A 70611-nucleotide genomic window follows, 5' to 3' on the forward strand; every position below is an offset into this window, starting at 1 on the left:
CCAATTTTTTGCGGCCGACGGAGCCTCTCACATCCCTTCTGCATTGAAGGTATACCACGCAAAAGTGGTCTCCACCCTCTGTTATGCTGCCCCACTTTGGGCCCCAGGGTCCAATTTAACATTACTGGGGACATTGCAGAATCAGTTTCTCCGTCGCCTTCTGAAACTCCCCATGTGTGTGAGCAACGCAGCCATACGTCTGGAGTTAAGGATTGCATCATTGGAGACTGTCATCTGGAAGCGAGTCTTTGTCTATTGGCTGTCCAGCTGGCATAGGCTTCCCGACCATTATCTTTTTCAGTGTCTCTGGCGGGACGTCTTTGTCAATCCGTGGGTAGGAAAAATCCAAGCCAAACTTCTGAGCATCGGAATTTCCCCAGCGGACTCCTTAAAGATGAACTTACGCTCAGCCAAAAGCCTTATTGAGCAAAGATTAGCAGACATTGAAAATCAACACAACCTCGCCAGGGGTGGGGGTGTCTGCTCCCCCAGGTATCACGGAATAACCCCACCACTTGGCCTTCCATCATACATGTCATCTCTTTCATCAGTACCACACCGACTCGCATTTATTCGTGCAAGGTTCAATGTCTTTCCATCGAACCTGCTGAGCCACAGATTTTCCAAGGGTTTGGTGTCTCCGCTATGCGTGTGTGACGGGAAAACTGTTGAATCTCTTCCACATATAATGTTCAACTGTCCCCTACATAGCATAGCCAGGACTAAATTCCTGGGTCCTGCTTTACTGCGCTTGGTTGGCAGGCCTGTTGAGTTACACGCCGCACTGCTTTTGCAGGATACAGATCCTTCTGTAACTCTGCAGGTGGTGAGATTCCTGAATGCGGTTATCTCACACACAAAAACCACCAAAAACCAACAAAAACACCAAAACTAATCGGACTGTTATGATGAGAGTGCATGTCAGATCTCGTCTTCAGTTTTTCTTTTTCTGTGATCTGTCCCTTGGAGCTCTCCTGGCCCCAAGCTGTCATTTGGCTCTGCTCAAGGACCCACCCTTCCATCGTGGTGTTCACCTTCTGTTGTCGGATATATCAGTCTTTATGCCTCTGTGTTTTTTTATGTTTGTACATATTTTATGGGCTAATAGCCGTAAATAAAAAAAATAAAATGGTGCCAAATGGTTGACAATGCTCCCCTGAAAGGTTTGGCTGTCGAAGCAAAAGGCTTTTTATCACAGGAAAAGAAATCAACCCTTGACAACTTAACCGGCAGAAAAAGATTTCTTTGAAAAAATCCCTAAGCCCCGGGATCACAATTTCATCAAAAATCTGACTTTCGGCAATTCACTCAAAAATGGTGCCAAACGGTTGCAAATGCTCCTCTGAAAGGTTTGGTGGTCGAAACAGAAGGCTTTTTATCACAGGACAAGAAATCAGCCCTCGACAACTTAACCGGCAGAAAAAGATTTTTTTGCAAAAAAAAAAAAGCGCCGTGGTCACAGTTTCATCTGATAGGAGAGGCTCAGAACTTATAGGGTTAAGAGTTCTGAGTGATGACGCCTCACATTCTGAGGGCGGGCATAGAACACGGAAAGGGACTGGTTTCTCTGTGTGCTTTCAGTGTGCGTGTTTGCTCCGTTGAGCAAGCGAGATGTCCGCTCGGTCTCCAGGCAGGAGATTTATAGCTATTGTGTTTTGCTAAGGAATAAAGACTTTAAGATAAGGAGACTGCTAAGTGTCAGCCTGAGTTACTGCCTTCGCACGAAGAACGTTCAAGCTTCTGTTCCGCTGTGTTTTACGCTCTGCTGCGTCAAAGGTCCCGGGGGGAAGACCAGAGCTGCGCATGAGGAAGTGTGCCGGACCCCCCTGGACTAAATTGACCCGAACAGGTTATGGAGGTCAGCAATAAAGATAAGCAACGTTCGTGCGTGTGAGAGGCCAGCAGCCAAAGGCCAGCCAAGGAGTAGCTGGAGCCAGCCGGGAGGAGCTGAGATCTGCCGGACCGGGAGGTACCTGTAAGTAAGCTGGGCCCCCGGGGGAGAGATGGCAGACAGCCATGAATCGCGTGCAGTCCCTTTTGAAGAGGCAGACGGGAAGGAGCCCTGGGTCGGTTGGCAGGCACTGAAGAGAGTGGGAGCCAGACCAGAGGGGGCTAGACGCCAGCCTGAGGGACGCCCAGAGGGGGCCAAAAGCTGCACAGAAGCTGGGGAACGCCCAGAGAGCCCAGGAGGGGCTGAGGAATGCCCAGAAGGCCCAGAGGGGGCTGGGACTGTGTTGGAGGGCTGCCGGAATGCCCCTACACGTGAGCTGCATGCCAGAGAGTGGCTGAGAGAAGAGAGGAGCTTTGCACCTGAGAGTGGGGTTGCAAGCCATTCCAAGGGTCTTGAGAGTGCCCAGGCTGTTTGGCAGGAGCTGGAGGGGGTTTGCAGAGAAACCACAGAGCTGGAAGCCAAAAGCCACGTCCCCAAGCCTCGAAGAGAAGCCTCAAGTAGTGCTGCTGGCAAGAGTGGGGGGGCACTGACGTCCAAAGGCAAGTTTGAAAAGTTTTCCATTCGTTGCTGTTTTGTTTGCGGTTCTCCGGAGCACCTGCGCCGAAGCTGTCCACAGCGAGACAAAGGGCAGGAAAGTCCCAAGGACATTTCCCATGGGAACCAGCCGGGTTTCCATGGCAACAGAGGGAGCAGGCGTGGGACAGCTTATCAGCTGACTGCTTCGATGGCTATTGTGGAAAACACCACCTGCAGCGAACGCCCCAAGGTCGGGGGCAGCAGGAAGTCAGTTGCAAAGGCAACAAAGGAGGACAACTCCAGAGGGGGGAGAGTGCTACGTTGGGTTGTTGACTCAGCTGCGAATGCCCATTTGGTAACAGCGCCACCTGATGGACAAATGTGGAACTGCAAGGCTGTTTCAACTGAGAAAACAGTTAGATTTGCTACAGGTTCACAGGGACGTGTAACCCATGTTTCTAATATGTTTGTCTCTTTTTTACAGGCTGAATTGAAGGTTTATGTTCTCCCTGAGATAAAACATTGCCTGCTGTCTGTACCTTGTCTTTTACAGGAGGGATATTCTGTGAGTTTTGAAAAAGATGTTTGTACAATTTCCAGAGATGGGAAGGAGCTCGTAAGTGTTGGAAAGGATCAAAACAACCTCTTTGTTTTGGAAACACCACTGGAGGGTGAGGGGAATACTGGGAAAGCCACTGATCACACTCATGTGTCGTGTGCTTGCGTGTGGCACAAGAGAATGTCACATGGGTCCTATGAGGACGTCCAGATGTTATCAGAGTGCACCAAAGGTTGCAAGGTAAAAGAATGTGGTAAACCTTTGAATTGCAAGGCTTGCAGAAAAGCCAGAAACAAGGGATTTAGCCATCCCAGGGTGGAGAGAGTGACCACAAAGCCTTTTGAGCTTGTGCACGCAGACCTGTTTGGGCCTATGCCTCAGCCAAGTCTGGGCAAAGCCAGGCATCTGCTGATTTTGATCGATGATTTTACTAGGAACTCCTGGGCTTTTTCTCTGAAAGCTAAGGAGGAGGCAGCGCAACTGATCAAAGATTGGGTTGCAGAGGTGGAACTGAGGTTCTCCACCAAGGTGCAAGGTTTCCAGTTTGACCGTGGTTCAGAGGTCACTGGGTCTGCACTAAAGGGTTTCTTTCGCCAGAGGGGGATACGTCACAAGGTGACTTCTCCTCAGGAGAGTGGCGTGGCAGAGCTGAGGAGTAAAGCTCTGGTTCGAGCATCCGAGATTCTACTGGATGACTCTGGTTTGCCTCACAGTTTCTGGGGGGAGGCAGTAAAAACGGCCAATTTCTCGATGAACAGGTGCTACAATGCAGTGGTAGGTGACACCCCATATTTCCTGCTTCATCGGCAGAAGCCGCTTGTGCATTTCTTTCGCACTTTTGGTAGCAGAGCCATGGTGCCTGTACCAAAGTTTCTGCAGCAAGAGGGTGGTCCAAAGTACCAGGAAATGATCTTCTGTGGATATGAGCCTGCGACAAAAGGGTGGAGATTCGCATACCCAGAAGGTGATCAGACCAAGCTTCTGGTCAGTAAACAGGCTGAGTTCTTTGAGCAGGATGGTTGGGCAAGGCGCAAAGCGCGCTCTGACACTGTCTCAGATTGTCTGTCTGACTCTGAGGAGGAAAGAGAGCCAGAGCCCGAACCTGCTGGTGGAGACCAGGACCCTGAACAGAGTAGGGCGTCTCCACAGGTTGTTAAGAGAGTGTCCAAGAGTGAGCCCTCATCTCCTGTGCGCATAATGGAGAAAGCTCACAGACGTGTCAAGTCAGAGGGGGAGTCTTCTGATGAGGAAGACGCACACGCTGGCCCCAGTGGGTCGGGAGGAGCACCCCAGTTTGTGCCCAGGCGGTCTTCGCGGGCTACAAAGGGAATTCCACCTGAGAGGTTTCAGGTCACAAATGCGTGGGTTGGTTTCGCACAGTGCGAACCTGAGGTTTGTGAGGTTCAACAGGTGCCTAACAACGATGCCAGGAAGGGGCGTAAGGCAATGGGGAAGGTGTTGAACACTCAGAAGTCCTCTCAGAACGTGATTCGAGAGGGGGTGATAGGAGAGGCTCAGAACTTACAGGGTTAAGAGTTCTGAGTGATGACGCCTCACATTCTGAGGGCGGGCATAGAACACGGAAAGGGACTGGTTTCTCTGTGTGCTTTCAGTGTGCGTGTTTGCTCCGTTGAGCAAGCGAGATGTCCGCTCGGTCTCCAGGCAGGAGATTTATAGCTATTGTGTTTTGCTAAGGAATAAAGACTTTAAGATAAGGAGACTGCTAAGTGTCAGCCTGAGTTACTGCCTTCGCACGAAGAACGTTCAAGCTTCTGTTCCGCTGTGTTTTACGCTCTGCTGCGTCAAAGGTCCCGGGGGGAAGACCAGAGCTGCGCATGAGGAAGTGTGCCGGACCCCCCTGGACTAAATTGACCCGAACATCATCAAATATCTGACTTTCGGCAATTCACTCAAAAATGGTGCCAAATGATTGACAATGCTCCCCTGAGAGGTTATTTAACTTAAACATTAACATCCTTAGATCTTCACATTATGAAATTAAACATATTAATTCATCACTTAACATAAATAAAATCCTAAGCCAATTAAGTATCTGCAAGCTGTTTTCAGTTCATTTAACTTAACATATTTAACTAAGTAATCATTAAATTTAATCCACTCTTTCTGATACTCCTCCTCCTTCTGGTCACGGACTCTTCTGGTTAGGTCGGCTAGCTCCGAAAAATCCATCATCTTCATCTGTCATTCTTCTATCGTTGGTAATTCTTGGGTTTTCCACTTTTTAGCTAACAAAATATGAGCAGCAGTTGTGGCATACAAAAATTGTAATAGACATGTGGTTTTTTTGGCATTCTGCTTTGAGCTGTGACCCACTTCTAGTAATGCGTCATTCATTCTTGTATATATGCCGGCTCATGCCTTGCCTTACGTTTACTGCCACAAATTCTAACATAACTGGGAGTTACGGTAGCGTCTCCCTCTCCCTTCCTCCCTTGTTGCACTCACCTACAATAGACCGGTTTGAACTGGTTTAGGACAGTTTGAACCGGTTTAGGACAGTTTGAACCGGTCAAAGCCGGGTTGAACCGGTTTAGGCCAGTTTGAACCGGTCCAAGCCGGATGGAACCGGTTTAGACAGGTTTGAACCATTTTAGACCAGTTTGAACCGGTTTAGGCTAGTTAGAACTGGTCAAAGCTGGTTGGAATACGTCCAGAACGGTTGGAACCAGTCCAGGCCGTTTGGAACCAGACGAAGCCGGTTGGAATGGGTTGAAGCCGGTTTGAACCGCTTTAGGCCAGTTTGAACCAGTCAAAGCCGGTTGGAACCGGTCCAGACCAGTTGGAACGGGTCCATGCCAGTTGGAACCGGTCGAAGCCAGTTGGAACAGGTTTAGGACAGTTTGAACTGGTTTAGGCCAGTGTTAACTGGTCCAAGATGGTTGGAACCGGTTCAGACTGGTTTGAAATGCTTTAGGCCAGCTTGAACCAGTCCAAGCCGGTTGGAACCAGTTTAGTCCAATTTGAACCGCTATAGGCCAGTTTGAACCGGTTTAGGCTAGTTTGAACCAGTCAAAGCTGGTTGGGAACGGTCCAGATCAGTTGTAACTGGTCCATGCTGGTTGGAACCGGTTGAAGTCGGTTGGAACTGGTTTAGTCCAATTTGAACTGCTTTGGGCCAGTTTGAACTGGTTTAGGCTAGTTTGAACCGGTCGAAGCCGGTTGGAACCGGTTTAGGGCAGTTTGAACTGGTCCAAGCCAGTTGCAACTGGTTCAGAGCGGTTGGAACCTGTTTAGGCCAGTTTGAACCGGAAAAAGCCAGTTTAAACCGGTTGAAGCTGGTTTGAACCGGTTTAGGCCAGTTTGAACCGGTTTAGGCTAGTTTGAACCGGTCAAAGCTGGTTGGAACCCATCCAGAACGTTTGGAACCCGTCCAGAATGTTTGGAACTGGTCCATGCCGTTTGGAACTGGACGAAGCCGGTTGGAATGGGTTGAAGCTGGTTTCAACCAGTTTAGGCCACTTTGAACTGGTCAAATCAAGTTGGAACCGATCCAGACCACTTTGAACAGTTCCAGGCCAGTTTGATCCGGTCCAGACCGGTTGGAACCAGTTTAGGCCAGTTTAAACCGATTCAAGCCGGTTGGAACCGGTTCAGACCGGTTTGAACCAGTTTTGGCTAGTTTGAACCGGTTTAGGCCAGTTTGAACCGGTCCAAGCTGGTTGGATCCGGTTCAGACTGGTTGGAACCGGTTTAGGCCAGTTTAAACCGGTCAAAGCCAGTTGGAACCGGTTGAGACCGGTTTGAACCGGTTTAGGCCTGTTTGAACCGGTTTAGGCCAGTTTGAACCGGTTCAAGCTGGTTGGAACCGGTTTAGGCTGGTTTCAACCAGTTTCTGCTAGTTTGAAACCGGTTTCTGCTAGTTTGAACTGGTCAAAGCCGGTTTGAACCGGTTTGGCCAGTTTGAACCGGTTTAGGCTAGTTTGAACCAGTCCAAGCTGGTTTGAACCAGTCCAAGCTGGTTTGAACCCGTCCAGAATGGTTGGAACCGGTCCAAGCTGTTTGGAATCGGACGTAGCCGGTTGGAATGGGTCAAAGCTGGGTGGAACCGGTTTAGGTTAGTTTGAACCGGTCAAAGTTGTTTGGAGCCGGTCCAGACCGCTTGGAACCGTTTTAGGCCAGTTTGAACCGGTTTAGGCTAGTTTGAACCGGTCAAAGCTGCTTGGGACCAGTCCATTTCAGTTGGAACTGGTTTAGGCCAGTTTGAACCGGTGCAAGCCAGTTGGAACCGGTTCAGATTGGTTGGAACTGGTTTAGGCCAGTTTGAACCGGTCAAAGCCGGTTGGAAACGGTTCAGACCGGTTTGAACCGGTTTAGGCTAGTTTGAACCGGTTTAGGCTAGTTTGAACCAGTCAAAGCCAGTTTGAACCGGTTTAGGCCAGTTTAAACCGGTCCAAGCTGGTTGGAACCGGTTTTGGCCCGTTTGAACCGTTCCAAGCCGGTTGGAACTGGTAAATACCAGTTGAAACCAGTTTAAGCCAGTTTCAACTGGTCCAAGCCGGTTGGAACTGGTTCATACCAGTTGCAACCAGTTTAAGCCAGTTTGCACTGGTCCAAGCCGGTTGGGACTGGTGCAGATCAGTTGGAACTGGTCCAGACCAGTTTGCACTGGTCCAAACCGGTTGGAACTGGTCGAAGCCAGTTTGAACCGGTTTAGGCCAGTTTGAACCGGTTGGAAACGGTTCAGACCGGTTTGAACCGGTTTAGGCCAGTTTGAACCTGTCCAAGCCCATTGGAACAAGTTTATTCCAATTTGGTCCGCTTTAGGCCAGTTTGAACTGGTTTAGGCTAGTTTGAACCTGTTGAAGCTGGTTGGAACCAGTTTAGGGCAGTTTGAACTGGTCCAAGCCGGTTGGAACCGGTTCAGACCGGTTGGAACTGGTTTAGGCCAGTTTGAACTGGTTTAGGCTAGTTTGAACCAGTCCAAGCTGGTTGGGACCGGTCCAGATCTGTTAGAAAGGGTCCAGACCAATTTTCACCGGTACAAGCCAGTTGGACCTGGCCCAAATCAGTTGGAACCACTTTAGGCCAGTTTGAACCGGTTTAGGCTAGTTTGAACTGGTCAAAGCCAGTTTGAACCGGTTTAGGCCAGTATGAACCATTCAATGCCGGTTCGAACCGGTTTAGGCCAGTTTAAACCAGTCAAAGTCTGTTGGAACCGGTTGATACCAGTTTAAACCGGTTTAGGCCTGTTTGAACCAGTCCAAGCCGGTTGGAACTGGTTTAGGCCAGTTTGAACCTGTTTAGGCTAGATTGAACTGGTCAAAGCCAGTTTGAACTGGTTGAAGCCGGTTTGAACCGGTTTAGGCTGGTTTGAACCAGTTTGAACCAGTCAAAGCTGGTTGGGACCAGTCCAGATTAGTTGGAACTGCACTAGACCAGTTTGCACTGGTCTAAGCCAGTTGGACCCGGTCCAGACCAGTTGGAACCAGTTTAGGTCAGTTTGAACCGTTTTACGCCAGTTTGTACCGGTATAGTCGAATTTGAACCGCTTTAGGCCAGTTTAAACCAGTCAAAGTCGGTTGAAACCGGTTCAGTCCGGTTTGAACCTGTTTAGGCCAGTTTGAACCGGTCCAAGCCGGCTGGAACCGGTTCAGGCCAATTTGAACCGGTCCAAGCTGGTTGGAACTGGTTTGGGCCAATTTGAACTGCTTTAGGCTAGTTTGAACCGGTCTAAGCTGGTTGGAACTGGCTTAGGACAGTTTGAACTGGTCCAAGCCGGTTGGAACCGGTTCAGATCGGTTGGAACCAGTTTAGGCCAGTTCAAACCGATTCAAGCCGGTTGGAACCAGTTCAGACCGGTTGGAACTGGTTTATGCCAGTTTGAACTGGTTCAAGCCGGTTTGAACCGGTTAGGGCTATTTTGAACTGGTCAAAGCTGGTTGGGACCGGTGCAGATCAGATGGAACTGGTCCAGACCAGTTTGCACTGGTCCATGCTGGTTGGAACCGGTCGAAGCCAGTTGGAACTGGTTTAGGCCAGTTTGAATTGGTCCAAGACGGTTGGAACTGGTCTAGACTGGTTGTAACTTGTTCAGACCGGTTTTAACCGGTTGAAGCCAGTTGGAACCAGTCTAGACCTGTGGAATCCAGTCCAAGCTGGTTGGAACGGGTCTTGACTGGTAGGAACCAGTCCAAGTTGGTTGGAACCGGTCTAGATTGGTTTGAACTGGTTCAAGCTGGTTGGAACCGGTCCAGACCGGTTTGAACCAGTTGAAGCCAGTTTGAACCGGTTGAAGCTGGTTGGAACCGCTCCGACTTGTGCTCTACCAGCTGAGCTATTTGTGCATGCAGTAGTAGTTGACAAGAGATGCTTTATTAACAAGCAAACACCCTTAAAGGTGCAATGTCCATCAACTGAACTTTACAGCATCTGACTGAATAAGCTAACTGAAAACCTTCCTCTGAAGGTGCTATTCGTCTTAAAGATGCAGAAACATATATTAGCAGGGTGTGTGGGATCAAAAGGGGCGCAGAATAAAAGAAAGGAGGAGGTGGAAGAAGGAAGGGGTGCTTAGTAGCTGCAATATGTAGGAAGAGGAAGATGCAGGAGGTTACCATGGGAGATGTTTGTGCTGAGAAGTGTCTACTGCCCATAGAAAAAAGGCAGCTATCCAGAATTGTAGTCTAACTGTGATTGTGCTGGAATGCACCCCAAACCATGGAGTGTCAATGAAGACGGAAAATTATTATTTCATTCCAGACTCTTTTTTTCAATTGGAAAAAAGGCTAGCTACCCCCCAGAACACATTTTCTTCTTCTTTGGTGATCACTCATAGCTGAGTAAGATTGTCTTCCATAAACACGGTTTTAACAATGAGTCCGTAAGTAACTGTGGAGGCCAATTCTGGATCTACACGTCCTTCCACTGTGGGGACATACTGTATTTTTCGCCCTACAGGACGCACTTTTTCCCTTCCAAAAATGAAGGGGAAATGTGTGTGTGTCCTATGGGGCGAATGCAGGCTTCAGGAAGCTATCCGCAAGCCTTGGGAGCCCAGCGGGAGTGCCCGCCGGGCTCCCAAGGCTTGCAGGCAGCAGCCTGCAGCCTGAAGCACGGGGCACTCCGGAGCACACCCCGGGCTTCGGGCAGATGTCCGCAAGCCTTGCGAGCAGCAGGACCCATTCTTGGGGCTGGGGTCGGGGGAAGCTCAGGCTTCCCCCGCCCCCAGCCCCGCAAGCTCCCGGAGCGATGGCGAGGTTGCGGACCCCCAGCCCGGACCCCCAGCCCCAAGGCTAAAAACGAAGCCAAGACAGCAAACTGTCATGGCTTCTTTGCTCTTTGGGGCTCGGGGGGAGGGATAATTTTTTTTCTTTATCCCCCCCCCAAAAAGTGCACCCTATGGGCCGGTGCGCCCTATAGGGCGAAAAATACGGTAGGTTTCTGGACAGGAGTTGATCATGGTGAGGGTTTGATAGCGTGGCTTCCTCTTGGCTCATTTCTCCCTTTCATCCTGAGTTTGAGTGTCTTCAAAACCCAGGACACCTTTGGTAAAGGCTGTTCTCCAATTGGAGCGCTCGCAGGCCAGTGTTTCCCAGTTGTTGGTGTTTATCCTACATTTTTAAAGATTTGCCTTGAGAGAGTTTTTGAACCTCTTTGGTTGACCACCAGCAATATACTTTCCATTTTTAAATTTGGAATAGAGTAGTTGCTTTGGAAGACGATCATCAGGCATCCGCACAACATAACCAGTCCAACGAAGTTGATGTTGAAGAATCATTGCTTCAACACTGGTGATCTTTGCTTCTTTTAGTACACTGGCATTAGTTTGCCTGTCTTCCCAAGTGGTGTGTAAAACTTTTCGGAGACACCGTTGATGGAATCTTTCGAGGAGCTGGAGATGGCGTTTATAAGTGGTCCATGTTTCACAAACATACAGTAAGGTTGGTAGTACAATAGCATTGTAAACAAGCAAAGCATCTTAAAAATGACTGTACCAAGTCCAATTAAATCCTCATACTCATGTTGTAGCTCATTGAGGATGGAGGGTGCTGTGGTTGAGAAAGAATGAGTTAGCTCAGTCCTGCAAAACAGCTCTGCATTGTTAGACCTTGTGATTTAGACCTTATCTTGCAAACCGCCCTGAGACCTGCAGGTATTGGGCAGTATACACATTTATATAGTAGTAGTTGAAGTCAAATGGGCCTTAGAAAGCACTGCTAATAACAAGGCCAGTGGAAGTGATGGTATTCCAGCTGAACTATTAAAAAATTTAAAAGATGATGCTGTTAAGGTGCTACACTCAAATATGCCAACAAATTTGGAAAACTCAGCAGTGGCCAGAGGATTGGAGAAGATCAGTCTACATCCCAATCCCAAAGAAGGGCAGTGCCAAAGAATGCTCCAACTACCGCACAATTGCACCCATTTCACACGCTAGCAAGGTTATGCTTAAAATTCTACAAGGAAGGCTCAAGCAGTATGTGGACCGAGAACTCCCAGAAGTGCAAGCTGGATTTCGAAGAGGCAGAGGAACCAGAGACCAAATTGCAAACATGCGCTGGATTATGGAGAAAGCTAGAGAGTTCCAGAAAGACATCTACTTCTGCTTCATTGACTATGCAAAAGCCTTTGACTGTGTCGACCACAGCAAACTATGGCAAGTTCTTAAAGAAATGGGAGTGCCGCCTGGCGTGCTCTGGTCCATTGGGTCACGAAGAGTCGGACACGACTAAACGACTAAACAACAACAACAAAGTAGTAATAGTAGTAGTAGTAATAATAATGATGATGATGATGATGATGATGTCTGGCAAAAAGCAGTTGGGAAATTCACCTGGGAGCAGCTGTGAAGTTTATTGCAGAAGCAGAGCACATGGAGTTGTGATTCATTGTTTCCACACTCATGGCGGTAGAGGGGAGAGAGAGCAGTGAGACTCTTCTGGGTGGGTGGATCTGATAACCAAAATTGAAGGTAAGTTGTTGGTCAGACCTCCCCTGGTGCTGCTTCTGCAAACAAATGGGTTCCCTTCCCCTGCGTTTCCCTAGAAAACAAACACACCCTGTGCCACTTGAGCCACGGGGACGTGAAGCAGCATTTTAAAAGGTCACAGTAAAAGTTGTTACTAGCTTGGATTTGGAAAAACAGCCATCTGACAAATTCCTGAAATGCTGGTTCGTCAGTGGCTATGAACCATGACAGACGGAGGTGATGCTTGCAGGCCAGTTTATCCAAAACGCCAGTTGCTGTGGAGTGGGCAAAGGCAGTGGCGTGCAGTCAGTGGACTAGGGGGACTAGGCTAGTCCCCTCAATGTTCCCCATAAATTAGAGTATCAAAGCATTAACACTGTAAGAGGATCTTGCTTCTCCCCTAGGCATAGGCTTGGGTTCAAACAGAAATCAACCATCGTGCTCTGATCCTCTCTCCAGCTTGCTGCCTTGACCAGCCCATAACGTTTTGTCCTCTAAGTCACATCACAGCCAACTCTCCCCTCTAAACTCTGTCTTTTGTCCTTCTAACTAACTCAGAGCTGGAAGAGGAGCCCCACCCATTTGTCATCCGGTACAGAACCCCTTTCCTTGGCTTTCTTAATGGTCCACTACCTGTCCTTTGTGCTGTTAATGGCCCATCTCCCAGACTATTTCCTGACCATGGGAAACTGGGTCCAGGACAGGGATTAGGAGTCTGGCATCCAGTTCAACACCCCAAGCCTTGCTTAAATTCTAACACCTACTGGACCCAGGAATTTAGGGGAGTCTGGCATCCACAAACTCACAACAATATGTTATTAGATACAGTGGTACCTCGGGTTAAGAACTTAATTCGTTCTGGAGGTCTGTTCTTAACCTGAAACTGTTCTTAACCTGAGATACCACTTTAGCTAATGGGGCCTCCCACTGCCGCTGCACTGCCACAGCGCGATTTCTGTTCTCATCCTGAAGCAAAGTTCTTAACCCGAGGTACTATTTCTGGGTTAGTGGAGTCTGTAACCTGAAGCGTCTGTAACCCGAGGTACCACTGTACAATTCTAAAACATAATTCACACCTAGCAGCAACAGCTTAAACAAGTGTGTGCATGCAGAAAATTGGCAGCAGGGCATCTAAAATACAAAAACAGGGCAACTGTACAACAGTCTTCCCTTTATGCAAAAGCAGCTCTTAACTCCAACCTGAACAGAAAATGGAGCTTTCATTTCCTCTCTCAGTCTCCCACTCTGGGAGATTTTCACTTTCCTGCTTTTGGGGGGATGCCATGACTATTAACATGGTATAAGACTGCTTTAAATGTATGATATGCACGTGATCTAAGTTTTCTGGAAGCACTATTTATTTGGCGAGCATCTTTTGGCTGACGACGACCAGAATGAATGGTCTGCATTTTGTTTTGATTCAGAGCTGTGTGTTTTTTTCTACAACATTCTAGGCCCTTTACTAGCTAGACTGATCAATAGAGATACAGATATGTAAGTGTTGTGATTATCGGTTCCTATTTGTTGCCCACCCCAAGGACAGGATCAGCTAAATCGTGTAAACAGTTATGTTTTCTATTTTATTTTGCCTGGTGCTTCCTTCATTTCTGTAGGAATTCCATGAGAATGACTCAACATCCTTTAGCCTGAAGCGGCATGGAAATTCAGGACAGATGGAAATTCCTGAGGGCTGGAAGGAAGTTGGTTAACTCTGCCTCCAACTTGGGTTTGCTGAATTGAAGTAGGCAAAAGAGTAAATCTAGACTGAAGGAAAAGTCTTGAGCGAAAGTTGATCTTGATTTTAAATAAAAAAACAACTTCAACACATATTGGGGATGACAGTAAGCCAGGCGAGCCTGCTGCTGGTCTCCTCCCACCCTGGTTCCTGAAGAAGATCTTTATTCCCCCTTGTTACTGAGGTAGATCGTCATTCACCGCTTCTTCCCTGGTGGGGCATGGGGGGACGCCATTTTTGTGATTTGCCTCAGGTGCCCAAATATACTGAGCTAGCCCTGTCTGGAAGGGCCCTGCAGACCAAGTGGATGAACTAGAAGGGGCAACCTATCTCCTCCCTTCTCTACAGGCTCTGATGGTGATGCAGATTTTACCGCCATTGCTGACCGAGTAATTAAAATGAAGCAGTACAATGCTTGAGGAATGGAAAGAGGCAAGGAAAAGGGGTTGATTTTTCTGATCCTTAGAATGACTAAGAAAATGGTCCAAGTTCCTGAGTAGGTTGGCTAAGATTTATAAAAGAATCAGATACGTGTTGGAAGTGTAAAGAAGCAGAGGGAACATTCATCCACATGTGGTGGACATGTAAAAAGGTAAAAGGGTATTGGGAAATGACTTGTAATGAATCAAAAAAAATTTTTAAACTACTTTCCCCCAAAAACCAGAGTCCTTTTTCTTGGGGATAACCCAGACTGAAATTCCTAGGTGTCAGAAAAGGTTATTTATGTATGCAACAACTGTGGTCTGTGTTTTGTTAGCCCCAAAATGGTAAGTGAGTGAGGACCCAGCTAAAGAGGATTGACAACTTAAATTGACAGAATATGCAGAACTTGCAGATTTAACAAATAGAATAAGAGAGCAAGAAGAACACACATTTGAAGAAGACTGGAAAACATTTGTTGAATATATGGAAAATAACTGTATACAGCTGAAAACGGTGGCATAAAATTGATAAATTCAACAGAGTAAATAATAGTTGATGGATGTAAAAGTGGAAAACAGATTTGAATGGTTATAGTAAAATATGCAGGGATGTACGATATGTAAAATGAACCATGGAAAGAGAAGCAGGGAAGTCATTGGATATATTAAAGTTTGTAAAATGTTTATTTGGAAATGTTAAATGTAAAATGGAATAAAAAATATTATATATAAAAAAGAAAATGGTTCAAGTTCTTTCTGATTCATCTTGGAAACAACTCTGATAATTCCTGAGTCGGTCTGGGGCAGGTGGCAGACACTCCCATCTCTAGTCCATAATGCGGCGTCCATAATATGGAGCAAGTTTGGCTCTTTCACAGACATCAGAGGAAAATCCAGCATGAAACGAGAGCAAGCCAGAGTGTATCCCCATGTCGGGGATTGCTATATAAATAGAAGTGGGGGCATGACTCTCTGCATCTAAATCAAACTCAGCATGCCACATTGGTGGCAGGATGTTGTTTAGTCATTTAGTCGTGTCCGACTCTTCGTGACCCCATGGACCAGAGCACGCCAGGCACTCCTGTCTTCCACTGCCTCCCACAGTTTGTTCATAGCTTCGAGAACACTGTCCAACCATCTCGTCCTCTGTCGTCCCCTTCTCCTTGTGCCCTCCATCTTTCCCAACATCAGGGTCTTTTCCAGGGAGTCTTCTCTTCTCATGAGGTGGCCAAAGTATTGGAGCCTCAGCTTCACAATCTGTCCTTCCAATGCGCACTCAGGGCTGATTTCCTTCAGAATGGATAGGTTTGATCTTCTTGCAGTCCGTGGGACTCTCAAGAGTCTCCTCCAGCACCATAATTCAAAAGCATCAATTCTTCGTCGATCAGCCTTCTTTATGGTCCAGCTCTCACTTCCATACATCACTACTGGGAAACCTAGCTTTAACTATACGGACCTTTGTTGGCAAGGTGATGTCTCTGCTTCTTAAGATGCTGTCTAGGTTTGTCATCACGTTTCTCCCAAGAAGTAGGCATCTTTTAATTTCGTGACTGCTATCACTCGGTGGCGGGTAGATTTGACTAAACAGTTCTCAAGTCAAAATGAGTGTGGCTCTTAATTTCAAACAACAGATTTCAAACTTTGAGGTGCATTTGCTGGAAGGTTGAGACAAACACAGAATAAGAAAATTCTTAATAGCCAGTGCCTGTCTGCTAGCAAGAAACGCAATGGCCTGACATTTAAGGGTGAAAGGATTACCTTCCAGGAAAAAAAATATTAGTTTGTTTAGCATTCTGCATTTTCATACTCCAGCTCAGTGTTCCCTCCCCCCCCCCAAAAAAATGTTTAGGGGTATTATCATTTTGACTCAAGAAAATCACCATTTTATATTTCAGATTGGGAAAAATACAAATAAATGGACAAATATACAATAAATGGACAAAAGTACAAAGATTCACAAACTGTTTAGGGGTGTACAGACCCCTGCGTCTCCTCAGAAAAAAAAAGCTCTGTTCCAGCCACATTTCTTAAAGGAAGAAAGGAAACAAAACTGCAGCCCTTCACAATGTGTGACTGCAACAAACAGGTGTTTGCTAACTCTACAGGTAGAGTGATCAGGGAGCTGCAATATCTGTAGCTCCTTTTGAGTGTATGTTCAGTGGCATCCCAGGCTGGCAGCACATCATAGGCTCTTGGCAAAGGCGAAAGTAGCTTCTCCCCTGTGAGTCAGCTAGGGGAGTTTTTCGACACACATTCGCAATTTGTCCTTGCCACGTGGGGGCAGTATTGTGAAGCTGCTCAGACTCAGAAAATAAAGTATTACAGTCGGATGTGAGAAATAAGGACGTGAATTTCACAGCGTGCTTGCATTTTACTACGGACAGGTCTTTCTTTAATTTCTTTATACCATTTTACAGTGTCCATTAACAAAAAAAGAGAGACACACTCATGCAATCTGGAGCAGTTAAAACAGCATCAGCATAAAAGCAGTCGCAGAAAACAACCACCGTTCAAACCACTTAAAAGCACTGAAATGAAAAAGTTTGTGAGACAACAGAAATGTGTTTTTTTTAAAAAAAATTATTTATCTGGTTTTTCAAATTACAGTTTTACAATCACACATCCAACATACAATATGAAAACAAGATTCAAATGAATCTCCTGGACTTCCCTCCTCCCCTTTCCTCCTGCATTGTTTATACTAATTGAGATCTTTTACATCTCCATTATATCCAAAATTCACCATTAAACTACAAGTGTTATTCCAATCCTACTAAGAATTTTAACTGTTTACAATGGTTTTTAAGATAAATTATAAATTTTCCTCATTTTTTATTAAAATTTTGGTCTTCCTGATTTCTGATTCTTCCGGTCATTTTTGCCATTTTGGCATAATCCATCAACTTAATCTGCCACTCTTCTCTGGCCTGGACTTTATCTTCTTTCCATCTCTGGGCCAATAACATCCGTGCAACTGTGGTCACCTACATAAATAGTCTTTTCTGCTCTGTTGGGTTTTTGGCACCTAGAATTCCTAAAAGAAAGGCTTCAGGGGTTGTTGTTTTTTAAGTAAAAAGCTATTTTAGACATTTTTTTGAGTTCATTATATATCATTTCCCAAAATTCTTTTAATACCTTACATGTCCACCACATATGATAGAAGGTGCCATCAAGGCAACAGAAATGTTTTCACCTGGTGCTCAAGAGGCCACAATGAAGGTGCCAGGCAAATCTTTGTAGGAAAGGCATTGCACCAACTAGGGTGCCACCACAGGAAAGACCTACCTAGACAATAAAGTGGAACCAAACTATATAACATGTTTTGTGCATGTTTGCTCTGAAGTAAGTCTTACTAGGTTCAATAGGGAAGTGGGTTGGGATTGCAGCTTTGAAAATACGCCCCTCCCACTGATATATAAGTGGCAGGAAGTGATTATTTAGTCTTCCTTCATTTACAAGAGGTCCCTAGAGCCCCTTTAAAGACAGAGTTCCTTCTCCCTAGAAAGAGGCAATGACAAAAGTAGTTTTGCCCCAGTGCTAAAGTCCACATCTTCTGCAAACAGAGTCTTGGATCGAGTCAGATTGCCTTGAAGGAAGCAAAACGCTGAGACGGTTTTCACTTATGGCTGAAGAACCACCTTTCTCTGTGCTGCAGGGGGAAATGGTGGAAATGAAGAAAGAGGAAAAGGTTGAGAAGAAAGAGAAGAAAAAGAAAGGACATAAACGGTCGCATAAAGAGAAGCACAAATGTGAGTACAATCGTGGCCACATTAAGAAGAGAGCTCCATCCTCATGGTTCAGGCTTGAGTCAGGGTGATGATGCGGCAGCCAGGCATTTATTTGGACCCTAAGACTGGGAGGGGCTGGCCTCCCCACCGCTCTGTGGGGAGCAGAAAGCCAGGTGGAAATTCTTGTTTAGCACACTCTCTTGACTCTTCCAGTTTAAAGGAGAGTCTTCCTAGGAATCTCCATGATCCTCAAAATGGTAGTGCTGCTATAAATCTCCTTGTATCTCTTATAGATCAGAAATGAACTAATTAGGGTTGTATGACGATTACCTGTATACAATGTGCAAGCAGCCTGCAGGGGAAGGTGTACGGAGGTTAGTCTGTAATTAGGGTGCAATTTTGGCTATAAGATTCTAAGGCCTGCTCTTGGATATATTCAATATTCAATTGCAAACAATCCCCCCATGTAGTCTTAGAATACTGATTGTGATTTGTCTTGTTGTGTCTCTCATAATAACCAGAGGGAATAGCATCAGTGCTTCTTTTAAAGCAAAAGTATTTGGCATGTGTGCCTCTTACTAGGGCTGTTGTAACTGGCCGGCTGGATCTTACCTGGATTCTATCCATGTTACTTTTTATTTTTTTTGTCTGGATCTGGACCATTTTCAAGCAATCTAGAACCAAAGATAGGGGACAAAAATGTCTTTCTGATCATGCCTGCTCCTGCCTTTCATTGTTCTAGGTCCATGTTAGATGCCGTCCCTAAAGATAAAAAAAAGTTTGAGCGACACACCCATTGACTGAAGAAAGGGCTTGCTGGTTATTTTGAATCCAGTTGTTTGTCTTCCTGGTGGAAGAGTGATTACTATCCATAGGGGATAGTGGGGAAATCCCTAATTTTATTGTAGCTATTAAGAATGCAGTATTGCATGCACTCCTAAACAAAAGGCAGTTTTCATTCTCTTTCATACTTTATAATGTACTTTTACTGTATGCAAATATTAAAGCTTGATCGGAGGGGGGTGGGCTAAGAAACACATATTTTGCACACCTTAGCTGCTTGCCCCAGAACACAGGCAAAGGGTGCTTTCTTCCCCAGTATGAACATTGCTGTAACCCACCCTGGGACCAAACAAACAAAGAATGAGAAATTTGGGATAGTTCTGTTCTTACTAGGTACCTCATTTGCTAGTTCCCCCTTTCCAGTGCCCTGGCATATTCATACGAGTCAGGATTTGGGGTGCTCAAAGCAACAATTCTGTGGGGAACCCTGCTCTGTTGCAGATTTGGTAGACTTGAACTATGCTTCAGATCTTGTCTAATTTCACAACATCCCCCGCATTAAAAACTGGTTGCCAACCAGGATCTCTGAATCTTTCTCTTGCCCTGGCAAAATCTTGAAGCAGGCTATCATTTTACTCTAAGCTCCACTCGCGCGTGCCGGGGGTGGTAGTGGTGGTTTGCAGGCTAAATTCTAATTATTTTGGCGAGCTCTTGCTCTGGCCTATTCTCATTCTTCCTCTCTCCCCCTATTCTGTAAGCACTTATCTCTTATCTGCAATGGCCTGTGTTGTCCTGCCTTCTGAAGTAAGGGTATTAGCAAAGAGGCTGCATGGGCGTAGGCAAGATTTTTGTTGGGGAAGACAGGCCTTTTGGGGGGGGGCGGCGCAGAACCTCAGTTAGCTATGTATTATTATTTATTTTTATTGGTTTAGGCTGCCTCCTCCCCGCCTTGGCTACGCCCCTGGCTGCAGCAGCTTCTTTTGTTAAAACTTGAGGATCTTGCTTTTATTCTCACAACTGATATGGTTGTACTTATCACAGAACAGTTACGGCTGAAGCAGCAACATCTACTACCTAGATAAGTGGGAGAGGAGTGAAATGGTTCGCTGGCAACTTGTTTAGATAACCACGAAAGAATTAACTGAGTCACAACCAGGCTTTGTTTGCAAGAGCAAAAAAACTGGGGGCGGTGAAGTTGGAAACACATAGTTGCCCTGCTATATGTGATACCGTGGCAATAGTTCAAAATGAATTCCAGCGGTTGTGATTTGGGAAGTGGCAGTTGCACAGTCCTGTTGTGCTTTAGTGTCCATGCAAACTCGATAGAAGTGAGATTCATGCAGGTGAATTCAGTGGGGGAGTTTTTCTGGGGGGACGCAGGGGTATGCGCACCCCTAAACATTTTGTGAATCTAAGTTTGGCTTCATTGAAGGGCAGTATTTCAATATGAGTCGGAAAATGAGAGTACCCCTTAACATTTTTTTGGGGGGTGGAAAGAATTGGGTGAATCAATTTTCTAAACCACTGAGCCTCTTGGGCTTGTGGATCAGAAGGTTGGCTGTTCGAATCCCTGTGACAGGGTAAGCTCCTGTTGCTCTGTCCCAGCTCCTGCCAACCTAGCAATTCGAAAGCATGCCAATGCAAGTAAATAGGTACCGCTGCGACGGGAAGGTAAACAGTGTTTCCGTGAGCTCTGGTTTCCGTCACGGTGTCCCGTTGCGCCAGAAACAGTTTAGTCATGCTGGCCACATGACCCGGAAAGCTGTCTGTGGACAAACGCCGTCTCCCTCGACCTGAAAGCAAGATGAGCGCCACAACCCATAGGCACCTTTGACTGGACTTAACCGTCCAGGGGTCCTTTACCTTTTTTAACCTTACCATATTGTATTGAACACGCTGACCATTTGTTTGGAAACGTGGGATATAAATTACTCTGACAAATAAATGCTAAGATAAAAACGTATCTATTTATTTTACAAACTACTTCTAGGGGCATGGGGGGGCATGTAAAGCCTTGGATATAGCAACTTTATTGCAGAAGTACGCAACACTAAATATTTTATTTCAGAACTGGAAGGGGGAAATGGAGAATAGCCTGTACATAAGAGACAGTCCACAGTTATTACGGTATGCCTCAATACAACATGACTATCCTCTCCTTTTCACATAAGCATTGGGTGGAATTTGATCCAGCTAAGTCAAGTCTTTATTAGCGCTGCTCTTGGTTGCTAAGTTGTTCCCCTTGGAAACTCTGTTTTAAGTACTGTATTTGTTCAGATTTGGACGGTGGCTATTCTCAACAATTTTGCCTATTTTTAAGCTATCTTTTGTGATGTGGATTAACCAAATAATGATGTGCACCAAAAGGCAGATAATGTGGGCAAAACTGGTCCATTGTTTGCTTTGGACAGGTACCAGGAAAAAAGGAACCGATCCCAGAAGCATATGGTTATGGTGTGGTTAGGGCTGCAAAATCCCATAGCATCGTTGAGAAAAGTGGGATTTGCTTCTGAGAATCAGTGTGTAGAGGCTGCTGCTGAGCTAAGAATCCAGAAATCCATTTTCAAACTCTCCTCTGCTGTGCACTGATTAGGTGATCTTAGGCAAACAATTTCCTAATTCCTGAATCCAGCATGGATTCAATTGTTGGACTAACCAGGACAGCCCGGGAACAGCCCACTAAGGCGGAATCTACACACATATTAAAAAAACGCTGTGAAAATGCTGTTTTAAAAAAGTTTTGAAAAATACTCGCCCCAAAATGGAAAGAAGTAGAAGTCCCAGCAAAGGAAGAATGGATACAAAAACTTATGGAATATGCAGAAATGGCAAAACTTAACGGAATAAGAAAGCAAGACAACAAACCTTTTTTTATAAAAGAATGGAAATGATTTATTGAATATTTACAGATAAATTGTAAACAGATAAGAACATTGGCAGGTTCACTGCAATAACATGCTGTTTTATAAGAGTATATATTTAAAGCAGATGAATAAATGAGCAAATTAATTTGGATATGCAGAAGACATTAAAAATAAATTTAAGTAACCACAGAAAGAGGGGGATGGAAGTCAAGTTTTGAAATGTTAAAATGATTGCAAAATCAGGGAAATGTATACATCTGAAAAACATAAATTATATATAGAGAGAACCAAATAATCTATGTTGCATTTTATGCAATTGCATTTACCATATATCCCCCCTCAGCCAGCAGACCATGAGGTGTTTCATCTCACAGCCCCTTCCAACATTTCTGTGATTTTATATTCATAGAATATATTGTAAAAAAAAAGTGTGTGTGTTTGTTTATAGATCTCTCCTTATCTATATCTAAACATATGTATATAATAAAAACCGGGAATACTTTTTTTCACTGCAACAAATGCTATATCCAGACACACAACCCACTAGCAAATCTGTTTGCTAGTGGGTTGTGTGTCTGGATATAGCATTTGTTGCAGTGAAAAAAACGGATTTGCTGGTAGAATAAATTTACGCGCTTCTACTCTTCTTCGGAAGGCGCGGTTCAGGCTCCAATTCCGCGCATGCTCAGCTCAAAAGCAACTCCGCCCTGAGCTCCCCGCGGCTTCGTACCCGTCAAAGCGCAGGCGCGGCCTCCTAGCACCATCGAAACCCGCGATTCTCGTTCGCTCGCACTGCGCATGTCTGCTCTGCTGCCCTGTAGCAGCCCGCCCCTCTTCTCCTCCCTCCGGAGCCCCGCCCCTTTTCCGCCCCACCCTCCTCGAGCCGAGGACCCCGCCGGCCCGCGGCATCTCCTCGACAGGGCTGTCTACTCCAGCGCCTGGGTGGGCCGCGCGACTCCCCGCGCCCGTCCCCGCTCTCTCTGCATCCCTCCTTCTGCATTTTGTCGCAAAGTGTCTCATCGGCGCTCGCTTGCTCGCCGCCGGCCCGTCTCCGTAAGCGTCCCCGGGGCCGCTCCAACTTAGGCGCCCGCCTCGGGCAGCCCGTCTGTCGTTGCGCGCCCGAGTCGCGGAGGGGGTCCTTGCGCGCAGGCGGGCGGCGAGCGCGAGGTGTCTCCTTCACTTCGCCCTCCAGCGCGGCCTTCACGCGGGTAGAAAAGGGAGGGGCGGCGGCGGCGGCGGCGCGCGCGGGTCTCTCTGGGTCTCGGAAAGAAGCACGTCCCTTTCCCCCCCGACTGGGCAGGTAAGGGCCGTGGCGGGGTTACCATGACAACGCGGGGTGGGGTGGGGGGTTCCTTTTGCCCGGGGTGATGGCGCGGGAGAGGAAAGGAGTTGAAAAGGAAGCATCTCTCCCCGCTCTCGTTTCCCCGCAACAACAGCCCGGCGAGGTTGGCTCGGCCTCAAATCCCTCCTTCGGGGCTTAATAGGGAATTTATTCTGTTCGGGGTGTTTCTCCACGCGCTCTTTTCGTCAAGGTTTTCCGTGGGGGGGATCCCGAGAGGGATGTCCCCCCCCTTTCCCTTCCTCCTCTCTTTCCCCCTTGTGAGGTATCTGGCGCCGGGCCTCCTCTCCCCAGTTTCCTGTTGGGGCTTTCCTCTTCGCTTGCTTTTTCAATCAATCAGTCATTTTGTTTGTATGCCGCCTTTGCGAAGTTAAAACTATGCTCAAGGCGGCTTACAATCTATATAAGAAACGCACATAACTACAAACATAAAAGCAATTATGAATAATAATAAACAAAACTTCAAAAAGTACACAAGCAAATCGAACAATTTTCACATAATTCCAAAATAAAGATACGAACAACATGTCACTTGCTTTATTGTTTGGGGGTCAAGTACCCTTGGCGTCTAGTTAAGTTGAGCATCAAGGTGGCTCCCTCTCCCTTTCCTCTGCAGTTTCTGGATGGTTCACCCTTGCAAGTTTTTGGCTTGGCTCCCGTTTGCAAACTGTCCCCTTTGCAAAAAAGGAGCTGGCATTCTCCTATACTCCCCTTTTCGATCCTAGTTTTCGGGTTCAGATCTTCTTCCTTTATTTGTAGCTTTGTGACGTTTGCAAAGAGGAGAGGAGGATGTGCTTTTCTGGTGGGCTGTACTTTGGCTGGCGATGCAGAGAAGGGGTCAGGACTTGCTCCCTAAGATGGCCGCAAGGAAGAATTCACATTGCAGTAGCAGGGAAAAAGTTATTTTATCTTCTCTCTCTCCACCACCACCACTCCTCCTTTCTCCCCAATAGCTGCCACACCCAAAGTCGTCTCCTTTATGTGGGACAGAGGCAGCCTCCATGAGAAAAGGGACACTTCCGTTCAGAAGGGAAACTGCAGAAATTTTCTGTTATCTTTGTGTGCAGCATCCCTCCCCAAAGTCGTGACATGAGAGTTATCTGAATACCACGAGAGTTCTTAATTCTAAAATCTGTGTAATTTATTTTTAATGTAATTTTCCATTTTATAGATTCTCTAAATTGGACTAGATAGCTATGTCTTTTAATCCAGCATGTCAGCGTCCAAGACGTAAGTAGGGAGATGAAGTAAGGATGTTGAAGTAACCTAACTAACAGATTTATAAGTTACAGTAAGAGTGAGCTTTGACAATGAGACTAATACCTAACCCACCATATAATCCACAGTCAGAAAAAGTCAAAATAAGTATTTGAAATCTAGGGGGCTAAGCTGCTTAAATATGTGTTTAAATGAAATATTTCTACTGTCTGTTATGGGTGTGCCTGCCTGGACTGCTTAATATGTTAATATGTTGGGAGTTGCAGATATTTGCAAAGCCTTGGGGATGTGCTTTGTGATAAGGGTGTGGAGGTGTTTGAAATAATATCTTGAGGGAAAGGTGCAGCATAATTATGTAATCTTCATAACTTGTGGTTTAATCATCATACATTGGGCTGCTCTTAGCAAGGGTTTTGCAAATATTTTCGCTCCTTGATCGTCTGTCCCTAGGGCTCAGTACATAACTGGAATTAGGAAGTGCAATTACTTGCTAAAATTCATTATTAAGAAGTTGTTACATGGCTGGCACCTTATTCTTAATGGTATTGGCTTGGAATTCCCCCCCATTGGTTTCAATGGGACTTAAACACTTAACTGTTCAAATTGGCAGGCCTTGTGCTTTTTCTTTGCAAATGTATGTTCTGATAAAATTGTCAACATTTTTTGAAATTGGGAGAAAGTGATATTTAGAATGCCTATTAAAACTTTGCCTCGTGCTCTACCGACTGAGCTACCCAGAAGTGCCCCATTGAGAGTGCAGGGTAGTGGACCCTGCCTATCCCCCAAAGTGAGTTGCTTCAGCTACCACCAGCTGAATTGGCAGCTGAGGGGAGGTGAAGAAATGGGTGGTCTGTGGCGGGGGTTCAGTTTGCTGATCCTACTGGATAGGAAAGGAGAAGTTGGCTTTCATTGAGCCCATGCTATCCCAGTTGACAAAACTAGATAGTACAAACCCACACAACTGCATTTCTCTAATATGCAAGTGAAACATAATTACTATTGCGTTCTTGTCATATTTTTATACCCAGCACAGCAGAAAAATGGAAATACAGGCCTTTGTTGTAGGATAAACATTTATTTATACATTAGTGCATGCAAAAATGTACTAATGTTATCCTTCATGCCTCAGATGTGCACTAATACATTTTGACTTGGAAATATTACATATTGATGTTTGGTTCAAACCACTCATTGAATTCTAGCTTTCTCCCAAAATGAAAGATCCATCATCTGAGCAGGAGTTCATTAGATTGTGACTAGGGTTGCCAACTGACCAAAAATAATGGGTTTGGCCTGCTTTTGTGCTTTAACAGCAGCATAGCGTGCAGAAATATGAAACCAAAGCTCTTCACAACGCTATATCTGCCTGTCAATATTTTGAACATATTAATAACAAATGCTGTTAACCAAGTTTTAACAAGTATTTTGTTCAGTGATATGCAAGTTAAATGTGGTGTCTGATTCATGGTATACGTCTTGCCAGTTGGAAAGTTGGCGGTTCGAATCTGTGCATTGTGGCAAGCTCCTGTTGCTCTGTCCCAGCTTCTGCCAACCTAGCAGTTCTAAAGCACACCAGTGCGAGTAAATAGGTACCACTGTGGTGGGAAGGTAAACGGTGTTTCCGTGTGCTCTGGCTTCCATCACAGTCCTCCATGCGCCAGTAGCGGTTTAGTCATGACCCGGAAAGCTGTCTGTGGACAAACGCCTGCTCCCTCTGCCTGAAGGGAGATGAGCACTGCAACCCCAGAGTCGCCTTTGACTGGACTTAACCGTCCAGGGATCCTTTACCTTTTTTACACGTTTCATGCAGTTTGTGTTATATGGGGGGGGGGTGTCTGTCCTCAATTGCCACAGGATTCTCCATATTCTGCATGAGCAAAGCTGTATTACAGATTTAAACAGATTTGTGGCAGAACAGTTTAATAAGTAAAGAGGATATTGGGTTTTACTTCCACTATGTGACTAGATTTGCAGCTGTTACTGAGTAGCTCCTGGCATTATTGGATGTGAACATCTGCTTTGTAGGACTTTCATGCATGGAATGGGGGAGGAGGCATTTTGTAAAATGCACCAACAATTGTTTGCATGTTATAATATATTTTAAATATTGGTATATATTTGAAATATTCGCCCTTGCTGTTGTAAAAGTGCACCCGGATCCCCCCTAAAATCATCTAGAGGTATGTTAGTCTGTCATCTTAACTTTGCAATTCCTTTTAGTACAGTACTGCATTGCCATTACTAAATATATCACCTTTTGTCAAATTACTTTAAAAAAATATGCAGCAGTATTGGCTAACCACCTCATTATGAATTGTTATTTGACTTCACAGCAGACAGAACTAATTACTGCTTACGTTTTGCTCTTCCAGTACTAACACTCCCATTATTTTGTCTCCCTAGCTCCAATGGCTATCCCGCCACCCTATGCGGACCTTGGCAAGTCTGCCAGAGACGTCTTCAACAAAGGATTTGGTATGAAAACATTTGTAAAGAATATGGTATTGTTTCAAGGCGGACACAACATTTACTGCTGCTCTCAGCAAACCCAAACTATGCTACATAGTTGCTGTCTTCCACCTTTCCCCCACTTTATTGAGCAAATTATTACTTGAAGTGGAATGTTTATCACCAAAATGTTTGGTGTGTCATTAGACATAACTGTAACTTGCTGCTGATTATTTTCACCGTTTAGTTTCTCTTTGGACATATAAAGATTGGCACTGCCAAGTACAGTGGAGCCTACTGTATCGGGAAACTAGTAAAAGTATTAAATATACTGCTTAGGGAACACTTAGAAGGTAGCTCAGATCAAAAGTTTCTTACGATAGGCCTTAGCTCTATGATTTTCAAACAGGAGTAGATGTCACAAAGGGAATTTACTATGGTTATAGCAAAGTGAGAACTCGCCTGTCTACCCTGGGTGCTGTTTTTTTTTTTCCTGACAGGAGCAAGAGGTGGGAGTTGAATTAACAATATTCCCCCCTACTAGTGCTGGTAGCTGATTTCCAGCGAGGGAAACCTTAGTTTTCAAACTGTGGGATGGTTCTTCCTTGGGGGTTGCAGCGCACCAGGAGCAGGGTGGGAGTTTATGAGGTTATTGGAAGGGATAAGGTCCTGAGGCAGTTAAAAATTTCACTCACCAGCAGCTGAGAACCTGATGGGTTGAATGCCCCTGAACAGAAAGCACTGACTGATGCATTTTTGCGTTTGTGGAAATAAACAATGCACTGGGAAAAGGGGGATTCTGAAAGAGCTGCTGCTTTTTCCTTGTGTTAATTCGTGTATCGTTTTATAACGGTGTCAAAAATTCTGCTCTGTTTCTCTTCTAATGTCTGCGCAGAATTGCAAGTTCACTGACATTAGAAGAAACACTTAAAACCACTTTGAGGTTGCTGGTTTTACTTTGTTTTATTACAATCAAGCTGTATAGTAAGTTTTATTAACCAAATGAATGAATGAACAAACCACTTGAAACAGGGATTCCCCAAAGAATCCTGGGTACTGTAGGATAATCCCAGTCTCCTCAAGGAGCTACAGTTCCCAGCGGGGTTTAACTATAGTCCCCTTCCCATAGAACTCTGTGTATACTAGCACAGAAGAGGAATGGGGACTCTTATCAGCTCTTAGCACACTTAACAAATAATAATAATAATAATAATAATAATAATAATAATAATAATAATAATAATAATAATAATTTATTATTTATACCCCAAATCTGAGCGATTTTATCTGCAAAAAACTTTGCAAAATCATTGCAGGAGAACATGTGGCCCGTACTGGGCCCCGATGTCGCAGGTGGTTCCGCTAAATTGTGAACCACCTTAAAAAGTCTCCTGCTGCTGTTTTCTGCAGATGCAATAGAGGCGGTGAAGAAATTCTTCTTCGCCGTTGCTATCGCCACTTGGTAGGCTCGACGTTGAGCTCTAACCTGTGTCCGGTCAGATTCAGAATGAGTTATCCGCCACTGGCGCTCTAGCCGTCTCAACGATTGTTTCATTGCCCTCAGATCCGTGGAAAACCACGGGGCTGTCCGGGCTCCATGCAATCGGAGAAGGCGCTTCGGAGCCAAACAGTCAATAGCCCTGGTTAACTCCACATTCCAGCGGGCCACCAGGGAATCAGCTGAAAGGCCATCAACATGGGATAAAGCATCCCCTGCCACTCTCTGGAAACCATTTGGATCCATTAAGTGTCGGGGGCGGACCATCCGAATTGGTCCCAAATGCTTAACTAACTGCTGTGGGGTGCATCTAAGTAATTATCTCCCAGGTAAATATTGGGTTCTGCTCTGCTGAGCTTTAGTAAAGAGCAAAATGTTTTCATTCCACATCGCCAAAACTTCAAGGGAATCATGGAAGCCATAAATTGATTTTTAGATTGCTTTGGTCTAGCAAAGGTCTGTTGAGTTTTCTTAGTCCAACAGTGAATCTTTCAGAAGGGTGTAGGGTGAGATAGATGCAGTCCCTGGCTCCCTAAGGTAGGCAAAGATGCTTTAGAGTTGGTCAGGAACCCATCGGAAAGCAGCATGTCCTGGGCCTCCTCTGTAAAATGCTTTTGCTCCCACTAAAAGCTTGGTGTGAATTCTTTTGGGGGTGGTCCTTGTTCTAATATTTCAGTTTTTAAAAACCTTTCCCCCATCTGTTCTGGGAACTAGCATGTGCAGTATATGCAAGAAATGAACTTTTTTCTTGATGTTGCTAGAGAAATTGATTAGATCCATGTAGATGGTCATTTCAGTTGTAGAATGCTTTACTATCAGTGAAAGAGCCCTTGCTCATTCATCAGAGACGTAGATGTCCTAAGATCAGAATTTTGTTACAGTTACAGCAATGCAACCAGGAAGAGAGCAGCGTAATGTTTTCTTACGACTCTGCCTGGAATTGTATTCAAGCTTGGCTGTAGTGTTAACTGCTAGAAACACTGGTATGTTGTATAAAAGGGCAGTAGTAATTTCAGTTCTGTCTGTCAAGGTTTTGGTCTGGTGAAATTGGATGTGAAAACGAAATCTGCAAGTGGCGTGGTAAGTGCAATTTTGGTGTAATATTAAACAGTAGCTCATAACCTCTGAAATGTGGTGGGGAGGGCTCTAGACCCTTCTCAGCCTTCCCACACACCCTTTCTCCCCTCCCCAGGCAGCAGCAGCAGTAGTAGTAGTAATCTGCCCTTCATCACATGGCGCCAAGGTGACAAGAATATTAAAATCAGTGAAAACATCTTAACAAGCGAAAGGCCATGGGTTAAACTTGTCTCCATGAGGCATTATTATTATTTACCCTCCCTTCATCTTAAGGTCCCAGGGAAGGTCTCAGCAATTTAAAATGCAACATTAAAAACAGTTCAAAACAAATTCAATTCCAAATTATTATGTTGCATGCTCCCCCCCCCCCCGTAAAATTTCAAGCACATAGAAATGAATGAGAAAGTGATTTTATTTCCTTTCCTTTCCTCTTTCTCTTTTCTTTTAAGGGAATCTTTCTAGTCTAATTGCAAACTAAGTTGACTTTGTTTAACATGCAGTGTTCTGATGTGACAGCTGAATGGGGAATCTGCCATGGACTCATTTCTCTTCCTTGCAAGCTCCTTTCCCTCCTCTCCCTTTTCTCATCTGTAATAATCATAGTTGGTTCTGAAGTCCAAGCTGAGCAAACTAATGCTAATCTCAAAGGTATAGTTTCAGATGGGTTTGCAAGCCACAATTTCAGTATTAGCAGTATTAGCATAGATGCTCAGTTTGGATCCCTGTAATGAAGGAGGGAGCATTTTTTCTGATCCTCCAAATCATGGTTTGTACGATTGCCTGAACTGAGAAATTACATTTCTTTTTGGTCATTGTGTGTTTCCTTTTAAAGTACAGGTTAATAATACCTCAGGCCCCATAATTAAGTAGCTTGATCACCAGGGTCTTTCAGGCATAACGTGTTAAACAAGAATGACCAGGTTTGTGTACTTTGTTCTCGCCCTTCCTCTTCTCTGTATTCATAGTAAAATTTGGAATTTGTGGTGCTTTCTTCAAATTTTGCCTAAAGAAGTAACATATAGTTTGCTACAGACCAGTTTGTCATATACGGACCAGGAGTTTCTGGTTGCTCTGAGTGTTGTTTGAGGTTTTTATAACACAAGTTGCAGTGACACTTTGAGCATAATCGCAGTTGTAGCAGAGGTAAACAGATTGTTCGATTTTTCAGAATTTCAGTAAGTCATGGTCAATGGCATTGAAACTCAAAGGTGATTCCATCCAATTAGTTACGTCAGAAACTTTCAGAAAGCTGCAGGTTTTTTTGGGAAAACAAGTTCTTATTTTTATCTGTAAGCTGCCTTGAGTCCTGTCAAGAAAAAAGAAGGGATATTATAATAGTCGTAGTAGTAATTACTCCTCTCTGTATTCCCCTTCGGTTTGTTAAACCTTTTCTTCCCATCTGCATTGTCCTGCTAGGAGTTCGCAACAGCTGGTTCATCAAACACAGACACAGGAAAAGTGAATGGGAGCTTGGAGACAAAATACAAGTGGTCTGAGTATGGTGTCACTTTCACAGAAAAATGGAACACGGATAACACTCTGGGAACAGAAATGGCAATTGAAGATCAGGTAATTGAATTTCGATTTGCTGAAAAGTTAAGTGGAAGTCACTTTTTACATCTGCTAATTCATAACTTTTTTTCCCTCTCTAAACTAGCTTGCCAAAGGTTTGAAGTTGACATTTGACACAACTTTCTCACCAAACACCGGGTAAGTTCTTTCCCTCTTAAGTCTTGGCATGTTCCACGTTGATTACACTGAAAGTGAGAGATGGGTTAATGAATGCTACTGAAGAAGACTTGAGTGGCTGGACACATACTGCGGTCTTTAAAAACAAAAAAACACAAATGTACAAAATGAATTCACACCACACATAATACTTACTTTAATTTGTCTTAATTTTATAATACATCTCAGGCAGATACATGGTGCCTCGTGCCCATGGCTCAAGAAATAATTCTATAAAATCTCAGTGAATTCAAGCAGATGATCCCAAAAACATGTGACAGAGGAAAACCAGCCAAACGTACAGTAATGGCTATTCATCTGACCTGGCAAAAGACACTTTTCTGTCTCCAAGTGCCAGTTATAACCAGAGCGGACAGTGTGAAGCTGTTTTTTAGTTCTTGGTGTCACAGAATCCAGACTTCTCTTCATAAAATGTAGTAGCAGATATTGTTATCAACTAGATAGTGGTAAGTGGGGAAAGCCTCCATTAACTTGTGTTTGAACTGCCTTGATTCCTAAATTCTGAATAAAACAACTTAAACTGCTGAATCGGTTTATCTACTCTGCAAGGGCAGGAGTTATTGATTGTTTTAGGCTTGGCTTCTGCCTGACTCATGGGGAAGAATGATAGGCAAATATTTGTATACTTGAGTGGCATATAATAAACTTACTGATTTCCCTTTACCCCATGATATGCTTCTAGTTATGTCATTTGAGAAAATGTGGAACCACTTAGCACCAAGTGAGGCCATAGGTCAAACTACCAGCGGCTCCCCGTGATTTTCCTGCCCTACCTAGAGGTGCCAGGAATTTGATACTGAACAAGTTTCCTACTGTAGAGTTGAGTTACTAATTTCAAGTAAAGTTATTCTACAAACTCTCTTGCCCCTTAAACATACAGATCTCCTTCTTGTAGCCACAGGTTGGCTCTGTGGCGCTTGATCTAGTGAATACTCACATTTTGGACTACGTGGACATCTTTAATTTATCTGCTTAAGATGTGAATCAGTATAACTTGTGCATTCCAGGGGAAGAGCGGGTTTTTTTCTTATATATTTCTTTTTCCAGGAAGAAAAGTGGCAAAATCAAATCTGCTTATAAGCGTGAATGTATAAACCTCGGTTGTGATGTTGACTTTGATTTTGCTGGACCTGCCATCCATGGTACAGTTGTCTTGGGTTATGAGGGCTGGCTTGCCGGCTACCAAATGACCTTTGATAGTGCCAAATCCAAGTTGACAAGGAATAACTTCTCTGTGGGATACAAGACTGGAGACTTCCAGTTGCACACCAATGTGTAAGTATCAGAAACTAACACGATTGCAGTTAATGAAGGTATCCAGAAATCTTGAAAACTAAGGGAAATAATTTCATTGTTGGAGCACTGAATATGCCTACATTCTGAATAGATTTTTTGCTGGGTGATTAATTATCAAAATAAATTTTGAAGGTATAGAATAGCATAAGTACTTTTTAAGCATTGTTCTAAAGTATATTAGTTGTTTTAAAAAAGTATTTTTAAAAAGTTCATGCATGCATTTTTTTTTTTAATGGGCTACCTTCCCAACTTAGGTTTCATGCTCCAGTGAGTAGTTTTATTTCACACAACTTCAACTGGATATGATCTAGTACAAATTGGTATGAGAAATTGCAGTTTCTCATTGATAAATACTGCATTAGAGTGTGTTGGAGTTTTCAACTTCCAATTTCAAAAAATGAGGGGTGCTAAAAAAAATTGTAACATGGCTTGTAAATTCAAAATATATTTTGGTTAAATTAATATAATTTAGTTTTGCTAGGTAAGTAAAATGTGTAAAATTGCATAGAAATCATTAAAAATCATTGCCAAGTACTTGCAGTTATATATTAATAGTGTTTAGTTAATTTAATATTATTATTATTATTACTATTATTATTATTACTATTATTAAATTAAGTTTCACCCCTAAAACTGCATGGAACATCTTGATTAGTTGGAAGACTACAGTACCTTTTTAACTAGGCAAGTCAAATTAACAGAGACAAGGCAACCTGAGTTGCATTGATAGCCCAACAGAAAATTGAGGTTTCAGTTACCGGTACTTAAAAGAAATGGTGGTTTGCAATTGTAGTGCGATATGGAAGGCTTTCTGAGAGGCTGTATTCTAAACTGTTAGCTTTAACAACAAGCTATAATCTAAACTAAAGAACTGTAAAATAAGGAAGTACAAGCGTTTGAGAAAAATGTATTTCATACCTTTTAGTACTGATTTTTTTGTGTGCGTTCTGAAGTTTCCAACTACATGGCATCAGTTTGTATGCAGCTGTCTCTTTTTGAGGGCCAGAAAACAAGTGTTTGCAGAGCCATATCCCTTTTTCCAGCCTCTGAGAAACCTTGGGCTGGATTGGACAATACTTCTCCCTTGTGTTTGCCCTGCCCCATTCCTGGATGCCTGTTTGAATACTACCTCTACATGCACGCCTGTTTTGTGCAATTAAATTTTCCAGTCCTAATCCAGCAACTGACCTTTGTTCAATCTGGGCCTCCAAATGACAATCTTCCATGTGCATTCTCCCATTTTTTAATATTGTGCTGCCATTGTGCCCCCATCCCATTGTGGAAATCCTGGGGACATTGGAGATGGGGCGAAGCGAAGAACAGGTGGGAAGAACAGGTGTACTCTTGCTCCTCTCCATATAACTAGAAAGAGATGGTTGTGTAATTGTTGGAGGCAGACATTGGGTCTCTTCTCTCCCATTCTTGGGAACATGGGAAGCTACCTTATGCTGAGGCAAGATAGCCTGCAAAAGAGAACCATAAAACAAATATAAAACAGATCAAAAACATCAGAAACAAAAGCAATTATCATAGCAACTGTAAAAATACAAAAAAGCAGTAGATAGCAAATCAGTTCTGCCTTTCCTGAGCTCCAGTTTCTTCTCTTGAGTGGTAGCAGGAAGGAGTGCCTTGAGGGAATCTTCCTACTTGAAAAGTTACTGGTGGGCCTGCTGCTGTAGTTCAGCTGCGATGCAGGTGGCGCTGTGGTCTAAACCACTGAGCCTCTTGGGCTTGCCGATCAGAAGGTTGGCGGTTCAAATCCCCGCAACAGGGTGAGCTCCTGTTGCTCTGCCCCAGCTCCTGCCAACCTAGCAGGTTGAAAGCATAGCAGTGCAGGTAGATAGGTACCGCTGCAGCGGGAAGGTAAACGGCATTTCCATGTGCTCTGGCACTCGTTGCAGTGTCCCATCGTGCCAGAAGTGGTTTAGTCATGCTGGCCAAATGACCCGGAAAGCTGTCTGTGGACAAATGCCGGCTCCCTTGGCCTGCAAGCGAGATGAGTGCCACAACCCCATAGTCGCCTTTGAGTGGACTTAACCATGCAGGGGTCCTTTACCTTTTTTACCTTTTAGTTCAGTTGGCAGTTAGTGCATAGATCAATCGGGCCTGGAACGCTAATGTACTACAGGGTATTTGGCGAGGTGGAAGAGAACTGAATATTCATGAACAGAGCAAAAGAATCTGTTGTGGCTTACCATCGTTGTAGCCTTTTACTTACCAACAGTGTCTTAAGCCACTTTTCACAGCACTTTCATAAACATAACGACTGCAAAGGAAAAACTTGACGAAATCTATTACTCTTGCCAGTGTGACTTCAGGGTCACAAGTTACTATAATGCCTTTCAAAGGGAAATGGAAGACTGCCTAAATGTTTGCATTTTGTATTATGTTTGCACTTTCTGTAGGGTGAGCCCGGGTTTTTATCTCCCACTACCACCCTCAAATGCAGTCACTTACTATGTCACAGGGAAGCCTCAATGCTCTTCTTCATTTGAAGCTTTTCTTTATTTTATCACTTGAATAAAAAAACCATTTCAAAACTATTTTTCAGCAACGATGGGTCGGAGTTCGGTGGCTCAATTTACCAAAAAGTCAGCGACAACCTTGAGACTGCTGTAAACCTTAACTGGGCAGCAGGCAGCAATAGCACTCGTTTTGGAATTGCAGCAAAGTACCTGTTGGATCCTACTGCTTCTATTTCCGTAAGTAGAACTATAGAAGAAAATGCCATAGCGGTCTTGGTCCACAAAACTATACATAGAGAACTTCTATATCCCTTACCATGAGAAGCCCCCCTCCCCATCATAGCTTGAATGAGCATCTCCTAACTGGCCTTTGTTCGTGCCTGAGTTTACCTTTGTGAGCTGCCTAACTCCAACTTTGGCATGGACAACTTTTCTTAATGGCTTCGTAGTCTGAATGAAACTGGGTGGGCTCTCAGTAGCACCAATATCTCCAAGTGAGAATTAGCCCAGCAGAATGGTTAAGAACATAACCGAAGCCGCCTTGTGCAAGGACAGATAATTTGTCTACCTCAGTATCATCCACATTGATGGGCAGCATATATTTGGAGTTTCTGAGGAGGCAGGGTCATTCCCACCCCTGTTTCGTAAGTTTACACAGATGAATTGCTTTATGTGTAGCAGAAAATGCTGTGTACAGTCGTACCTCGGCTCCTGAACGCCTTGGGAGTCAAATGTTCTGGCTCCCGAACGATTGAAAACCAGAAATGAATGTTATCATTTTCGAATGTTCTTTTGGACTCCAACGTCTAACGGAGCTTCCGTAGCTTCCGACTGGCTGCAGGAGCTTCCTGCAGCCAATCAGAAGCTGCACTTTGGAAGTCGAATGTTTCAGAAGTCAAACGGAGTTCCATAACGGATTCTGTTTGACTTCCAAGGTATGACTGTATGTTCTAAGAATTCTGGTAAGGGTCACTCATGACTGGGAATGAGGTCTAATTACATAGCAGGGACTTGATTGCATTGGGGCAAGGTTTCCCACAGCTGTGTTTTGAGGTGTAAATTTGACTGTAGGTGTGCCATTATTTTTTACCCCCATCAGTAAAATTAGGAATAAACGACTTGAAGGGAATGGTTGTAAAGTTAAGATAAAACAGTATAAAGCATCCTACTGCATGTTTAAAGTGCTTTACAGATATTTGATGGAGATTATAACAGTCCAATATTGTAGTGAATAGCACTGCTTCTGAGGCTTTTGCCTGGTATGGCTGTAATGGGTTCCTTTGACCTGTGGTCTCATTCTTTGCTAAGACTCACATACATAGATGGCAGTATATAAATACTAACCCATCTCTTATTTTCATTGTGCATGACAAGATAGGAAGCTATGTCATAGTAGAAACCGGCTTTAATGCAAAGGGAAGGGAAGAAAACCCAAGTTGCATAGATCTCCTGGTTGGAACAGTCCTGAGTACTAATGATTATCTTCTGCCTACAAATTCTGGGAGCCCTTGGTAGCCAACAAAAAATGTCTGGTTGTCAGGACATGCTCCTGCTCCCGTGCGTCATGTCCCTGGTCTCGTGATAACATCACTGGAATGCAGGAGAAGGTCAGGGACAAGCAGAAGTGTGAATCTGTCACCCAGCTCTGAGCTAGAGAAGGGCTGCAGAAGCATGCTGCCTCTCTCTTCCTCTGTACTTGCTGGACAGCGTAAGTTTTAACCACTTGGCAGAAACAGAGATGATGCAACATGACTTATTCATTCTCCTCTGCTGAGGGACAGCAGGGGTGTGTCTCTGCCGCGACTCGGCCATTGCAACTACAGCAGCCCAGTTGTGTACAAAGACAAGGCTCTGCTCTTGTGCTCTCCCTCCAGCTTGAGGGAGAGTGGGGAAGAGGAGTTGCATTCATCATTTCTTGCACACGGGAACTTCATTGCTAAAGCCAATTTGCAAGCTTCTGGGGCTGGTACTCATCCTCCCTAACCTAGCTCATCCTTTAGGAGGAAGCCCCGGGTTTGGTGTTGCCATGGCAAGGGGATGAGAGAGAGAGATTATTTGAAGCCTGGTCATCATGAGTTGAAAAAGCAGTTGAAGAAAGCTTATGCTAGATTACACTCTGGTTGCGGGTGCTGCCTTCTTGTTCTAGTTGGGCACTACAGTAGTACCTCAGGTTAAGTACTTAATTCGTTCCAGAGGTCGGTTCTTAACCTGAAACTGTTCTTAACCTGAAGCACCACTTTAGCTAATGGGGCCTCCTGCTGCTGCCGGGCCACCGGAGCATGGTTTCTGTTCTCATCCTGAAGCAAGGTTCTTAATCTGAGATACTATTTCTGGGTTAGCAGAGTCTGTAACCTGAAGCGTATGTAACCTGAAGCGTATGTAACCCGAGGTACCACTGGACATTCTTTGGAGCAGGGCAAAGGGATGTTAAAATTAGGGCACAACATATTGTGTGACACAAAGGATTGATAAAAATGTCATCTTGCTTCTCATTGTTTTGCAGGCAAAAGTGAACAACTCTAGTCTAGTTGGAGTTGGGTACACCCAGACCCTGAGGCCAGGTAAATAATTTTGATAAGAATGTGAGAGATGTTGAAGGTTTTGATTAATATTCAGGTTAATGGTGGCTGGAGTCTGTTGTTAACATGCTCTTGGAAGTTGGCAGTTCTCCATTCAAGGTTCGAAAGAGACTTGATATATAACAGTGAGAAAATACTGTCCAAAATGTATAAAATCTTATTAGAATAGTCAGTGAAGGACGAGGAGGTAAAATCAGCCATGGTAAAATGGGCAAGAGATCTAGGTCATAACATACAACTCTCAGAATGGCAAAAATTAAGTTCACAGCATGTTATTCTATTAAGGAAAACTACATGAGTTATCACTGGTATTTAAGGAAATTAGCGATAATGTACAAAATAATTCAGACCGATGTTGGAAATGTAAGGAGGCGGTGGGATCAATGTACCATGTCTGGTGGACTTGTAAAAGAATGAGGGAATTTTGGGATTCAGTCTATAATGAGTTGAAAAAGATGTTCAAAACCTGAGGCATTTCTTTTAGGGATTATTGGGAGGGAGATTCCTAGAAATTTAAAGAAATTATTTATGTAGCGAGAGTTTTGATTGCACAGAATTGGAAAAGTGAGACGATACCATCAAAAAAAGATTTGCTGATTAAACTAATGGAATACGCTGAGATGGATAAACTGACAGGACAGATAAGGGATCAAGTGAAAGAAAAATTTAGTAAAGATTGGAATATATTTAAACAATACCTGAAAGACCACTGCGGAGAATTAATTTTTTTGACTGGTTTAGATTAACTCTTGTAATGAGAAACATCAAAAAGTAGTGAAAAATTGGTTACCAATAAACTAGATTTATTATGATATGCATTCAACCAAGAACTCTAAAGGACCCAAATAAGAAGGGGAGGGAAGTCAGAAGTAATTAGAATATTAATGTGTTGAATGAGTAAGAATATATCTTTGTTTTTCTTTATTATGATTTAGAAACACATGCACATTAACAAGAAACTGAAACTTTATACAGTACTGTGATTTTACGTTAAGAAAGCATTTTTGTTAAAAACAATAAAGATGAATTGCAAAAAAAAAAAGTTGACAGTTCTCAGAGTAGCAGAGCTTGCCTCTTCAAAAAGGACTTACTTGCATTCAGTATGAAAGTTTGAAACATTCCTTTTTAAGTGTCTCTGCAACTTAAGTGGTTCGTAGGCACCTTTGTGTGAAGCTTGATGCTTCTAATCCCACTGGCGTCTGCATCCATGTGTGTTTCAATATAATTTACTACCTTTGAGCATTGAAAAATGTTAGCAACAACTGATGTGTTCAGTGGACCTTGCCTTCTCTAAAACCCTTTGGTTATATTGATCTGCAGGTGTGAAGCTAACTCTGTCTGCCCTAATCGATGGGAAGAACATCAATGCTGGTGGACACAAACTTGGTCTTGGCCTAGAATTGGAGGCTTAAGAGGTGTGAAGAAAGCTGCCGCAGGAAATGGGATATCAGAAGAATATGGCCTTAAAAATGTATTTCCAGTGTGACCCGGGGGGCTTTTTTTCCTACTCAGACGGATGGCCTAGAACAAGAGCTGTATTCAGAGTATTTAGGCAGTTACTTGTTAGCTGGTTTTTAGTTAAATTGGTTACCTATCTAGTTCTCAATTCTGCATTAGTGCAGTCACTACATAATACATTATTTAAATGTATTTAACTGTTGAATGCGCTACCCACAAATAATGAAATAGACTTTATGAAAACCTGTACACATGTGTGCATGTTATGTTTCTTTTAACACGTGATAATAGCCATTGAAATAACAGAGGATCAGTGGATGTTCTGAAAAGTAAGGTCAACGGTTTTGTTAAAATCACCTTAACTAGAAATACTTTTGGTATCCCAAGGCAATTCGAAAATTATGAATAAAACAAATACACACACATACTTGTGCCTCCAGATATGTTGAAGTTATTGATAGGGAGGGCTGAGGTCCGTCTTAATTTTGCTTTTAAAAAAGCTGCCTGTTGATCCAGGTGCCCTTGTTCTGGAACATTTGCTAAGAATCCAGTTTGCTGAAGCTGTTAAATGTCCAATCTGGGGATTTCTTGAGTTTGGCCATGGCTTAGCGAGATCTTTTGAGTGGAGTACTACTCTTGGGGCAGTCGTTTAGTGCTGCCACAGAGCCTAGGACTTGCCGATCAGAAGGTCGGCGGTTCGAATCCCCGCGATGGGGTGAGCTCCCGTTGCTCGGTCCCTGCTCCTGCCAACCTAGCAGTTCGAAAGCACGTCAGAGTGCAAGTAGATAAATAGGTACCGCTCCGGCGGGAAGGTAAACGGCGTTTCCGTGTGCTGTTCTGGTTCTCCAGAAGTGGCTTAGTCATGCTGGCCACATGACCCAGAAGCTGTACGTCAGCTCCCTCGTCCAATAAAGCAAGATGAGCGCCGCAACCCCAGAGTCGGCCACGACTGGACCTAATGGTCAGGGGTCCCTTTACCTTTAAGGAATCATAGAATTGTAGAGTTGGAAGGGACCTCGAGGGTCATCCAAGCCACTGAAATGCAGGAATCATGCCCTCAGCTGTCCATGGGTGGGCTCAAACCACCAACCTTCTGGTTAGCAGCCAGATGCACGGACCTATTGAACCAACCCAAGGGCCGCTTTTCTTCTTGCCTCTTGACAAAATATGCCAGCAATATGAAATGGAAGCGGCTTTGGGAGGAAGAGGTACAGAGATTGCCCCCTCGCTTGCCCTCCTTAGGTGCTATGCCCCTCAACATGGAGATTGGAAGAGTGGAGATGTATTAACTCTGTCCGTGCCCTACATGTTGGAGGGAAAATGTCTGCCGTGGGGAGTCTGCTCTACTTGCATAGGCTCCCCACGCAATTTAGAAACCCCGAGACAATGAAGGTGGCAGAGCTAGCGTGCTCGCCTGCACCCTGCCTCATACAGTCCTAATTACACGAGGGAAGGAAATGCCTGAATAGTGTTTCATAGCTGCATTGGGTACATACATTTATTTTGACACATTGTAGAATGCGCCCATTCTTGGTTCATGCGTGAAACTGTTCTTGGTGCCTGTTGGCTTGGGGAGCTATTGGTTGCAGTGTCTGGATTTTTTAAAAGCGCCTCCATCAATTGCTTTCTCCCAGATGTTGAGAATAGCTTGCTACACATTGTTACCCCTAAATGGTGGACCTACAAGAGGTAGTAAAAGGTCTGTTCCTCTGCATTTTTTAAACAATTAGTTATTTATTAAATTTGTGTACTGCTCTTCATCCATAGATCTCAGGGCGGTTCACAACATAAAAATAAGAGGTAAAAAAACAAAATACAAGAAGAAAAACAAACAAAAACAATAGCCCCCCTCTCTCCCACAAATACAATGAAAAGGGTATTGGATGTTAACCAGGCAAAGGCCTGGTTGAAGAAAAACATTTTTGCCTGGTGCCTAAAGGCACCAGCCAAACCTCCCTGGGGAAAGCATTCCACAGATGGAGCCACTGCAGAACAGGCCCATTCTCATGTTGCCACCCTCCAGACCTGGAAGGGCAGTGGATGCCCCCTTCCTGATTTAGATCATTGGGATTATTGAAAAGGGGCAAATGGGGCTTGTCAACATGAGAAGGCAGCCCATCTGGGAGAAGGAGCACTCTGATCCCAAAGCTCCACTGCCTTGTAGGATATCTTCGGGAGAAGAAAAGGATAAGGAATTAAGCCCTACCCAGATCTGGAGTGGAGTCTGTAAGGTGGTTGGATGCTTCCTTGTCCGCCTTCCGGCAACTCCTGCAACCCAGCTGGTGCCAAACTTACTGCTCTGCTTTCCTTTGGACCATGTCAGCGAGGCCGAGGGGGTGGGTCTTGTGGGCTGGGCAGCCCAGGCCCTCCATAGACACTGCCCAGGCTTGTGCCCCGGGGAGGTCACTTCATTGATTTGACTTCACCCCCAGCGGTTCACTCTATTGTTTCTTGAGACGGATGCAAAGCAATCATTAAAAAAGCCCCAATCGTGCTCAACAGGACATTAAAGGTAAAGGGACCCCTGACCATTAGGTCCAGTCGTGGCCGACTCTGGGGTTGCGGCGCTCATCTCGCTTTATTGGACGAGGGAGCCGGCGTACAGCTTCCGGGTCATGTGGCCAGCATGACTAAGCCGCTTCTGGCGAACCAGAGCAGCACACGGAAACGCCGTTTACCTTCCCGCCGGAGCGGTACCTATTTATCTACTTGCACTGGTGTGCTTTTGAACTGCTAGGTTGGCAGGAGCAGGGACCGAGCAACGGGAACTCACCCTGTCGCGGGGATTTGAACCGCCTACCTTCCGATTGGCAAGCCCTAGGCTCTGGTTTAACCCACAGCACCACCCGTGTCCCTAACAGGACGTTGGAGACTTGCTAATATTGAAATATGTGGGATCTAGAAAAGGTTTTCTACAGGACTGGACTCGCCTAGCCTTCAAGATTACAGGGACTGTTCTTTCCATCCAGGAAGCATTTACTGTCTCCTTTACCCAGCAGTTGACCCCCCTTTGTTCTGATGGCTCTATTTAGCTCGAGTGTGCAAATGATATGCAGACTTCGGGTCTTCCAAGTAACTTACCGATGTCTTTGGGCTGCCATAACCCCAAGCAAATGTGGCAATGAAGAGATTGCAAGGACATTCATAGCACAGCAAGTAATGTGACACCCAAGTTAAAGCTGAGATATGAGCGAGATTATCTGCAAAGTGATTCGCAAGCGGGTCACAAAGGTTTACCAAGTGCTCCTCATGTGTAAATTAAAGTCTGTAGAGATGGACAGAGAAATTGATTCAGAACATCCTGGAGTCAGAGCTTGGAAAGTTCATTTTAGAAAGGAATTAGTTGCAGTTCACATTCACCCCCTCCAGAAGAGAACTAACTCTGTTTCCAGTTCAATTTGCAGCTCATTATGTAATTGATTCACGTGGTCCTTGGCTTCTGCTCCCCTCCAGCCTTCAGAATTTTACAAGCTGCTCTGCTGGAGTATAAAATAGACATAAGAAACCATCAAAACACACAGTGTAATGTGAACAATAGTTTCATTTATTTCCCCCAACAATTAGGATCTTCAAACTTAACACAGCAGCATTACTTTTCAGTGGCCACAAACCCTGAATTAAGTGTGACGAAACTCCTATACATATACAAATGACTGAAATGCAATTAAATTGAATTAAAATTGCCCCAAGCCCCACTGCAAAAGGAACTTCATTTGCTTTTCAGTTCCCCCCGAAATTATAAGGAATGGCTTTCAGGTGCCATTCAGTGATTTTTGAATCTGTTTATAGTGAATTAATTTGTCTGATTTAGTTCATGCCAAGCACTGATCAGAGCTAGAACCGAGTGGCTGAAAAAACAAGCAAAATAAGGTTGAGCTAATACGTTGGGGTAATTTGGGAGAAAGGTTTAAGCAACTTTCCGTCTCCAGAGTTTCATGCAAATAGCCTTGAATGGGAGACAGGGCATGTGAACTTTGACCTCTGGAGTGAGGAAGTATGTGCATGTGGGATGCAACTTGCATATTGCCAAAATAAAAGGAAACGGCCACCAAAAAAAGAGGATTCATATAGTCTTCATATGTTACCATACATAAGGTAAAGGGACCCCTGACCATTAGGCCCAGTCGTGGCCGACTCTGGGGTTGCAGCGCTCATCTCGCTTTACTGGCCGAGGGAGCCGGCGTACAGCTTCTGGGTCATGTGGCCAGCATGACTAAACCACTTCTGGCGAACCAGAGCAGCGCATGGAAATGCCGTTTACCTTCCTGCTGGAGCGGTACTTATTGCACTTTGACGTGCTTTCAAACTGCTAGGTAGGCAGGAGCTAGGACCGAGCAATGGGAGCTCATCCCGTTGCGGGGATTCGAACCACCAACCTTCTGATCGGCAAGTCCTAAGCTCTGTGGTTTAACCCACAGCGCCACCCGCATCCCTTTACATATATGTGTGCAAATATATAGACTCAATTGCTATAATTTAAACAAAAATACAATATGGAAAAGCTGTTCTGGTAATCTGTGTCTGCCTCCACAGTTCTGCTGCCCAGATACAAACTGTGGATGGGCAACTTCAAACCACCAGCAACACTACTCTTTTGGGGGCGTTTCTTAATCTTTAAATTGGACTTGGACAGGACAGCCCTTCAGATTAGCCTGGCCTGTCCATGAGGCGGACGCCTCGGGTGGCGGAATCCCTGGGGTGGCTCTCCATCCCTCCTGCCAGAAAAGAGAGGCTTATCCTCTGTCAAGTAGGGTAAAAGGTAAAGGCAAAGTCCAATCAAAGGCGAATATGGGATACAGTGCTCATCTCGCATTCGGGCCGAGGGAGCCAGAGTTTGTCCACAGACAGCTTTCCAGGTCATGTGGCCAGCAAGACTAAACTGCTTCTGACGCAACACCGTGACAGAAACCAAAGCGCAGGGAAACGCCGTTTACCTTCCCGCCGCAAAAGTACCTACTTGCACTGGCATGCTTTTGAACTGCTAGGTTGGCAGGAGCTGGGACAGAGCAACAGGAGCTCACCCCGTTGCGGGGATTTGAACAGCTGACCTAAATCGGCAAGCCCAGGAGGCTCAGTGGTTTAGACCACAGTGCCACCCACGTCCCATGCTGTCAAGTAGGATATGTAGCCAGCAGATGAAAGAGACACCTACAAGATGTTTCTCTCTCTGTGAGAGAGAGTCAGAGGCTTCTCCCGTTTCTAAACTCTACCATCTCAGCCCCGCAAGCTACTGGCGACTCTTCTTCAGCAGGCAAAAAGTTCCCTGCACATAGGGTTGACATATTTCAAAAAAGTAAAATTCCTGACACCCACATAATTGTTGAACTTTCTTTTTGGGGAACAAACCCAAACTGTTGAGCATTTTTGGGGAAACCTCCACACCCCAAATAGTGTTTTTAAGCTTTTTGAGCTGTTTCCACTGCTTTTTCTATCGCGTTGCCTCCTGAAGAAGAGTCACCAGTAGCTTGCCGGGGCTGAGATGGTAGAGTTTAGAAACGGGAGAAGGCCAGTCTGATGTGGAGCAATTGCACCATCTGCTGGCAATCCAGAGCAAACAAAACAAAACCAAACTACGGAGGAGAGATTTATGGAATGCTACTTAATGGATAGCTGGAGCCTAAACCCTAACCGCTGGTGGTCTGGCTAAATCTATAACTAAATCTATAACTATATAAATATATAGTTGCAGAGTCTCCAAGTGTCCCTATTTTCCAAGGACGTTCCTGATTTAGAGAAGCTGTTCCGGTTTCTGATTTGATCCAGGAATGTCCTGCTTTTCCTTGTTCTTGTTGTTTAGTCGTTTAGTCATGTCCGACATGAACCAGAGCACGCCTTTTCCTTAGGACGTCCCAGTTTTCATGGGAGAAGTTTTGGAGGTTATGGTAAGATGTCCCACTTTTCATCAGAGAAATGTTGGAAGGTTTGGAGTTGCAGTTTCACATGGTAAGTTTTCCTTTGACTTAATACTGTGTGTTTGTGTGTGTGTGTGTGTATGTGTGTGAGAGAGAGAGAGAGAGAGAGAGAAGAAGAAGAAGAAGAAGAAGAAGAAGAAGAAGAAGAAGAAGAAGAGGAGGAGGAGGAGGAGGAGGAGGAGTTGTTGTTTGGATTTGATATCCCGCTTTATCACTACCCTAATGAGTCTCAAAGCGGCTAACATTCTCCTTTCCCTTCCTCCCCCACAACAAACACTCTGTGAGGTGAGTGGGGCTGAGAGACTTCAGAGAAGTGTGACTAGCCCAAGGTCACCCAGCAGCTGCATGTGGAGGAGCGGAGACGCGAACCTGGTTCCCCAGATTACAAGACTACCGCTCTTAACCACTACACCACACAGGAGAGAGAGATTGGGGGGGGGGGTATGTGAATGCTTAGTACAGCCTTCCTCATCAACCTTGGCCCTCCAGATGTTTTTGGCCTACAACTCCCATGATCCCTAGCTAGCAGGACCAGTGGTCAGGGATGATGGGAATTGTGGTCTCAAAACATCTGGAAGGCCAAGGTTGAGGAAGCCTGGCTTAGTACTTCCTCACCCCACAATTCTTGCACATAGAAAACCAGCATGTCAGAAGGAAAGTTCACCCTTCTCCATGATGTGCTAGCTTTCTAACTAAAGGAATATGTGGGCTTTTTGTTTTTTTTAAATGATGCATTCAAACACATAACCCTCTCACATTTCATTTCATTTCATCTCGTTTATTATATTTCCATACTTCTTTTCACTCACACATATCACAAAGCGGCTTGCAAGCAATAAATAACAATAACAGAACAGCACGTCACAGTTACAACTTAAATCATACAGAAAAACTAACAAATCATCAGTAGCAATTGCAAATCATCGGTAAAACAACCACTTTTGGTAAAACACCTGAAGGCGCGTCTCTACCCCCATCATTCTGCCCAGACACTGAAGTCCAGCTCCGAGGGCCTTCTGGCGGTTCCTTCCCTGTGAGAAGTAGAGCTACAGTGAAGCAAGCAGAGGGCCTTTTTGGTAGTGGCGCCCGCCCTGTGGAACGCCCTCCAATCAGGTGTCAAGGAGATAAGTAATTCTATAACCCTTAGAACACATCCGAAGGCAGCCCTGTATAGGTTTTAAGGTTTAAGGTTTTTTGATTTTTAAATATGTTGGAAGCCACCCAGAAGGGGCTAGGGCAACCCAACCAGATGGACAGTGTACTACTACTACTACTACTACTACTACTACTACTACTACTACTACTAATAATAATAAAAATAAGTGAAACAACAATAAAAAATTAGCTAAACAGCACAACCACAACAAAAGTCCTATTATCTGCCTGATGTGGGACAGTCCAGGTCAAGTTCTACTGGGCAATTCTACTGCCCATGCAACAAGCCCTGAGCCCCATGAGGACTCAAGAACAGCTGACATAGTTGGGTATGTTAAGTTAGAGGAGATAAAGTATGGGGTGGGACGGGACGTGTTGGGGGTCTTCAAATACCTGAAGGGTTGTCACCCGGAAGATGGAGCAGACAGTTGTTGAGAGTGGTTAGGAGGCTCCTATTCCCCTCACAGAGCTACATTTCTCAGAGTTCCCCAGGGAGAGGGATTGACTGTTAAACCTCTCTGGGAATTCTAGCTATGCAAGGGGAACAAAGGTCTCCTAGCAACTTTCAGCACCCTTAACAAACTACACTTCCCAGGATTCTTGGGGGGGGGGGAGCCGTGATTATTTAAAGCGACGCCATACTGCTATTAGGGCACAGTGCTGATGGGACCCAAGAGAGGAGCTGAAGCGAATTAGCCCCCAACATTGCTGCGGCGATGCGTGAATGGGGCTAAAACGCCAGCTGAAATGGGCTTAGCCTCCTGAGTTGCTGTAATAATAATAATCTATTTATTATTTATATATATCCCGCCCATCTGGATGAGTTTCCCCAGCCACTCTGGGCGGCTTCCAACAAAAGATTAAAAATACATCAAAACATCCGTCATTAAAAACTTCCCTAAACAGGCCTGCCTTCAGATGTCTTCTAAAAGTCAGGTAGTTGTTTATCTTCTTGACATCTGATGGGAGGGCGTTCCACAGGGTGGGTGCCACCACTGAGAAGGCCCTCTGCCTGGTTCCCTGTAGCTTTGCTTCTCACAATGAGGGAACCGCCAGAAGGCCCTTGGCAGTGGACCTCAGCGTCCAGGCAGAACGATGGGGGTGGAGACACTCCGTCAGGTATACTGGGCCGAGGCTGTTTAGGGCTTTAATGGTAAGCGCCAACATTTTGAATTGTGCTCAGAACGTACTGGTTGTCACGAGGTTTTCTCTGAACTCGGATGGGCTGCTGTTTCCCAGCACTGCACCAGAAAAGTTGTTTATCTCCCCCCGCCCTGCCCCACCCCAATGGTAGCTATCAAACTGCATTTCTCTTGGTTTGGAATTGACAGCTGGACTTGTGAACTTGAAGTTCTGCATAGGCAGCTTATGCAGTTCATTTTCCTGGGACTTGCACACACCCACGCCCCAATTATTTTCTTCTTTGAAAGGAGGACAAGCACTGCAGCGTGACTCTTCCCACTTCTGACACCACGTGGCGTTCACAGAGAGCCAGGACGCCAACTTGGGCTGAAACCCAAAGCCAGCTTTAGTTTCCTGGCCTCTTCTCTCCTTGCGCTGGCGTTTATGTGGCTCAGACCGCACAGCCTCCCTTCCCCTGCCAGGGAAATTGATTTAAAATTAGAGTGTCAGAATAAAGATATGTACAGATCCATGAATGACTGAATGCAGAAATACCTGCACACGTGCTCAGAATGTGGAAAGGCAGGTGAGGGACATAAGAATATTAAAAAAACAAACCACACCTAAGGTACATTTATGGGTGTGGATGGCAAGCAACGGAACAACAGGGAATACTGTGAGAAAACGGGAACGTGTGGAAATTGATACAGAAGTGAGAAATGGCACTGCCAATTTTACCCCTCCCCTATGAAGCAAACCTCGTTCCATTCAACGTTTTTTGTATTAAAAGAGTCAAAGCGAACCCGTTTTGTGGCAAGAGACTCTATTCCATTTCAGTAGGAACATATACCTCAGTTGCTAGATTGTGAGACTTTTAATCTCACGGTTGTGGGTTCGAGTCCCACGCCAGGCAGAATATGGGGTTGGACTAGAAGATCCCTGGGGTACCTTCCAATTCTTTGACTCTTAAGTTTTTACAGTCTGGCCCCTGCTCCCCGCTCATGTAATTTCATTCATTTTTAAAAAATTGTTTTTATTAAATATTTTATCGGGTTTGTTGTTGTTTAGTTGTTTAGTCGTGTCCGACTCTTTGTGACCCCATGGACCAGAGCACGCCAGGCACTTCTGTCTTCCACTGCCTCCTGCAGTTTGGTCAAACTCATGCTGGTAGCTTCGACAACACTGTCCAACCATCGCGTCCCCTTCTCCTTGTGCCCTCCATCTTTCCCAACATCAGGGTCTTTTCCAGGGAGTCTTCTCTTCTCATGAGGTGGCCAAAGTATTGGAGCCTCAGCTTCAGGATCTGCCCTTCCAGTGAACACTCCGGGCTGATTTCCTTAAGAATGGATAGGTTTGATCTTCTTGCAGTCCATGGGACTCTCAAGAGTCTCCTCCAGCACCATAATTCAAAAGCATCAATTCCTCAGCGATCAGCCTTCTTTATGGTCCAGCTCTCACTTCCATACATCACTACTGGGAAAACCATAGCTTTAACTATACGGACCTTTATCGGGATACCAAAGTACAAAAATACAGAAAGCTTCACAATTTTTCTTTTATTCGTTTCTTCCTTGCTGTATTATTTTATGGGTCAAAAACCCCACTACAGTATAAATGTTTGCAGCTGTTTGGCGTTTATTTCCAAAACTGGCAGTGAGGCCCGAACATGAATTATTTTTAGTAACTCTGGTGTGGCGCTATCAGTAAATGTTGTGAATATTCAGCTTCCCCCAGGAGTCTTAGCAGTGTAGGAGGTTGCTGTGTTTAGCGTGTCAATGAAAGGAAACTTAGAAGCCTTTAAAGAATGATTCATCGCCACCTCATCTCCTTTGCAGTAAAGCGCTAGTCAATCAATAGTCTTGCTGCTAACTCTGGGGAGGGTTTTTATTTTATTTTTTAGTTGCCTTCATAAAATATTTTAATTATCTCAAAATCATAAAATATAAGTAGGCACAATTTGCTTGGAACTCAGGAGGGTAATATGAACGAGAGGAAGAGATAAATGTTTGCGTTTCCACAAACTTAAATCAACCTCTATAATATGAAACCTAACGCAGAGCGAAACCAGTGAGTTATTGGCAATATTTAACTTCCCAATAATAGGAATAAATATTACAGCAGCCAGTTTATGTACTCGCTGTTATGGAAAAGAGAGAGAAATAAATACATTGTTCGGAACTGTGCATTAATCCCTCCCTTTGGCATGTTTCCCACCACCACAATTGTTCATTTCTTCTTTCCAACTGTTTTACAACTGTGCATTCCTTGGCTGGATCTAGATGCATCAAAGAAGTGTTTCAGTCTAAAGCGCTGTAAATTTAAACAGGGAAATCCAGTAGGGGAAAACGGGACTCCACATTGCCATCTGGTGGCACATAATGTTATATCACACATAAGGTAAAGGTAAAGGGACCCCTGACCATTAGGTCCAGTCATGACCGACTCTAGGGTTGCGGCGCTCATCTCGCTTTATTGGCCAAGGGAGCCGGCGTACAGCTTCCGGGTCATGTGGCCAGCATGACTAAGCTGCTTCTGGTGAACCAGAGCAGTGCACGGAACCACCATTTACCTTCCTGCCTATTTATCTACTTGCACTTTGAAGTGCTTTCGAACTGCTAGGTTGGCAGGAGCAGGGACCGAGCAACGGGAGCTCACCCCGTCGCGGGGATTCGAACTGCCGACCTTCTGATCGGCAAGTCCTAGGCTCTGTGGTTTAACCCACAGCGCCCCTTATATCGCACATACAACACACATAAATCACTTTTTCTTTAGCAGTCTAGCTGAGTCCCTTCTTTCTGAAGCCCTGCTTTATAGAAGTTACTCTTATTGTATTATTATATTAATGCAGTAGATGACAGGCTGTGAGAAGCTGCAAAGGGTCACTGTGTGACAGCCATGCTTGTGCATCGATGGCGCCTTCCGAACAGAAGGACCACCTCACGTCAGCAGGGTCAAACTTGGTGAGAGAGGGGGACTTGGTGCTCAGCTTCTCTGCCCCGGGGCAGACAAGCGGCAACACCGTGCGCTGGAATGGCCCCCTCTTGCCCAAACTTGCCAATTCCCTCTTCTATGCAAATATTGAAGCTGCAAGAACCCTGTCCTCTCTTTTCAACTGGTTACCCTACAGCGCTGACAGTGCTCACAGTGTGAGGCAGCTGCAGAGTGTTGCAAACTCTTCTCCCACCCTCTCTGCCCCAAATTTCCTGGGTTTCCTAAGTTAGCTTGCCACGGACACACTACCGTATTTTTCGCTCCGTAAGGCGCACCTACTTTTTTTTTTGGGGGGGGGGAATTCAAGAAAAAAAATTACTTAAAGGGAGCGCTGAGCAGAGCCTGAATACATCCCAGGCTCTGCTCAGCGCTCCCTTTCATGAGCCACGTGGAGCGTGTGTGCAGCGCTTGGGGCTTTTCCCCGAGGGGGGAGAGGGACAGACCCTCAGTGATGGGCTGCCTTTCTCCCTCCTTGGGGAAAAGCCCCCAAGAGCCACACACACACTCTGCGCAGCTCTGTCCCTTCCCCCACCTCCCGCAAAAGCCAGGGATAGCCTCGCAAAGCCTCCCCAGGGCAGCGGGATGAAGGCTCTCCGCTGCCCTGCGGAGGCTTTGCGGGCTATCCCAGAGCTGCTCAGGAGCTTGTAGGGGCTGGTGGGGGAAGCCTGGGTCCCCCCCAGCCCCCCCCAAAAGCTCGGGGAGCAGCGGATGCTCCCAGAGCTTGTGCGGCTGGCAGTGGGGGAAGCCCGGGTCCCCCCCCCCAGCCCCAGGGAGACACATTCGCTCCATAAGACACACAGACATTTCCCCTTAGATTTTAAGAGGGGAAAAGTGCGTCTTATGGAGCGAAAAATACGGTAATTTGGCCCACAGGGCATTGCTGCTGAGGCAACCAGGAGGTGTGCCTTTGTATCGGGATATTCATTTAAGTGCAGATGGAGTTCCTGGGCCCCACATTGCGTCTGGTGGCAGACACTGCCCAAATGAAGAGCAGGGCATTGAGGCAATTCTCTTAAAAAATAATTATTATACTAATTTTCATTTATAACAAACATTTCAACTCTAATTCTCACATTCAAACTTGGGCTTCCCTCTCTCTCTTTCTGTGGCTCCTTAGATTTATTTACATCTTTCCCCACATATCCCAACCATCTCTACTTATTCCTACATATTTTCATAGATGTTTTTGAAACTACACTAATCCTGCCAATGTCCTAATCTGTGTGCAGTTTGTAGATATTCAACAAACCATTTCCATTCCTTAATAAAATGCTGTCTTGATTTCTTATTCTTCTGACATGTTTTGCCACTTCTGCATGGTCCGTTAATTTCTGTAGCCATTCTTCTCTTGTTGGGACTTCTTCTTGGGCACTGAAACAATTCAACTTATCTACCAGGGTTGATCTCTCTCTCTCTCTCTCTCCTGCTGCCAACACAGATGGGGCGGGCGGGGATGACACACCACTGTTTGTGAAGAGGCAGGGAAGAATGCACAAGAGAGTTCCATGTTTTTGCACCTACAAAATAGGTTTTGCAGCATAGATCAAATTCCACACACACACACAAAAATACCTAGAGTAGGTATACTTCATGATGGAGAAGTGTGATTATATTACTGGTGAAGAGTCGGCAGAAAACATATCCAAACATGCCTGCCACAGCTTTCCTGAAACTCCTCAGGCTGAATCACAACCATGATATCTGGAGTGGGTTGCTATGGAGAGCAATTAAAATGCCGTTAGCATCAAGGAATATTTAGTAGTCATGAATGCAAGACAACCCAGGGCAGGTTGCTCAAGGTTCACCCACGCTTTGAGGAAATGGGAGGCAGCGTAATATATTCTCGGTATTCAGTTCCACCCTGCTTCCTTCTTAACTTTTGCAGCAAGTTTACAGATGGTTCATCGACTGGTGGCCTAGCTGGGCATTGCGGGTCTTTCCTAATGGCAGCTATGGGATCAGAAAAGAGGCACCTTTCATGAACACGCTCTCTCTACGTCTTTAATGTAGAAGACAAGAAAGGATCACTGTAGGAGAGAAGTGGCCCCACACTGGTGGTGCTGTGGTCTAAACCACTGAGCCTCTTGGGCTTGCCGATCGGAAGGTCAGCAGTTCGAATCCCCGCGACGGAGTGAGCTCCCATTGCTCTGTCCCAGCTCCTGCCAACCTAGCAGTTCGAAAGCACACCAGTGCAAGTAAATAAATAAATAGGTACAGCTGCGGCGGGAAGGTAAACGGTGTTTCTATGCGCTCTGGCACTCATCACAGTGTCCTGTTGCGGCAGAAGCGGTTTAGTCATGCTGGCCACATGACCCGGAAAGCTATCTGTGGACAAATGCTAGCTCCCTCGGCCTGAAAGCGAGATGAGCGCCGCAACGCCATAGTTGCATTTGACTGGACTTAACCATCCAGGGGTCCTTTACCTTTTATCCCTATGCCGTCCATGGGTGAGGGTACGTCTGCTGTCCGTGAGGCAGCCTGCCAAGCGCATGTTGGGGATCATTGTGGGTCTTCAGCCATGGACAACGTTGGAGAGAAGCTAGTTCAGACACACCACTAAGGCACAAAGCCTGGTTTGTTTCCTCTTCGGTGAGCCAGGAGGAGGGCAGTGAAGGAGTGGTTTGCTTGTGAATGCAGTAAACCATGGTCAATCTTATGTATATAAAATCCACTGCACAAAGAAAATAAAACGTGAGGTGCCGAAATCCAAAAGGAGCAGAAAAGTCTATTTACGTATGCGACCCACAGCTGCATGGATGCTACTGGCCCAGAAATGGAAAGAAGATAAAGAGAAGAATGGCAGATGGACTATGCTGAAATGGCTAAAATGACTGGAAGAGTTAGAAACCAGGAAGACCAAAATTTGAACAAGGAATGGGAAAATTTTATAATTTATCTTAAAAACTTGTAGTTTAAGGTTGATTCTGGATATAATGGAAGCATTAACATAAAAGATGTGGGAGGAAATGAATAATAATAGGATGGAAGTCCAGGAGATTCCTTGGAATCTTGTTTTTATGATTTATGTTTGATATATCACTGTAAAATTTTAAGTTGAAGAACCAAATAAACAACAACAACAACGACAAGATCATACTGGGGAGACTAGTCTAGAACCCCTCCCCAACATGCAATTTTCTATGCTGAGGAGCTTTCAACCATACGAAGACCGAAGCAGTTTATCCACCTCCCAACATGAATTTCTCGTTTAAGCAACTGGTGTCCATTGTGTCCTAGAAACACCTTGGGTATTTTGAAGCTTATTTTCATTGTATGATTTTGCATGTGAAAATAAGAGTTTTTGGTTTCCCCCCCACTGAGAACATGCAAAATACAGTTTTCCTGCACCCTCCGTGATTTTCAGCGATAAAGAAGGAACTTGTCTATGTCAGTTGCTGATTTCAAGTCTAGGCTATTTTATTGAGACAAGTTCAAAAATATACATCATTTCATCTTCAATGTTCCCAAGATTAGAGGGCCCAGCCCATCTACAGCATCTGGGCTTCTCTTCTACAGCTTAAATGCCAACGTCACCCCGTCGCCAATGGTGAGCATGCTAATATTCACTCGCGGATCACGGAAGATCTTCTCATTCAACTGATGGAGGTGCTGGCCATCCAGATCACCTTTGGCTGGCTTAAGGACTCTCCCCGACCACAAAACCTATTAGAAAGGGTGGGGAGGGCAGGGGAGAGAAAATGTATACTTATTTTTACAAGAAAAACACGGCACAGCGCACCTTTTATCCTTATATTTGCATATATTTCATTCTATATCATCTATATTTATTTCCATATGTGCCTAGGGCATGACATTGGAGTCTGACCAATGTACCACCAGATTTGAAACAAACAGCCCCTTTCCCAAAATACTCCTTAAAAAGTGTAGTCTGTAGCTCTGAAAATGAGATTTAAGCCATCTAATGATGACGACGAGAATATATTTATATCCCACCTATCAGACTGGGTTTCCCCAGCCACTCTGGGTGGCTCCCAACAGAATATTAAAACATGATAAAACAACAAACATTAAAAACTTCCCTGAACAGGGCTGCCATCAGATGTCTTCTAAAAGTCAGATAGTTGTTTATTTCCTTGACATCTGATGGGAGGGCGTTCCACAGGGTGGGCGCCACTGCTGAGAAGGCCCTCTATATTTCAATCTTTGCTCATAAGTTGAGTCAAGCGGTCTTACTCCCAAACAAGGGACTGTACTTTTAGTCTTTTTCCCCCAGTACAAAATTGACTAATAGTAACTGAGATTTTTTTTAAGATACAAGAGATAATTCCCTTCCCAACAAAGTTCCAAATGCTTTCCCCCTTCTCCTCCTTTCCTTCCTGTTAGTAAAGGCATAATATGTGCCCTCTGTCCACCACTGCCAGTATTTCCCCCGTAAAACATACTCTTGTGACTAAGGGCCTATCAGTTTAAAGCTGTCACCCAAAAATAAAGTAGTGGCTTCTATGACTTCCCTTGATCTGGACGCTATGCATCAACAAAAGTCGAGTGTCCAGATCAAGGGAAGTCATAATCCTGCTCTACTCTGCCACACCTGGAGCCAGGCCATACCTGGAATAATGTGTCTAGTTCTGGGCACCACAATGTAAGAATATTGACAAGCTGGAACGTGTGCAGAGGAGGGCGACCAAGGTGATGAAGGGTCTGGAAGCCAAGCCTTATGAGGAACGGTTGAAGGAATTGGGAATGTTCCAGCTTGGTGAAGAGGAAACTGAGAAAAGATATGATAGCCATCTCCAAATACTGTATTTTTCGCTCTATAGGACACACTTCCCCCCCTCCAAAAATGAAGGGGAAATGTGTGTGCGTCCTATGGAGCGAATGCAGGCTTTCGCTGAAGCCTGGAGAGCGAGAGGGGTTGGTGCGCACTGACCCCTCTCGCTCTCCAGGCTTCAGGAAGCTATCCGCAAGCCTTCAGAGCGTGGCGGGAGTGCCCGCCGGGCTCTGAAGGCTTGCGGATAGCAGCCTGCAGCCCGAAGCCTGGGGAGCGCAGCGCTGCGCACCCCGGGCTTTGGGCAGCTATCCGCAAGCCTTTGGAGCCTGCAGCCTGAAGCCCGGGGAGCACAGTGCCAACTCCCACTGCGCTCCCCGGGCTTCAGGCAGCTATCCGCAAACCTTCGGAGCGCTCCCCCAGCCTGCAAGCTCCGGGAGCGGCGGCAAGGCTGCGCGCAACCTTGCCGCCACTCCCGGACCTGTTCTGGGGGCTGGGGTCGGGGGAAGCTCGGGATTCCCCCACCCCAGCCCCATGGCTAAAAATGAAGCCAAGACAGCGAGTGGGATCCATCCCGCTCGTTGTCTTGGCTTCTGCCAAAGCCGCGCGCAGCATCTCCCGGCTGGAGAGGTTGTGCGTGGCTAAAGAGGAAGCCCGCTGGCTGTCTTGGCTTCTTTGCTCTTTGGGGCTGGGGGGGGGGGGGTAATAAATATTTTTCTTTATTCTCCCCCCCCAAAAAAACCCTAGGTGCGCCCTATAGTGCGAAAAATACGGTATCTAAAGGGCTGTTACATGGAAGATGGAACAAGCTAGCTTCCTCCTGCTCTGGAGGGTAGAGCCTGTAACAATGGCTTCAAATTACAAGAAAGGAAATTTTGACTAAACACCAGGAAGAGCTTTCTGACATTAAGAGCTGTTTTGACAATTGAGCGGACTTCAACAAGTTTGTGGACTCTTCTTCCTTGGTGGTTTCTAAGCAAAGGATGGAAGGCCCTCTTGTCATGGATGCTTTAGCTGAGATTCCTGCATCACAGGGTCTTGGACTAGATGACTCTGGGTGCGCCTCTTCGAAAACTCTACAATTCAATGATTCTATAGTGTTCATATAATCAAATTATCTGTTGGAATTCTTTGAAATGATTTAGTATTTGATTGTCAAACAGGCTCCACCAATACCTATGCTCCAATGAATTTGTTAAGAACTTTTAATTTGCCACGAGACTTTCTTGAGGAAGCATGCTGTGCTTACATTATCAATTGCTATTATTCCTCCTTTTCTCACGAGCTGTAAGCATCTTTCATAGTAATCGTTGTATCCATCTTTGTTAGCATCTATGAAAGCAAAGTCAAATGTCGCAGCTTCACCATTTGCCAGAAGTTCATCTAGACAGTAAAAAAAGGACGATTTCATTTCAAATAGGAAACATCTGTAGGACAGTTCAGTTTCAGTGAAAATAGCAGACTCCTCCCATTAGCATTGCCTAATGTACAACAGCGCTGTTCCATAATATTCATAGGAGTTTGATTTTGTGTAAGTTGACATTTCAGAGGTGAGGGGCCTACCAAAAAGCAAACCATCCTTTATGAAAAAATGACACTTTTTTGCATTAAGCCACTCTCCTGACACAGCATTAAACTGGTGAACCCATTTTGTTATCTTCTCTTCTCAACCAATATGACATGTCACAATTCAGCTGCACATTCTATAATTTCCAGGCATTGTTGACATACCTAGTGTTTGGATGGCCGGCTTTATCCTGAGGTCAATTTTGTGATCCACTCTTGCCTGAAGTGAGAGAGGGGTAAAAGGTTATTTCCTAGGAAAGGCATACAGTTGTACATTGGAAGTCGAACGGAATCCGTTCCAGAAGTCAGTTTAACTTCCAAAACGTTTGAAAACCAAATCGTGGCTTCTGATTGGCTGCAGGAAGCTCTTGCAGCCAATCAGAAGCCACGGAAGTCCCATCAGATGTTTGGGTTCCAAAAGAACATTCGCAAACTGGAACAACGACTTCCGGGTTTGAGGCATTTGGGAGCCAAAACGTCCCGAGTTCCAGGGCATTCAGGATCCAAGGTACGACTGTACTATAGGTGATTTTGAGACAGAAGGCCTGACAAAATCAATGTCTTTTCATATGTAATTTATCCATTTCATTGGATATCATTTGCTCTGCTTGAAGGCCAAGGTTAAGAGGTCTTCATCTGGTCTGTGAATTGGAGTACTGGGAAGATTACGTGGAACATTAAACCACTCTCCACAAGTGTTACTAACCCAAAGCAAGCTTTATGCGCCACCTATATACATCGTTTGTGGCCTAAAAACCCCAACTTCTGCAAAGTTTCCTTTTTGCCACAACTGACCAGGTGGGTGGTTGTTTACGGCATATACTAAATCCCTGGATTTGGGAAATCAGAGTTGAGAGGAAAAACAGAGAGGTGGTGGAAATAAAAGCTGAGTGGTTCAGCTGTGGCTTAGCTGGAGGCTACAAACCATCACCTCCTCGGTCCTTTCTCCAGCCATCTTAGGCAAACCGCCAAAGTCAAAAATTCTGAAATCACTTTGTTTCAGGGCTGAACGTGAAAACACAGAGAACGCTGCCAAATGGAAGCCAGTTGGCTGATAGTTGATATAAGTCATATCCACATTTCCCCTTACAAAAAAAGCAGAAAATTTGTGGGGCATGACTGGGCAAGGAAATGGCACACCCTTTTGTCTTTGCTTTTTAATTTCTACTTATTTAATTATTGGAGGAGGAGGAGGAGGAGGAGGAGGAGGAGGAGGAGGAGGAAGAAGCAGCCACTAACTCCTCTGATGAGATAAGCGGTTTTTTTTCTTTCTTTGCCTATTACAGGATGGGAATGCTCGGCTTTCAGAACACAAGAAAATCTACAAAAATAGTGCCACATCAGAGGCAATGCCCTGTGGCACATATTGCTGAACTACAAGTCCCAGCATCCCTGAGAATTGCCCTCATGGCTGAAGGTGCTGGAGTTTAACAGCATCTGAGTGGCGCCAGCTTGGCCACTCCTGCCCTCTTAGGCACCCATGCCATGCAACCATATGCCGTGGATACACTTGGCAGTGGGTGAGAACCTGTTTCAGATAAAAAATACTGCACTATGTCCTCATATTTCGAGAAAAGCATCAAGCATATGTTTCAATCTCTTCCATTGAAGGTAAGAGGGAGGATTTAAAACAGGATTTGACATCCGGCAAGATCGTGTCCAATGCCCTAAGATGGAATGCAACATTTGGACGCGGGTGGCGCTGCGGTCTAAACCACTGAGCCTCTTGGGCTAGCCGATCAGAACGTTGGCGGTTCGAATCCCTGCAATGGAGTGAGCTCCCGTTGCTCTGTCCCAGCTCCTGCCAACCTAGCAGTTTGAAAGCATGCTAGTGCAAGTAGATAAATAGATACTGGTGCGGTGGGAAGGTAAACGGCATTTCCGTGCGCTCTGGTTTCTGTCACAGTGTCCCGTTGCACCAGAAGCAGTTTAGTCATGCTGGCCACATGACCCCAAAAGCTGTCTATGGACAAATGCTGGCTCCCTCAGCCTGAAAGCGAGACGAGCGCCGCAACCCCATAGTCGCCTTTGAGTGGACTTAACGAGCCAGGGGTCCTTTACCTTTACTAGCTAGAGCAAAGATTTCAAACCAATTCGTCACAGTGGCATCACTTATGGAGCATAAAGATGCTTTTGCATTTGTAAAATGGTGACCGCAGGCATTCTGTACCTTGCGGGACGCTAATGGTGCCAGCATCAGTTACTGGTAATGTAGCTATTATTGCTAGGGAGTGGCTGCAACATTATTTCGCAAGCAGTTACCTGAGTAAGTGCCAAATAACACTTCGGCGGTTGTATTTCTACAGGGCCAATAGCAGCTTGCCAGGGGGGGAGGGAGGAGAAGATTTAGCTCTGTGGTTCCCAACGTGGGGCAATTTGATTTTTAAGGGGGGCAATTCGAGAATGAGTTATTGGCAGTGATTTTTTTGCATTTCTTATGGTCCTACAGGCCTCATAGACGGTATATAAATGTATTTTGTGACATAAACATTTTTAAAATTAAAATTGGCATGTACACGGCAGTCAGCTGGTGGCAATGGAGAGGTTATCTAAACAGAAAAGGTTATCTAAACAGAAAATACACTGGGCGCATTCAGGGGGAGTAGTGCTCTGGGAGCACTCAGTCAACAGTTGTGGAATTTCCCCCTGCTCTGAGCACTGGTGATCAGCAGGAATTCAGATACCTCAGGAAATTCGCGATTTATCCATAATAAGAATTACCGTATTTTTCACCCTATAGGACACACATTTTCCCCTCCAAAAATGAAGGGGAAATGTGTGTGCGTCCTATGGGGCGAATGCAGGCTTACGCTGAAGCTATCCGCAAGCCTTGGGAGCCCGGCGGGAGTTCCCGCCGGGCTCCCAAGGCTTGCGGACAGCAGCCTGCAGCCCGAAAGCCGGGGAGCGCAGCGGGGCGCACGCCAGGCTACAGGCAGCTCTCCACAAGCCTTGGGAGCCCGGCGCGACTTCCCGCCGGGCTCCCAAGGCTTGCGGACAGCAGCCTGCAGCCTGAAACCCGGGGAGTGCAGTGGGGCACGCCCCGGGCTTCAGGCAGATATCCTCAAACCCGGAGAGCCCGACGGGAGTTCCCGACGGGCTCCCAAGGCTTGCGGATAGCAGCGTGTTCTGGGGGCTGGGGTCAGGGGAAGCTCGGGCTTCCCCCACCCCCAGCCCTGCAAGCTCCGGGAGCGATGGCGAGGTTGTGCAAACTCGCCTTCGATCCCGGACCCGTTCTGGGGGTTGGGGTTGGGGCAGGTGCGGGCTTCCCCAGCCCCGCAAGCTCCAGAGGCTAAAAACGAAGCCAGGACAGCTAGTGGGTTCCATCCCGCTCGCTGTCATGGCTTCTTTGCTCTTTGGGGCTCGAGGGGGAAATAACATTTTTTTCCTTTATTCCCCCCCCCCCCCCAAAATAAGTGCACCCTATGGGCCGGTGCGCCCTATAGGGCGAAAAATACGGTATATGTCACTGGGGGGGGGGGAATAAGGATTTCAGAGATGCTTAGATGGGGCATGGCCGAAAAAAGGCTGGGAACCACTGATTTAGATAGAAGGAGAGAGGTTTATATACTCTTATAAGCCCAGCTGCGCCAACCAAATCCGTACTTCCCTGCATTTGATTCAGAGTTAAAAACTAAGACAACCAATGCCTGAAATGACAGATCTCCCGTGTAATATGTTGCTTAGCTCCGATTCTCAGGTCTCCCTATCCTCGGATGTGCCGGCGCAGCTCATTTACCTCTTTCCACACTGGCTTTCCCATATTGGCATAATCTTCGCTTATATCGCAGGCGACGACTCTGCCATCCTCGGGTATGACCAGAGCCATGTTTAAGGCATTGTACCCTGTAAAGACACCTGAAACACACCAGGAATTACGGGCAGTTGTCGGAGCTTGGTTCCTATTTCTGCGACACAGAGAATTCCACGAGTTCTAGATCCCATTAACTGGTATCTTAACACAACCTCGTCCAGGCATGAGAGACTGTGGATGTCTTCAGTACTTGTTTTCAGAGAGAGAAAAATATTAAAAATAATATTCTGGCCTCTTGGGTGGGTTATTCCAATCCTACTAACGATGTTCGCTGTTTACAATGGTTTTTAAGATAAATTATAAAATTTCCCCATTCCTTATTAAAATTTTGGTCTTCCTGATTTCTGATTCTTCTGATCATTTTGGCCATTTCAGCATAAACCATCAACTTGATCTGCCATTCTTCTCTGGTAGGGTTTTGAATATTTTCATGTTCTATTTGGAGAATGCCATTGCGTCGTGAGACAGCTACAGTGGGGGTGGGGGTGGGGAGCAGCAGGCTCCACAAATCTCTTGGTCCTTTGCCCAATGACCAATCCTGCACGGATGCTTGGGATGTCTCTGCAAAACCCACAAATTGCTCTCCTCTGCCCCACCCCGAATTATCTCGCAGTCTCTAGTAACTAATGCAGAAGCGGAGATGGTGGCAGAGGCGGCCCAACTGAAACTTGCGTGCCAAGTGTTTTTTCCACCCATGCAGCCCGTGAGACTTTGCTTGTCTCTCATTTGGCCCTGCTGTGCCCTTCCTGTAAGCAGCTCAGAATGGCCCTCTCAACCGTGGATTAAGCCCTGAAATGCAATTATTCAATGCTTACTTATTTATAGTGTTTGCCCTTGCGACTTCACAATGCTCAGAGCAATCTAACCGCAGCCAATGTACATTTGCAGGAGCTGTGGCAAGTTTGGGACTACAATATGGTCTGGGATGCAGCGCAGTTTGGAAGCCACTTCCTGGAAAAATAAAACTTCTCAGAATGCTTGGCTTAAGAGGTTGCAGCCTGCCCAGTGCTAGGCTTCCATTCAACATTGCCCTGGCCAGCTCAACTCAAAGAAGCTAGGATAGTTCAGACAGGGTTCAGGCAGGAGACAGCGTTCTTTGGAGAAACCAATGCAACGTTTTAATGTGGAGGGCCAGGGATTGAATGCTGAAAAAGTCACAGAAATTCTAAAAGAACAAATGTTTGTTGCAGAATTGGGAGTATTTGTTCCTCTGCCTCAGTCCACAGCCTGAAAAGAACATGGGGATCTTTAGAGTCAAGCCAAATGTACAGGCCAAAGAACAGAAACTAGAAAGTGGTTGGATGCTAAGCAAAGTAACAGGCTATGTTGAATCAGCCAAGCTAACAGCTAAAATACGAGACTCTAATGATGACTGGTGTTTTTTATTTTGACGAATGGAAACCTTTTTCAGATTATTTGAAGAAACACTATAGCACGAAGAACCCGCCAGCAGGTTTCAAACTATGAGCAACAGAAAGAATGAAAGATTATTGTGTTATGACTACAGTGGTACCTCAGGTTAAGTACTCAATTCGTTCTGAATGTCTGATCTTAACCTGAAACTGTTCTTAACCTGAAAAACCACTTTAGCTAATGGGGCTTCCCACTGCAGCTGCGCCAACAGAGCACAATTTCTGTTCTCATCCTGAAACAAAGTTCTTAACCTGAAGCACTATTTCTGGGTTAGCAGAGTCTGTAACCTGAAGTGTATGTAACCTGAGGTACCACTGTATGTTAAAAAAGAGGGAAGACAGGATGCAGCACAGGGGAGATAAGAAAAACGTCATGGAAAATAGGATAGGATGTTGACACTCTCTCTCTAATGCACTGGAATTTTTATGTGGATTTTTTTTTGAAATTCAAGGAATTTTTTTTAAAAAAGAAAGAAAGTGACTGGATGCCAGACTTCCAGTGGACATAAGGTCACTTCTCTTCCAGATGTGATTAGCAGGCAACAGCCACATGACCCACAGATCCTGCAATTCAGACTACAGATCATTCTGGAGCCATCCCTGCATAAACAGAATGACTTACCTACTTCAATGACCTTCTTTGCTTTGATCAGCCTCGCCAGGTTGGCCAAAAGCTGGGCCTCGTCAATAGACACCATCATATTTTTATTGGGAAGGTTCCAAGTAACCTAGAAAAGAACATCTGCTTATTACAAGTTGCCAACTTACTGATCAGTAACCAGTGCTACAAGTTATTATGGGGGGTGGGGGCTATTTGTGCATTCGAACACAATTTGCCTTTGGCTGATTTCTCCATTTGCATGACCAGAGAAATGACAGTAAGCTTCTGCACAGTGCTATTTTTTTTCTAGAAAAAGAGGTGCCGGAACTCTCCGTGAATGCTACCCCTGTTCTCTTAGAATGGCAATGGCGGCCACCTGAGTTCAAGCAAGTTCCGGCTGAAAAAACCCCTGCTTCTGCATATTATTATTAAGCAGCTATCCTATCTTTAAAAGACATCTGAAGGCAGCCCTGTTCAGGGAAGTTTTTAATATTTAATGCTGTACTGTTTTTAACACTTGATTGGGAGCCACCCAGAGTGGCTGGGGAAGCTCAGCCAGATGGGTGGGGTATAAATAATAAATTATTATTATTATTATTATTATTATTATTATTATTATTATTATGTCTTTGGCTGTAAGTCATTTGAGTTGCCTTTAGCAAAGAAAAAGCAACTGATAACTCTGACAAATAAGAATAATAATCACAATAATAATTGTAAAGGCTATGCACTGAATAGGAGGGGATTTGGGGAAATTATTGATCCACGACTGAATAGACAGGTAACACAGGGATACACATTTTCAAAACTGTTACGTGCAGTGGTGGAGCTTCACACTCTGGCACCAGGGGGTGGAGAGCAGTGGCGGTAGGGCATCCTGGGGTCGTAGCACGCCCAGCGCGGGCGGGCGGGGGGGGGCAGCCGCAATGGCGCCCCACTGGGATCGCACAGCCAGGGGTGGTGCGCCCCCCCGCACCCCTCTTCCTCCGCCAGTGGTTACGTGAATTAATATTCACTACAATGAGAGGTTCAGCTGTCGCAAGCTCCTAGAAAGTACCTATAGGTCAGCCCTGTTGCATTTGTTGTTGTTTAGTCATTTATTCGTGTCCGACTCTTCGTGACCCCATGGACCAGAGCACGCCAGGCACTCTTGTTGCATTAAATAGGGCTATTTAGAATTGCAAGGGTATTTAGAATTGAGTTCACAGCGGCAAGGGGAAAGGAGAGTCCACGCCATGATACGACCTACTTCTCACTGCGGCTTAGCAGTACCACTTCAGAGGAACACAGCCTGGTGTTCACATGATGCAAAGTTCTCTCAGGAAAGCAAAAGCTAAATTCCTCCACAAACAAGACTAGCAGGTTGGGGAGAAACCTAACTGAGCACCTCTCTCTCTTGTCTTGAATCAGCCAACGTGCACCTCCACTTGCAATGGAACCCAGCATGGCCACATTTACAGGGGGAAAGGGGGGTCCTGGTCTTTACTGATATTCTATTGTTTTTTAGAAGACTATACAGAAATTATCTGGTGAAAACAGCACAGAAACATGGGGCGGAGCTTGTGGGTTTCACTGTGGGCCCCATATACCTTTTCCTTGAGACAACACGGTTCTGATGCGAAATGAAACCATTGAAGAATAAACAACCATATATTTTTTCTGGGATGTCTATCCTTATCTCATGGAGAAGACAAAACCCAGTTCTGGGCACGAGCAAGTTCCTAAGTGGACTCTGAACGGGGCACTTATGTGAGAGCTGAAGTCGGGAAGATAGACCCAGTAGAAAGACATACTTACCAATCTTAGCTTCTTCAAAGCCGGGTGCTCCCTCAAGGAGTGATCCAGTACGTACTGGAGTAGCGGGCTGTTTTTCCCTCGGAAACGGCTTTTGGGAGTTCCAAAGGGAAGGCCTGAATATCTTCTGCCTTTTGGGAAAGAAATAAGACAAGCATACAAACCCGTAAGCTTCCAAAGATTTCTGGTGTGGCTGCATGCACACATCGCTCCCTTGCACCTCAGGGTTTCCCCGTTCACTTCAATGGTGGAAGCAGATCTGCCCATTTACATGGAAGTTAATGGTAAAGCTCATCCCAAATTCAGTGTGTACATCAAAGCACAAGAGCCCTAAGACAGGGGCAGTAGAGATCAAGGCTGTGCCCCACCCTCTTCCCTATAGAAAGGCATCACAGGACTGGGAGCATGCAGATTGCCGCAATGTGAATTTTCCACAGCCCCCCAAACCAAACAAAGCACCATAGCACTACAGTGAAACTCTGCTATGACGTCCTTTTCCCAGGCTCCATCCAGCCTTGAACAGGAGGGCTGTTACACTATACAGTGGTACCTTGGTTCTCGAACTTGATCTGTTCCGGTAGTCTGATCAAATCCCAAAACCATTTGAAAAGCAAGGCGTGTCTTCTAATTGGCTGCAGGAGCTTCCTGCACTCAATTGGAAGTTGCGTCAGACGTTCGGCTTCCGAAAAACATTCGTTCGAGAATACAAGGGATGTGGGTGGCGCTGTGGTCTAAACCACTGAGCCTCTTGGAATTGCCAGTCAGAAGATCGGTGGTTCAATTCCCTGTGGTTGGGTGAGCTCCCGTTGCTCTGTCCCAGCTCCTGCTAACCTGGCAGTTTGAAAGCATGCCAGTGAACATCATAACCAGACACTGGAGAGACCTGTCAGGAGTAAGCATGGACCAGGTACCAAATTGTATGGGAAACAGCCTTACTAGAAAAATTAACCAATAAACTGAAACTGACACGGGGACAAATAGAAGAAGAGGCCTTCACCCCAGTATGGCTCCCCTTTATCACCCACACAGCCCAACAAGACGACGACAAAAATCCACCAACAACATACAAATCAATATGGCTAACCTGATCCAAAACATCCAGCCACCCCACTCACACACGAAAACAAAGACCACCACAGCCAATCACAAACAAACAGCCGCACCCTAGGCCGACCCCAACCTCTCTCACCACCAAAGAAACACAGGTGAATAGCAGAGAACCTGCACAAGCGATGCTGACACAAAACCCCACATATATTAAGTAAAATAGAAACATTGCCACCTGACCCCACCCCCACTCACCTTTCCCCCTCCACCTCTTCCCCCCTTTCTTCCTAATGTCTCAACAAATGAAACAGATCTGTAAAACATGTTACTTGAAAAAAGAGAGATTGCACATACATTTGTAAACCAAGAAAATCTTTAATAAAAATCCATTTTAAAAAAAGAAAGCATGCCAGTGCAAGTAGATAAATAGGTACCGCTGGGGCGGGAAGGTAAATGGCGTTTCCATGCGCTCTGGTTTCCGTCACGGTGTCCTGTTGCGCCAGAAGCGGTTTAGTCATGCTGGCCACATGACCTGGAAAGCTGTCTGTGGACAAATGCGGGCTCCTTCGGCCTGAAAGCGAGATGAGCGCCATACCCCATAGTCACCTTTGACTGGACTTAACCATCCAGCGGTCCTTTACCTTTTATTTTTTTTTATTTTTTTGAGTGTCACATAGTGTCAGCATCCTCAGTTTGTCTTGTTAAAGGGAGACTGGGGCTTCCCCCAACCCTAAACCCATGAGCTCATTAGGGTTTGGGTTGCCCCTCCTGCCACCCAGCCCACCCACGACTCCACCCTCGGCCGGGTCACGCGCGCAACAAGCCGTGGAGCCTCTGGCGAGCGCGCAACAGGGCGGCGCCCACGCGGATCCTGCGGACTCAGAGGACAAAGGGATCTTTGTCTCAGGATCTTACCTATTAGGAATCCAGCAACAGCAACCATCCCCAGTGCTGCAGTCCCGACGACTGCTTCTTTGGAGAGGTTGAAAGCGGGCATTTTGGGGGTTTTATTTCTTGGGTTTTTCTTGGAAAGCGTGTTAGGGAGAGAGGAGGCTTCCTGCAGCTTTGCACGCCGAAGTGTACTTTCTCCCCGCCGCGCTCACGTGACGCTTGCATGCTCTTGCTGTCGTCACGGGAAGTGAGAGGAAATTCCCGGTTTGAGCGGACGGGCGCGCGAGCGCGCGCACAGGAGCGAAACTGGGGGAAAGCCCACCAGTCTTGTGGAGAGAGCAACCGGGGCGTCGCAGGCTCTACCCCCGGCAGCTGCGAAAAGGCTGAAAGCCTGGACAATCCGTAGAAGGATCGAATTGTAGAGTTGGAAGAGGGGTACCCAGAGTCATCTAGTCCACCCCCCTGCGATGCAGGAATTCCGAACGCAAGCATCCAGAACAGATGGACACCCGACCTCTGCTTCGAAACCTCCAAGGAAGGAGAGCCCGAAACCTCACGAGGGTGTTTCTTCCGCTGTCGAACAACTTTTTTTAAAAAAAAACACCCCTATTTTTAATTTTGACAAAGTAATAATATTTTTTATTTTGACAAAGTAATAATCATAAATAAGTAACAATAAAAATGTGCGCCCCACCACCGAGACCATTCCATTGTAACTATCCGACCTTCCAAAATGTCAACTTCCTGATGTTTAGTTGGAATCTCCTTGAAACCTTGTAACTTGATACCTTGATACTGTGTTTTAATTTGTTGGAAGCCGCCCAGTGCTCCTGGGGGTAACACCAGGCATAGGCGAACTCTGCCCTCCTCCACCTGTTTTGGGACTACAACTCCCATCATCCCTAGCTAACAGGACCAGTGGTCAGGGATGATGGGAATTGTAGTCCCAAAACATCTGGAGGGCCGAGTTTGCCTATGCCTGTTATAGGCCTATATAGAGACTTCCGCATAACGTCTGATGTAGAAGTGCAGTCTGGTTGCCCAACTTCTGGTCTAGCTGCTATTATTATTATTATTATTATTATTATTATTATTATTATTATTATTATTATTATACCACCCTTTGTCCAAAGTTCACAGGACAGTGTACAATATTAAGAACATAATTTACACAGTTCGACCTCACCTCAGAAGACACACACCTCCATTGTCTTCTGACACAGACGGATGCCTATATATATGTATATCCCTTTTAGAAATGGGTGGGATGTTTTTAATGCATTCCTCCCCACCCCCAGCCTGGTTTTAATGTATCTTTGGGGGTTTCAGGGTTGTAAATTGCTTTGGATTGCCTTGGCAGGGGTGGACTTGGTAACATGGCACCTAGAACGAGGACTAAAAATTAGTGCCCCCTGCAAATATTTCTTATTTTCACAATAATTCCTTTTGGTACAGTTGCCTTCTTATGGACCTTCTCAGTAGGTACCTGTATTATTATTATTCTTATTCTTATTCTTATTCTTATTATTTGAAATATACTTGGCGTCGAGTGTGGATTTCATGCCCTTTATTCAGCTCATAGTAGTGAGGAATGAAAGTTTTCCCAAAATATCTGCTTTATATACATTATTTACGCAATGGGCCACACGTGATTGGCTAATTCTGGGATTCTCCTGTAGGCCAATCAGGCTGCGGATTCACTTCCACCTGGAGCTGGATTGGGTGGCTCCTGTGGACCAATCATACTGCTGCATTGTTCTAGGACTAATCAGACTGCTGCATTCTGGACCCTATTGTTCTAGAACCAATCAGATTGCTGCATTCTGAATCCTAATGTTCTAGGACCAATCAGATTGCTGCCTTTTGGATCCTATTCAACTCAGTATATAACATTATTATTATTATGCTCTCCTTTGGCTTGGAGCCCTGTGTAGGCTAAACCGCCCTAAATCCAGTGCTACCTTGGGCAAGATAAAGTGATCAACAAATGCAACATACAATATAAGGAGACTGAGAGGAGACAGGACAGCCACCTTCAAATATCTAAAGGGCTGTCCCATGGAGGATGAAGCGAGCTTGTTTTCTCCTGCTTGGGAAGGTAAGGTAAAGGTAAAAAGGTAAAGGACCCCTGGACGGTTAAGTCCAGTCAAATGCGACTCTAGGGTTGGGGCGCTCATCTCACTTTCAGGCCGAGGGAGCCAGCGTTTGTCCACAGACAGCTTTCCGGGTCATGTGGCCAGCAGGACTAAACTGCTTCTGGAGCAATGGGGTATTAGAAGCATTAAACATAGTAAAATGTATAACCCCAATTAACATAAAGGACACTCTTTGAATGCATCCAATCTCACTCCCCCCATTCACAAGCTACTACAATAAATCACCGCTTCCCAGAATCCTAGAATCATACAGTTGGAAGGGACCACGAGGGTCATCTAGTCCAACCCTCTGCAATGCAGGAATCTTTTTGCCCAACATGGGGCTCAAACCCGCCACCCTGAGATTATGAGTCTCATGCTCTATGGACTGACCTATACCACCCAACCACTTCTGCTCAACAGTATCACAACCCACAAATGAAAAGATCACTGCCTTTAGATTTGATTTGCACCAGTCCAGATAACTGCAGAATGGATCCCGTTTCCGTCCAGTCGTAGGAGTTAAAAAATGGATTTAAAAAAGGATTTAAAAAGAAAGTTGGAGCACAGCTGAAGCTGCCCTGTTGAATATCATAAATCAGATTAGTAACTATCTGCCTCCATCTAGTGGTCACTCTCAGTAACCACTTCCTATTATGTGGTTCCTATTATGCTTTCTAAAGTTTAGCATCATTGCTTTTATGGATCAAGTTCAAGATAATTAAACAAGCATTGTTTTACTTCTGCTTATTTTGTTATGAAAGCTACTGCCGGGATTACCGTTTCAGCATCCGCTTCAAACTTATTTATTGCCGCCCCCCCGCCCAAGCCTGTTAAGCTTAGTTCAGCTTAGTTTTACCAAGAGGAAACAAAACTGAAATTAATGAGTTGCATTCATTCATTTCAACAAGTCTTGAGCAAAACACAGCTGAATACCACCCTAAGTGTTGAGATTGTTGGTTTTATGAAATTAAATTGATTTTTGAGCATCGGTTTCCTCTGTTTTTGTGTATTCTGGCTATGTTACACTTTGACTTTATTGTTGAGAATAACAAAGGAGGGAACAAAAATTTCCTAAATAAAACAAATAAAGCCCCTGATTTGTACCACACCCCTGTTCTGTATTCCACTCTTTCTCAGTCTTGCTTTCCCCTCCATAGGCAATGTGTAGGAGAATAATATTGCCTTACCTTAGAGCAGGGGTCCCAAGCCTTTTTTTTTTTTTAGTTTTCAGTTTGACAACAATCACACGTAAATCAGTACATACTCAGTTTGACTCCCAACCCCTTCCGTGGTTTCGTATAAAATCCTTTCCAAAATGGCATCTCTCATTTTACACCTTTTACTTAGTTACTCTCTAGTTTCCTTTTAAATAAACTTTTTAACTGCTTGGTTTTAGATTAATCCTGCTAATGTGTTTAGTTGTTTACAATAGTTTTTAAGATAGCCCACAATTTTTGTTGAAAATTCTTTCTTCTCGATTCCTTATTCTTCCCATTAGTTTTGCTGTTTCTGCATTAACTTGGTCTGCCATTCTTCCTTGGTTGGGACACCCAAGCCCCCCACCCCCCCTTTTTTGGACCCCAGGCACATTTGGAAATCTAAGATGCTGTCGCAAAAATGTTGCCCCAAGGAAAGAAGAAAGCAATACAAAATCATGTCTCGTTGTTAAAATGGTCAACTGTATTATCGCCAGAGACGCTTAGCTGCTTTGGCCATTTGGAAGCTCTGTTGAAGGTATGCAGTTTTATGTTGAATTGGCCACAATCTGGAGGATGTAAATATTGGGCTGACGTAAGCACTTATCTCTAGAGTCTTTGTGAATGGGGCAATCAAGCGAGCGATGAAGTGGGTTTGCCACCACTTAAGTTCAATAGATACTCTGGAGCCTAAACTCCTCTAGTTAAGACCGTTATGTATATTCCAATCTCCCGAAAGCATCACTCGAACCTTTACATTTCTCTTGCAGCCACGCTCTCAACGCCTCCAACAGCCTGCTCTTTAAAGATGATGAGCTCACACAAACAAATTGCAGCTTGCTAAATTGTCGGCGGCTATGCCAAAGGCAAGGCGAGACGGCAGATCGGGTTGCCCATCCAAAAACGGCATGCTATAGAGAAAAGCACAAACTGAAATGATAACTTTCGGTTAATAGGCTTGAGCCAGCAAAAAGCGCCGTTGGGCTGCCCTTCCCACCTGAGTTCAGAAGGGTCGGAGAACGAAGGCCGCAGCTGCCAAAACAGCCTCCTGCCCGTCCAAAAGGGCCCATTTGGTTTCTTGTCAACAGAGCAGATGTGAAAAACGGCATCTTCCTTTCAGCTGCGACCTCTTACAAGGGCAGCGAGAGCATCCAAGTCCAGTTTTGCTTCTTTTAAAAGGAGACGCTTGAAGAAGAGCCCGTCCGTGTGTGGATTCCGAGGGATCCTTTGAGTTTATCCTCTCAGTAGAGTTTCATTTTTAACTGGGGGTTGGAAATCGTTCCACCAGCGGCATTATTAGGAAGTGGTGGTTGTGGGAGCTCCAAATTCTTTGCAATGGGTGCCAGATCTACACCCCCTATAAACATTTAATTTGCTTATAGGGCAGCTGGGCACACTGCACAGTGTAGTACCTCTGAGGCACTCAGCCACCCAAAGGCAGCTATGCATAGCCATTACCCTTATTATTAACAGGAGAAATGGAAAATAAATAAATCCCTGTTCGCCCAGACATTGAGTGGCTGAAATATATTGTTCCCGGCAACCCCGGCATTATTAGAAGAGTTTGGATTTGATATTCCACTTTATCACTACCCGAAGGAGTCTCAAAGCGGCTAACATTCTCCTTTCCCT

General features: G+C 45.2%; 2 protein-coding genes and 1 long non-coding RNA gene across 6 annotated transcripts; 1 reads left to right on the forward strand and 2 right to left on the reverse strand.

Moving 5' to 3' along the window:
- Positions 1-17719: 17719 nt before the first annotated feature.
- VDAC2 (voltage dependent anion channel 2) lies at positions 17720-39041 on the forward strand. 3 transcript variants are annotated; one of them, XM_053388096.1, is made up of 10 exons: positions 22605-22787; positions 23998-24056; positions 26448-26519; positions 29021-29070; positions 30484-30636; positions 30725-30777; positions 31864-32091; positions 34664-34814; positions 37081-37138; positions 38477-39041. In XM_053388096.1, the coding sequence occupies exons 2-10, from the start codon at positions 24023-24025 to the stop codon at positions 38566-38568; spliced, it is 891 nt and encodes a 296-aa protein (XP_053244071.1). In that variant the 5' UTR covers positions 22605-22787; positions 23998-24022; the 3' UTR covers positions 38569-39041. The 3 variants fall into 3 exon arrangements, with proteins under 3 accessions (XP_053244070.1, XP_053244071.1, XP_053244073.1); XM_053388095.1 differs by lacking the exons at positions 22605-22787; positions 23998-24056 and adding an exon at positions 17720-17861; XM_053388098.1 differs by lacking the exon at positions 23998-24056 and having other exon boundaries at positions 22607-22787.
- A 2746-nt stretch (positions 39042-41787) lies between these two features.
- Positions 41788-46444, reverse strand: LOC128413722 (uncharacterized). The gene is made up of 2 exons (XR_008330413.1): positions 46075-46444; positions 41788-42093 (listed from the first exon to the last, which is right to left on the reverse strand). It is a non-coding gene; the product is annotated as an uncharacterized LOC128413722 (long non-coding RNA).
- A 6746-nt stretch (positions 46445-53190) lies between these two features.
- On the reverse strand, positions 53191-65893 carry COMTD1 (catechol-O-methyltransferase domain containing 1). Of its 2 annotated transcripts, XM_053388099.1 has the most exons (7): positions 65670-65891; positions 63711-63838; positions 61935-62040; positions 59826-59944; positions 56255-56309; positions 55773-55906; positions 53191-53457 (listed from the first exon to the last, which is right to left on the reverse strand). In XM_053388099.1, the coding sequence occupies exons 1-7, from the start codon at positions 65749-65751 to the stop codon at positions 53305-53307; spliced, it is 777 nt and encodes a 258-aa protein (XP_053244074.1). In that variant the 5' UTR covers positions 65752-65891; the 3' UTR covers positions 53191-53304. The 2 variants fall into 2 exon arrangements, with proteins under 2 accessions (XP_053244074.1, XP_053244075.1); XM_053388100.1 differs by lacking the exon at positions 59826-59944 and having other exon boundaries at positions 61939-62040; positions 65670-65893.
- Between the last annotated feature and the right edge of the window lie 4718 nt (positions 65894-70611).

Source organism: Podarcis raffonei, chromosome 5 (genome assembly GCF_027172205.1).
Source record: "Podarcis raffonei isolate rPodRaf1 chromosome 5, rPodRaf1.pri, whole genome shotgun sequence".
NCBI classification, from domain to species: domain Eukaryota; kingdom Metazoa; phylum Chordata; class Lepidosauria; order Squamata; family Lacertidae; genus Podarcis; species Podarcis raffonei.

Bases quoted from the DNA above. Each gene is read 5' to 3' on its own strand.
- VDAC2 (XM_053388095.1), top strand. From the start codon at position 17,735: ATGGCTGAAGAACCACCTTTCTCTGTGCTGCAGGGGGAAATGGTGGAA. The intron at 32,092-34,663 runs GTAAGTATCAGA...ACTATTTTTCAG, and splicing joins TTCCAGTTGCACACCAATGT to CAACGATGGGTCGGAGTTCG. The intron at 37,139-38,476 runs GTAAATAATTTT...ATTGATCTGCAG, and splicing joins CACCCAGACCCTGAGGCCAG to GTGTGAAGCTAACTCTGTCT.
- COMTD1 (XM_053388099.1), bottom strand. From the start codon at position 65,751: ATGCCCGCTTTCAACCTCTCCAAAGAAGCAGTCGTCGGGACTGCAGCA. The intron at 62,041-63,710 runs GTAAGTATGTCT...GTTCTTTTCTAG, and splicing joins CTTTGAAGAAGCTAAGATTG to GTTACTTGGAACCTTCCCAA. The intron at 53,458-55,772 runs GTAAGCACAGCA...CCTTTCTAATAG, and splicing joins GAATAATAGCAATTGATAAT to GTTTTGTGGTCGGGGAGAGT.